A 72089-nucleotide genomic window follows, 5' to 3' on the forward strand; every position below is an offset into this window, starting at 1 on the left:
AACGAGTAATATTTCTTTTTAATTTAATGTATTTGTTTTATTTCAATGTATTTGTTTTAATTTTAATGTAGTTTTTCTATTTTATTTAATAAAATGTTATTTGAATTATTTTAAATAAAAAAGAAAAAAATAATGATGATGTAATAATTGATTTGACTCCAATCCACTACACTTATTTTAACCAAAAAGATCATTTGCTAAAGTGACATCACATATAACACAACGTCTAAATAGAGGCTCTATCTACAACACATGGTCTAATGAACTACATCTACTCATGGTTATCATTACTAATGTGTGAGTCTATCCGACATTGAAATACATGTGATTGTTTTTTTTTGTTGGAATGACCAACTAAGTAACGTCGGGTACTCCGTACGCGGCCCCCATTGACTAAAGGTAGCCCGAGCCGACCACAAGTCCGGATGGACGGAGTCCCTAGCGGTCCACCTATTGAGGGATTCCCCAGATAAAACCCGACCCCCTGCTCGTCAAACGGCATGACAACGAGGAGCCGGTAAAACCAGCTGAGATCAGAACTCGAACCTTGGCAAGCCATGGTCATCCCTTATATCTCCGATATAAATTGATGATAGTGAGGTTTAAACCCATACCTCTTACTAGTAAAATAAATACTCTACAATTAAATTACATCCAATTTACAAAATAAATGTGATTGTAAGGAACAACCGTTCACAACAAAATCAAATTTAACAAAAATACTCAAACGCTTTTGATGAGTTTTTCTTTTCTTTTTAAATAGGATAAGTGAAAAAATTATTTATTAATATAGATGTTTTGAAAAATATTTACCAAAATAAGTAAAATTACCCTTTTATCATTCCTAATTAAACCTATTCAATACGAATATTTCTTACTAAAAAACTGAAAAAGGTCAAAGATGCGTTTTTTAAATTAGAAATTTATAAAATGAACTTTTATTTTAAAAATACATTTTAAACTAAATAAATTCTCTTTTTCTTGCTCGTCGTTTTAACGATGTATTATTCTCAAACATATAAATATTAATTATTTGTTATTTATGATTAAAAATAGTTGTTTCTAGCTCATTTTTGAATAAGTTCTTATTAAATGTTTTCTTTAGTCTAGGAATATCGTAGAACTAAAAAAACATTTTATTATTAAGAATTAATAAATGTAATTTAACAAAATTTAAAAAAAATTAGGTTTTATTTTATAAAAAACTGCTGCCAAAGAATATTTTTTAAGAAATAATTGTTTAAAAATACCTAAAATAAAGAATCTAGAAAATCTCACAAAAATAAAATCGTAATATGCCCAAAATGATATCAACACATCGATCGAACGATAACTGCTCAATGGATTGATTGATGTTTGCCTCTTGTTTTTTGGTTGAGTTAATTGATTTTAAGCAGTATTCTGAAATTCTAAGGTCATGAGGTATACTCTAACCTTTACATAGGTTAAAATGACATGTCACTTTAAAGATGGATTAAACCGCTCCCCACTTGCGTTAAAGTGTGTTAAAAAGCCCCATGGATTATGTTTTTAACGGGTTAAAAGAAACAATATGTATTAATTACTAATTGATTTGTTATTTTAATTATGTTTTAATAGGAGATAGATGAAGTTAAATGGGTTAAACCATTTCCTTTAGATGACATGAAGTTAAATAGAAAAAAATGATTGATGTAGAGCTTATGTATAATTAAGATGTGTTAAAGTATACCTCATGGCCTAAAAGGAACGGGATCATCAGCTTTCAAATATGGAAACCAAATAATTGTTTTTTTTATGTCTAACTTACTAACTACGGAGTATTAAGGAATGAAAAACAAATCAAGCACATATCACGAGATTTATTAATGTTATCATTGATTCATTGTATTTAAATGTAATTATTTAGTCAATATGTTTGTTACTGCTTTCCTAAGATAGTTATTGTAATTGTTCTAATTTTCTCCTATAATTGTAAATCTCATCTCAATCAAAGAATAAAGTGTTGATTGAAGTTATCTCTTTCTCATACATCGCTTCTCTCTCTGCTAAGCTTTTTCTCTAATTACATTCAGGTCGGTCCTCAAAAAGTCGGTTAACCCGGGTCTTGGCCTGATACCTGACCCGAAACCGAAATGCACTGGATTTTATGACCCCGAAGAAAAACCGAAGGTTACGTTACGGGTCCGGGCCCTAATTATGCACACCCCTAGATATAACTTTGTTTTCAACAAAAATTTACGCCGAAACGGTAAGAAAAAAAAACTATACTAGCCTTCTATTTTAATATATATAATAACAATAATTTGATATTTATATATCAGAAAATAATATAACATCTACGTGTAAAAAACCTATATTATTTACACTGGCTTTTTCTTTTAATTAATTATTTATACTCTAGGTATAACCAAATGCGAGTTGATCATGATCTTCTCCACGAAACTTAATCTATCAGAACCCGAACTCACAGTCAAGTTATCGCTACGTTCCTCAAACAATATCAAGTCTTAACAATTAACATGTGATAAATCATTTTATGACTGGATATGGATGAAAATAGAACAAATCATAATAACCTGGTTAGACATGCATCTTTTCATCACATCTATAAAGCATCTCAATCTTTCTTTCCTTGTTTTATCGGATATGTTAATCACCTCTAATCTCACTTTAAAATATATCGTTTTTTATTCAATCTAACCTAATGTTTCCACATATCCAACTTAGCATTCACATAAATATTAATTTCTTTGGGTAAAATTTGTTTAGTTCCTTTGGATTTTGATCATAAATAATAATTTCTAAGTTGATTTTATAAAGTTTTTGCATTATAATATTAATATAGTTTAACTAAAAAGCATCTTTTATCCAAAAAAAAATAATTGTTCATCTTTTATAAATTTCCTACATCTGATTCCAAATTTCTCAAAATAATACTTGTTTTTTTAAATATACTTTCACTTACTTCTAGTCACCAAAAATATATGGAATTAATATACGTGACGGATAAAAATCTACATAATATATGTTTCGGTCAAAAATTGGCAAAGCAACTTTTGATCAAATTTGTGCGTGAGGTGGAGTGCTTGTTGATAATAAGATCGAACACAATGATATGATTACGAGGGAAAAAACCCTTGATCACAATAATCTTACGTCGGTCAAGAATTAGCAACGTAATCTTTGGTCGAATTACTTCGGTCAAAGATTAAGAACGTAATTTTTCGTCGGATTCGTATATGATTATGGTAATCTCCGGCACAAAAACCCACGGACGGTGAAAACTATCACCGTCGACTTTATTAATAACGAAAATAGGTGATTACAAGTGGTGGAGCTGATAAGTGATCAAATGCTAAGTGTTACAGTGTATACTAGTAGCTAGATAAGTGAAAGTGTGTGGCCTAATGATATTATCAGCTCATATATATAATAAAAGATTACAACTGCTATCCCGAAACAACCGGAAATCCTAGACTATTTCCTCCATAATCCGTTGCTTGCCCACGTTCCATTTGACGAAGTTCAAGCATTAGCCGTTGTAAGTCCACGTTCGTATTAGCATATTTAACATGTGATCTTATCTGCAAAACAAATAAAAATAATATAGGAAAATTGAATTAGTCAAATACCATCCTCGGAATATTAGCGTTGACAGGATAGCTCAAAATCCTTGAATCGTAGCTCATCCTGAGAATAGAAAATCTACACCCAACAATTGCCCCCAATTTTTAAGATAAGGCGCGACAGCTGTAAAAATTTTCAAATTTCGAAAAGAAAAATATCTTCTGCCAACTGAAAGGACGTGCACGCGGATTGAGGAGAGCCTATAACCGTCCTTCCAGGTTATAATCAAACCATTTCCCAATCTCGAAATAATATTTCTTCCATCGATTCACAATCAGGTCAGTTTCCCTTCCTTGTCTTCTTTAATTTCTTGAAAATTTTCTTCTGATCAAAAGATAATGAGAAAAAGAACCCCTCGCGCGCCCAATCCTTTCTCGTTTGCAACCTCAGATGACTTTGTTGATCAGACTCTCATTCCGGCTACCGATGAAGACCAGTGAATCTATAAGGATCTTGACATTAGATTCTTGAAAGATTCAGGCTTGCTACCTGCCGAAGCCATCATTAGACCTTACGACCCTAAAGTCAAGGCTGACTTTTCTTCCAAAACCTGGGTATGTTTCTTTTATTACCCTTTTCGATCAGCCTTTCATATCCATTTTCCCCACTCATTCAGGAGTTCTTTGACGTGACTGGATTCTCGTACTCGCAAGTCATGCCAATGGTGTGGAGGGTTTTGGCCACATTAGATCGTCTGAACAAAACCCATGGATTGTCCATAGGCGTGCCCGAGATATCCGCAACTTATAACCTCTGAACTCATGGATCTTATCGCTATTATCTTCAATCTAAATCCAGCCGTCTTTATATGGTTCCCAAGGTGTCCAGTAGCAACCCCGATTGGAAAAAACATTTCTCTTTCGTCCGTCGCGACTCTATTCCGAATGGGATGAACTTGCCTATTAAATGGGTTCATAAGGGTAGGAAATCTGTAGGATATAATTTCTTTTTGCAAACGATTCATCTTAACATGGTTTGTTTTTTGACAGTTGTGTTTGAGGATTTGATAAAGTTCAGGAAGGATACGAAGAAAAGGCTTAAGGCGTTGTTCAAGGTTCCAGCAGAGGAGAGGGAGTTTTGGTTAGAGGAAGAAATAGGAGAAACAAGTGTAATCGCTGCAAAACCTGCTGAGAGTATGACTTCTGGTGAGTATTTTGGGGATTTTAGATTTTTTAGGGATTTTGTTATCTTGAAAATAACTTGATAAATCATTATATAGGGATGCCGAAGCCAAAGTCTTTTAGCTTAGTTGATCTGGACGATCTCATTGAGGATAGGACGGTGGTGAAACAAGAACATTCCAAGACACTTTCTCTGTCGGTGAGAGTTCCAGCAACTCGCCAGACTAGTGCTGCACAGAAGAAGAGGAAAGCCACCACTTCGGCCGAGACCGAGCCCTTTGCTGGCATGACCACTACCGACGCTGTGGAGAAGCTTCAAGCTCTCGCTAACTTTCTTGGAACAGTAAGTATTTTTCGCTTATCCTGAAAATAGTAATCTGCAGAAAAACTAATGTTAATTTGGGGATAACAGAAAACTGAAAGTTACCGTCAGATATCCCAAAATGCTGAATTGTCCAAGAGAGAGGCTGAAACCAAGCTCGCCGATCTCCTACAAGCTGTTGACACAAAGGACAAGCTGCTCGAAAAGAAGGATAAAGAGATTTCGGATCTCAAAGCCTCATTTGATTTGGAGAAGACTGAGTTCTTTGAAGAGACCAAGAAGTGTGTAGCCGCCAGTATCTTGGAGTCGATGATCAAGATGTTGGAGGAAGCGCAGGCAAAAGGTCATGTGATGGACTCCTGGAATTCTGTGGCTTAGAAGAAGAAACTGAAGATGCTGAGGGGTGAGAAGCTTGAAGAAGATGAGACGGCGGGTGCTTCTGAGGTGATAAAGGAGACCGGAACTAGCAAGGAGGTGAAGGAGACCAAGGCTGGAGAAGCGACGGATTTGGAGAAGAAGGAAGGCGACAATGCTGAAGGTGGAAAGGTTTGAACCTGGTTTTCAGGTTGTTTTTATTTGTTTTCAATGGTTGTTTCGAAGATTTTCTATTTTGGTTATGTAAGGATAATGTAGTAAGCTCAGGATAACGGTTTGGGTGGAGGGATCCTGGTTCAGGACGAAACCCAAATCGTCTTTTATTTTCTGCTTTAGAACAATTGTGATAGTTCGGGTGGATGAGCTCCGTTTTGAGTGAAACCCGGACTATCTTTTCCTGCATTATAATATTAGTATAACTTTTTATGACTTATATTGGTATCCTTTCACTTTTTCCATTTTTAGAAAAATCTAAGTTTATGAAAAATTTCTTAGTAATAGTTTAAGTTTTATCAATAAACCAATATCAAGTCATAAACTTTATCTTGTAAATAATACGAAAGATAAAATATTCACAAATAGTAAATCATACCAGAACCGTGTATCAATTAACCTGGAAATTGTCTAGACCATCTTATTCTCGCAATAAGATCATTGTTTAGAATGCTTTTCTAATCCTGGGTATATAGCAATAAAGTTGTAATATTAGTATTATCTAATACTTTTAGAAATTCTGGCGACAAGGCCTAAATAAACTGGCGACAAGGCCCTTTAGAAGAGATGAAAAATCTCTTAAACCATTAGAAATGAACTTGCGACAAGGCCTTTTAGAAGAGATGAAAAATCTCTTAAACCTTAGAAATGAACTGGCGACAAGGCCCTTTAGAAGAGATGAAAATCTCCTAAACCTTAGATTATGGTACGTCTACCATAAACTTGTGCTTCAAACCAATAGCCGAGGATAACGAGGTAACAAGTCACTATATTTCATGTGCTGGCCCAGCCTATCGAACTAAGGCCGAATAAATCATGCGCTCATGCGACTTTAAGAAGGGATGAAAATCCCTTAAACCTCGAGATTCAAACCAACAACCGAGGATAACGAGGTAACAAGTCACTATATTTCATGTGCTGGCCCCGCCTCTCGAACTAAGGCTGAACAAACATGCGCTACGGGCGACCTTAAGATGAGATGAAAATCCCTCAAGCCTTAGAAGAGGTGAAAACCACTTATACCTTAAGAATAAGCCGACGACGAGGCCTTTAGAAACTGGCGACGAAGGCCCAAGTTAACTTCATTCCCTCTTATCTACAAAAGAGTCAACTCTAAGTGAGGGGTGGGTGTTAGTCATGCTAACACCCCTCCGATACTTAAGTCAGTACCTTGTTTGAAGAATAATAATATTGAAAATGAATAAAAGTATAAATTCGAGTACATACCTTGACTGTTTAGTATAAAAGTTATCCTCGGGATAGAAGTCTTACATGAAATATTTTTTAAGATGTATAGCATTCCAAGCCCTTGGTAGCAAGTCACCATCCAAAGTAGACAATTTGTATGCCCCATTTCCTGCTTCTGAATCGATCAAGTAAGGACCTTCCCATTTTGGTGCAAGCTTTCCATCCGTAGGATTGGTAGTATTCTGAAAAGCTTTTCGGAGAACCAAATCTCCTACTTGAAATCTTCTAACTCTGATATTCTTGTTGTAGGACTTTGCTATCTTCTGTTGATATGATGCCATTCTGATCTTTGCCAAAACCCGGAGTTCTTCTACCACATCTAGATTTCAATTATACTTCGAGTATTATCTTCGGGATTTTGATGACTGACTCTGGCTTTCGGGATAACCATCTCCGTGGGGATAACTGCTTCTGCTCCAAATACTAATGAGAAAGGAGTCTGACCAGTAGCATTCTTTGAAGTGGTTCTATCCGCCCAAAGAACAAAAGGTAGTTCCTCGGCCCACTTTCCTTTCTTAGACCCCAAATTTTTCTTCAGGTTATTGATAATGATTTTGTTGCTTGATTCGGGCTGTCCATTAGCCTGAGGGTGGACAGGTGTTGATGTCATCATCTTGATTCCCCAACTGACACAGAAATTAGTTGTTCTCTTACCGATGAATTGCGAGCCATTGTCACACACTATCTCTGCCAGGATCCCAAATCTTGTCAGGATATTGCACTTGATGAATGAGATAACTTTTTTTCTCTGACTTGAACAAAGGCTTCCGCTTCGATCCACTTCGAGAAATAATCTGTCATAGCCAGCATAAAAACTTTTCCTCCTGGAGCTCTTAGTAGTTTCCCCACGATATCCATCCCCTACTTTATGAAAAGCTAAGGGGATATAATAGGATATAATGGTTCTGCTGGCTGGTGCAAAATGTTGCTATGTCTCTGGCATGCATCACATTTATGAGAATAATTCATAGCATCCCTCTTCATCGTTGGCCAGAAATATCCGTCCTCAGGATCTTGGAGAATAGTGCTCTGCCCCTAGTATGATTCCCACAATCTCTATCATGGATATCCTGAAGAATTTCTTGGGCTTCTGCATTCTCCAAGCACCTAAGATATGGCCCTGCAAGAGATTTTCTGTATAATATATCATTCATTATAGTATATGGGATTACCTTTGTGCGAAAAGCTCTTGGGTTTTCATCCTTGGGGATAACTCCATCCTGAATATATTCCTTGATTGGAATAATCCAAGAACTTTCAATATCCTCAGGATTCGTGACTCCCATATCTCTACCATCTTTTGATACTTCATTGACACCTTGCTATTCTATTGCTGGGCTCAGGATATGTATGATAGGGATCTTGGCACCTTTCGGTATTCTGAAGGATGAAGCTAAGTATGCTAGGGCATCTGCTCCAACATTCTCTTCTCTAGGTACCTATGAAATATCAAACATTTCGAAACACTTTGCTAGTTTTTTAACTAGCTCTATATATTTCATTAGTCTTTCTCCTCTAACAGTGTAAGAACCATTAAAATGATTAGTTAATATTAATGAATCAACATGTACTTGAATAAACCTGATTTTCATGTTTATTGCTAGTTGTATTCCTGCTATCAAAGCTTCATATTCTGCCTCATTATTTGTGGCTTGAAATCCGCAAGATATGGATTGAGATATAATGTCCCCTTGTAGCGATTTCAGCAGAATCCCCAGACCTGTTCCTCTAACATTTGAAGCACCATCACTGTATAGAGTCCATTTATCTTTGATTTCTTCAAGTTGTTGGACTTCCAAGTCTGCCTTTACTTTAAGTTCACTGGTGAAATCAGCCACAAAGTCTGCTAATGCCTGGGATTTGATGGCAGTCCTTGGTTCATATGTTATATCATATGCACTTAGCTTTACCGCCCATTTTGCCATTATACATGACATTTCTGGTTTTCTCAAAACAGACTTAATAGGATAATTAGTTTTAACACATATAGGGTGAGTTTCAAAATAGTGTCTAAGTTTAGTAGATGCCATAATAAGTGCTAAAATTAATTTCTCAAGATAAGAATACCTGGTTTCAGTATCTAATAGACTTTTACTTACATAATATATGGGATGTTGTTGACCTTCGAGATCCTTAGCCAAAACTGCACTTATAGCATTATTTGATACAACAAGATATAGAGATAGGGATTCATCTTTCTCGGGTTTTGCCAGTAGAGGAGCGGAAGAAAGATAAGCTTTTAAGGATGCTAAAGCCTCCTCATGCTTACTGTTCCACTCGAACCTTTTGTTTTTCCTCAGGATATCATAAAATTCTATACATTTTTCTAGAGGATTTGGATATGAATCTGTTGAGCGTCGCTATCCTACCGGTTAGTCTTTGAACATCCTTGACTGATTCTGGGGATTTCAGATTCAGGATAGCTTGTATCTGCTCCGAACTTGCCTCTATCCCCCTTTTGGTGACCATGTATCCCAAGAATTTGCCAGCCTTCACTCCGAAATGGCATTTTGAAGGATTTAGCTTCATGTTGTATTTGTCGAGGATATCGAATGCGGTCTTGAGATCTTGGAGGTGATCCTCAGCTTTCTTGGACTTCACCACCATATCATCAATATAGACCTCCATCGTGTCCCCCAGTTGCTCTTTGAACATCATGTTAACTAACCGCTGATAGGTTGCACCTGCATTTCTAAGTCCAAAGGGCATATCAATATAACAATAAATACATGTGGGAGTCATGAAGGCAGTATCTTCCTGATCTGAGGGCTCCATCTGGATTTGTTGAAATCCTGAGGATGCGTCCATAAATGCAGCATCTCGTGGCCGACTGTAGCATCTACCATCGAATCAATGTGTGGTAGAGGGAATGGATCTTTAGGACAAGCCTTATTCAAGTCTGTGAAGTCTACACAAACTCTCCATTTGTCATTCTTTTTCTGTACAACCACCACATTTGCTAACCATCGGGGATATTGAACTTCTCTAATCATATTTGCCTTCAGGAGTCTTTCTACTTCCTCTTGAATGATTATATTTCTTTCAGGTGCAAACTTTCTTCTCTTTTGATGGATTGGCCTGTCATATCTTCATGTTTCCATGTGAATGTTGACAGCCTTGTCTTGAGGAAATCGAGCAGATTTGACTTAATGTCCTCAGGAATACTAGTTCCTATCAGCACTTTGACTTCAGGATCCTCGGGATAAAGAGGTACTTCTTTAATTTCTTTTTCCCTGGCCTCCATTACGTCTCGTGCTGGCTTCTATAATTGCAACGCCTGCTGGGGTTTGGCAGTACACTTCATGGAAGAGGTGTAGCAATTCTTCGCGTCTTGTTGGTCACTGATGATTTTGATAACTCCCCAAGGACTTGGGAGTTTCACACATTGATGATAAGTGGAGGGTACCGCTTTCATGTCATGTATCCAGGGTCTGCCTAATATAATATTGCAACAAGACAAACAGTCAATAACACAAAATTTTTGCATTTTATTTACCCCTTCGACATATATTGGGAGTTTGATTTCCCCAATAGTGTTTTTAGTCTCTCTACTGAATCCAACCAATACTGAGAAACTGGGGACGATCTCATCCTCAGGAATATTCATCTTTTTCAGCACGTCTAATTGAATAATTTTGACAGAGATTCCGCCATCTATGAAGATCCTGCGTACATAATGGTTAGCCACATATAAAATTATTACCAAAATATCATGATGAGGATCCTGAAGATCGACTCTATCGCTTTCATCGAAGGATATAATCCTCTCTTGAGTTAGAACAGATGTCTTTGTTGGTCTGTCAGCCACTTCTAACTTTCTTTGGTCAGCATTTCTCTTTGCAGCAGAATTAGAGGTTCCACAGATGTCGGATCCTCCGGATATGAACATGATCGTTTTCGCATCCGTTGGTGGAGGAGTCGGCTTTTCAGGAATTTTTCCGGGATCCTGCTCTCTTCCCTTCTTCTTGCCAAGTAGCTCTTTCAAGTGGCCCTTTCTTAGAAGATAGCTGATCTCCCTTCTGAGTGCAATGCAATCATCAGTCAAGTGCCCAAAGTCTTCGTGGAAGGCACACTATTTTGATTTGTCTTTCCAGGCTCCTAGTCTTTCCATTTTCCTTGGCCAGCTGGTTTTCTCACCTAAATCCTGCATAGCACGCATTAATCCACCAATATCAACAGAAAAACAATATTCAGAGATCTTAGGATATTCTTCATCATTTTCCTCATCTACTGCATTAATCCTGGGGTTATCAGGCTTGTAGTAAGGTTTTGCTAGATATGATTTTCCCGGGGATTCGGATTCCATGTTCGTCTGATCATACTTCGTCTAATGACCTGCATGGAGTCATAACGAGATCATCATAGAAAGAGGAGCCTTTTTCTAACCCCAACTTGAGAGCTTCCACTACTGAAGCTGGGTTTACGTTCGGAATTTCTAGCGACTCCTTACTAAACCTGGTAATAAAATCTCTCAAGGATTCCCCAGGATTCTGGGTAACCCTATAAAGATCACCTGTCATTTTCTCAAAAGTTCTACTGCAAGAAAACTGGTTACTAAACAGGTTAACAAAATGAGAAAAAGAATTGATAGTGTTAGGAGGAATACTCAGTAGCCATTTCATGGCTGCTCCTGTCAAGGTAGACCCAAACCCTTTGCAAAGACATGCCTCTTTGATTTCCATAGGGATTGGATTGATCTCCATAAGTTCTCTATATTGTGCGACGTGTTCCTCGGGATCCGTTGAGCCATCATATAGTTTCATATTTGGGGTTTGAAACTGTTTTGGGATCTGTACGTCGCTAGTTGATGGCACAAACCGGGATATTCTGTGACTATCAGTGGGAACTTCAACTATGGGACGAATAACACCGGGGACATTCGATATCATGTCCTTAAGCTTCTGTAATTCTCGGGCTAAACCCGAACTTATGCCTGCATCCTGTAAAAATCCTTGATTAGCATTAAATGGAATCGTATTGAAAGAGTTACCCTGATTAACATTCTGAGGAGCGGTCTGGGCGTTGTAGCTCATATTCCCAAACATAGTATTTCCATACGTGGTAAACGGAGCAGTTGGAGTATTAGCCTGCATCGGGATAAAGTCTCCCTGGTACACATCGGAGGATCCTGAGGGCTGCTGAGTTTGAGCTAATCCTGAAGATACCGTCTGCTAATAAGGACCAGCTTGATGGAACAATCCTGAGGATCCGGACTACTGGAACAATCCTGAGGATCCAAACTGTTGGAACAATCCTGAGGATTCTGACTGTTGGAACAATCCTGAGGATCCAGACTGTTGGAACAATCCTGAGGGTCCTCCCAGCTGTGACAATCCTGAGGATCCTGCATGTTGAAAAGGCCCAGCAGATGACACATACGGGTATCCTTGAGATCCAGATAAGTGCAATCACGCAGACCCCAAATGCTGGAAAGATGGGGGTCCAGAGTTGTTGTAACACTTGCGAAAATTTTATAACAAAAATGTCAACTTTTAAAAGTTGAAAGATTACAATAATCGGTTTGGTCGTTTTCACGATTCGAAATATAATTACTCAACGGTTTAGTAGAATAAATTTAAGATAGGAGAAATTGCAATTGATATTTAAATGATCAAACACCAAGCGAGTATTTAACAGAAATAATCAATTAGTGACCACTAATTAATATAAGACGCATATTGATGTAGTTATATAGTAAAGTATGTTAATAATTTTTACTAACTATATGTTATACGCTTTAATATAAGATGTTATCAACTATCTAGTTCATGCATGTGATGTACTTATAGGATTTCATTAAAATCACCATACTTTTATTTGTCCAAGTATGTTAATTTGCATTATTAATAATATTAAATAATTGATGGGATGGCTACATCTAATATACATAAAAAAATAAGTGTGTGTATCTCTATCTAAAGATAGAGATCTGTGGCCACGTATAAACAAAAGAGTGGACAAGTTGGAAGAATATTGTCTACGTGTGGATTGCATTCAAATATTTATATTCTTGTTTTTGCTCCTACTTCCACGTAGAATGCCATGCATCTAATTGTTATTAGACCATAAATAAATAAATTAACAAATAATCAGTATGTTAGGAACTTAGGATCTATATATATGTAGTGTAGATTCATGTGATGCATGGAGGAATATTATCATGAGAGAGGAAATCAAAACTTCATTCCTCGTTCAGTTCTCGTTGTTCTCTCTCATTTTCTTACATATAAAAGTGTTAGTATAATATCCGGAATAGTCGTAACGATACCCTCTCCGATCGAAAGAAACTTTTATACACGAATCCAAAAGCTCTGCCTGAACAAGGTAAGACATTGTGCCATCGTTTAAAGTTTTTAATCTCGTGATTATCGTTATGATTATTGGTTTTATACTAATCTAGATATACTACATGGTGTTTAACCTAGGTGCTTAATACCAGGAAGCGCTCTTTAATTGTAAACTTGCAAGGTGAGACATTCGAGTTTTTGTACAACTCACATTTGCGTGAGACTACTATTTTTCCGACATTGTCATGATAATTTAAAAACCTATAAAACTCATGGCAAATGTTCTAAATGTTTTCAAATATATTTTTAAAGTATTTTAAATACATTACAGTGATTAAGTCTCTGTAGACTTACGGGATGGTTACTACTGGTATTGGGGTTTTGTATAAAAGGCTAGCCTACTGGGCTATTACACGTTACTTATTGGACAAGTATTAGCCAATAAGTAATATGACCACAGTCATAGATACGGTCGAGTGACAAGTACCTTTCGGTAATTTGTAAGCAGACAGATATAAAAACATCTTAATGCTGTAACTGTAAAATGTGTCATTTATAAATGAATGTACTCACCAGTATTTCCTGCTGAACAAATACTTTTAAACATGTTTCAGGTGACATATTAAAGATAAAGAAATGATGCCTGCGGGCCTCCCAGCTTAAATAAGTGGCTTATCACTAGAATAAAGAAACATGTTTTGTAAATTAGGGTTTATCTCTATAAAATAATTGTACAAATAAATATGGGTTTTAATCCCAGTTTATGAAATGAAAATCATGGTGTTTTACACTCTGATGATTTTTCCTAACTACGGTCCTGATGATTTTTTTTTCCGTTGCTAAATAATAAACACCAATACCACCGCTCGCGTTCACGGCTCCCCTCCCGGGGTATGGGTTCGGGGGTTGTGACAGTTGTGCGCCATGGTCGGCTCTGGATGCACCAATCCTAAAGATCCTGGAGGAGTGAAATCCAGAGATCTCGGGATTAGTGGCGTGAATTCTTCCACAGGCTTCTTGGCTTTCTTGAAATCTTCCAGTTCCCTTACGAGCATCTGGTTGGTCTTGTTATGGCTATCCATCTGTTCCTGTAGCCGTCTGTAAAGAGACAGAAGGTCGTTGTTAGACACCATGACAGGATCCTGGGGTGACGGCCTTGAACCTGAGAACACAGGAGTAGCAGGTTTCTTCTGAACGTTGTCAGGTTTCTTCGGGATACCACCAGTAGTTGGAGGAGGCATAGGTGACCTCGCCAAGGAATCTGAAGCTGCGACAGATAAGGAAACAATCTTGGCTTGGGTAGACATGTTGTGGATATTGAGAGTAGGGTTTAGTTTGAGAGCGAATAATGATCAAAGCACCGTTTTCCCCATGGTGGGCGCCAAATTGTTTCGGTCAAAAAATGGCAAAGCAACTTTAGATCAAATTAGTGCGTGAGGTGGAGTGCTTGTTGATAATAAGATCGAACACAATGATATGATTACTATTTCGATCAAAAATTGGCAAATCAACTTTTGATCAAATTCGTGCGTGAGGTGAAGTGCTTGTTGATAATAAAATCGAACACAATGATATGATTACGAGGGAAAAAACCCTTGATCACAATAATCTTACGTCAGTCAAGAATTAACAACGTAATCTTTGGTCGAATTACTTCGGTCAAAGATTAAGAACGTAATTTTTGGTCGGATTCGTATATGATTATGGTAATCTCCGGCACAAAAACCCCCGAACGGTGAAAACTATCACCTTCGACTTTATTAATAACGAAAATAAGTGATTACAAGTGGTGGAGCTGATACGTGATCGAATGCTAAGTGTTACAGAGTATGCTAGTAGCTAGGTAAGTGAATGTGTGTGTTCTAATGATATTATCAGCTCATATATATAATAAAAGATTATAACTGTTATCCCGAAATAACCGGAAACCCCAGACTAAGTCTTCCACTCATCCCTTGCTGCCCACGTTTAATTTGACGAAGTCTAAGCACTAGCCGTTGCAAACCCACGTTCATATTAGCATATTAAACACGTGGTCTTATCTGCAAAACAAATAGAACAATAAAGGACAGCTGGATATCCCGAAGTATAATCCTCATAATACTTGTATCGGCAGGATAGACTGAAATCCCTAACTAACTCTCCGAGTATCCCGGAACTGAAAGAGTCTTCCAATATAGCCGTTAGGGAACTCTTCTTTTGAGTCTATCCATGTTCTTCAATGTTCATCCCACGTCTTTGACCGATTCTTTTGGGAGTTACTCATCAAATGTGGTCCCACACATGCTAATATTAACTATAAGTGCGAGATTTCAGCATAATAATCAATATTTGACCATTAATCATTACATGGCCTTTAATCCCAACGGTTATAACTCATTCCACACGTTATATGTAACCACCAACCGTGTATTTTGCATGGATTAAATCGACAATTAATATCTGCAGTTATAAATCAACACCAAGAGAGAAATATCTATTTATTAGCATTAATACTCAGGATACTAAACTTATTCGAGAATCCTGAACATATTCGAGATCCTGAGCATATATCCGACTATAAAATTTGGGCCCTAACAATTACGAGGGAAAAAACCCTTGATCACAATAATCTTACGTCGGTCAAGAATTAGCAACATAATCTTTGGTCGAATTACTTCGGTCAAAGATTAAGAACGTAATTTTTGGTCAGATTCGTATATGATTATGGTAATATTCGGCACAAAAAACCCCCCGGACGGTGAAAACTATCACCGTCGACTTTATTAATAACGAAAATAGATGATTACAAGTGGTGGAGCTGATAAGTGATCAAATGCTAAGTGTTACAGTGTATGCTAGTAGCTAGGTAAGTGAAAGTGTGTGGCCTAATGATATTATCAGCTCATATATATAATAAAATATTACAACTGCTATCCCGAAACAACCGGAAATCCTAGACTATTTCCTCCATAATCCGTTGCTTGCCCACGTTCCATTTGACGAAGTTCAAGCATTAGCCATTGTAAGTCCACGTTCATATTAGCATATTTAACACGTGATCTTATCTGCAAAACAAATAAAAATAATATAGGACAATTGAATTAGTCAAATACCATCCTCGGAATATTAGCGTTGACAGGATAACTCAAAATCCTTGAATCGTAGCTCATCCTGAGAATAGAAAATCTACAACCAACAATATATAATCACTATTAAATCCGTATATTCATACCATATTTAGAGTATCATATGGGGTGATGGCATAAGGGTGATAGCTGAGGTTTGAGATCTTGATGTATCAAGTTTGAAACCTGACTTAATTAGGTTTTCTCACCGTGATTGATTTCTTATTTGATGTAGGGATGATAATAAAACCCGAACTCGATAGGAAAACCCGTTACCCAACATAACTGGGACAAGTAATGCCTGACCCATTAGGGTTTGAGACGGGTTTGAGATTACTTTTGTATTATTCATGGTTTTGGGACGAGTTTGAGATTTATAATATACCCGATTATCCAATAACATTGACTCATTTACCCGATAAAAAGTAGACATGTTTTGGCCCGAGTATACCCTGTTAAACTTACGCGACACGGGCTGAAGGGTGGTATGGATAAGTCACGTGGAGCAGTTGAGGAGTCTACTAATAATAATGTGTTTATTTATTGAATTCAAATGGCATGGATAATCTGTTTACACACGAGAAAGAAGTTAACAATAAGTGATTGATTGGTGTTTGTGGTAAGATCTCATTTTGAGAACAATTCTTTGTTTAACATTCATGATAAGTATTTTGTCAAAACCCGATAAGAAACTCAAAATTCAATGGGAAAACCCAATACTTGATGGGTAATTGTCCGAGTAAACCGGGCGTGGGTTTGGGAATACTTAAACCCGACTCATTATTATCCCTATTTGACGGTGTTCTTGTTTTAGTTAGGTTTAGAGCGTCAAAGTCAGTATGAACAGTTGAAATCTTATCTCAAGAAGGTTTACCCGGGTAATGAAGGTGCAAAGGTTCAAAAAATAATCATATGATGTTCAAAATTTGATTAAAAAAATGTTACAAGTTTCCTTAAAATATATGATTGGAGATGATTATGGGATTCCAAAATAAACGCTCGTTAAAAATTTTAAAAAAACAATATATGATTTCCCCCTTTTTTAGGTAACATTCATTGAAAGACTATTTTATCTTCTTAAACGATTTCCCTCTTATCAATAATATTTTCATACATCATTGTCACATCATTTTCATTTATGCACATTGTATCTCTATATAAGGGTTCGTACATCATTCCCATTTATCTACAACATGGATATTTTTTTCAAATACACCCTTTGCATGTTGTTAGTTTTGTCTGCATGTGTATTACACTCGGAAGGCAGGCGTTTGTCAAAAGACATATCTCTCGATATTAAAGCTAGAGATGACGCATGTAGCATGTTGGCAAAATACGGGTTTCAGGAGTTGGCATTAAAGTTTTATAAGAAGTGGATGATGTCAGGAGACGTTTCAAAAACATTCATTGATCCTCAAGGAAGTGTTCCTAGAGGTTCTGATCCCATACACAATCCACCATAATAGTAGTTCTTTTGTATATGTGTGTTTTTAATGTTTGTTATGTTTAATTTCCTTCTTATATGTAATAATTGTTTCGCATGATAAGCATAAAGCGATATGTTTGTGCATCTTACCTTTATCCCTAAATCATTTTTATATAATGAAATGAAACAAATAAAAGCTAACATAAATTGAATAATAAATTAAAAATGACAAGATGATAAAAGAAATAACAATTAAAAAAGATTTTACAAGTCAAGAAAAAATAACTAGTCTTCTAAACCATATACAACCGTTTTTATAAATTTATATACATCTTCGCAATATATATACACATAAACTTCTTATATTTCACGTCTCCCAATATTATCTAAATTTATATAATGTTGAGTTATCTAATATTGTCTTGTTATTTTGTTTTTGTCTTTAATATCGATTCACGACTTGACTTTATGCGGTTTTTAAAATTCTTAACATAAAACTTGTTATAAAAAATCATAAGAGGTGCAAAAATTGATTTTAAAAAAACTTATGATTTTCTTTAAAATATATGGTTCTAGATGATATGGGTATTCCAGTACGAATCCTTTAATATACAGTGTTAAATTCTCATTATGTGCTCAATAAAAAGTTAAAATAAAAATATATGATTCAGTTACATTTTTTTTTCTCAAATAAATAACTTTTAACATATGACCCACTTACATTTTTTTTTCCTGCTATATTTTTTTTAAAATTGTGATGTCTTTTAAAGTCTCTAATATGTTATTGTGTGTTGCTTAATTTTATCTATGTATAGCTGTAAATTTAATTTAGAATGGAGTTGTGTGCAATACTATTGTGCATTCGTCAATACGTAAACATACAACCCGTCAAAGTTGTCTCAAGATTTTGATTTTGTATAATTTTTCTTCAATGTAATTTTGGTTACAATTGTGCATCATGCTTACACATAAATATGTCATTAGAGTTGTAAATTTTTTATAAGAAATTCTTATATTTACGAGTATGCACACAACCTCAAAATGTTATAAGGAAAAGGTGTTAGAAACTCACATTGATCATGTTGCGTTCTAAATTAATAGTGATTTCCTTCTTCAATTGAGCTCGGCTAATCATTATATATTTAATTGTTAATTTAACAAACCACGAGATCCTTAACTTAGCTAATTGGTTCAACCGAGTTAACTCATGCCACCCTGGTTATTTTGTTTAACGAAGGGAGTTGACTAGAACTAACAGATTTATATTGTGAAAAAAAAATATTTTATAAATACCTGCCATGTCAACACCATGTCGCATCTCATGCTTTATTGGATTTACATCTACTAGTTTTATTTAAGTCGTTTAATCTTATTGTTGATTTATTCATTTAAATCTTTCAGTTATTTGTTTTCATTTATAAAGTATATCATAATTTAGGCAAATTTATTTGGGTAGGTTTATCCCGCCAATTATAGGTAGGGTTCATATGAGTTAAGGCGTATGCTTGTACGTACATATGTTACCGTAATTTTGTTTTTGTTTATGTTTTTTTTTTAAGTGTAGCAAATCATGCTTACTTCTCTCATCTCATAAACTAATTAACAACATAAGACAAATATGCCTTATAAAATTAAACAAATAAGCCCATTTTATTGTTAACCCATTACCAATTCAATCTAAGTACCCAATCACTAGTTTAAAAATCAGGCTAAAGCACCATTTAACCCACAATTTTTAACAATAAAAGTTTAAGCTAATAAAAAAAAGTGAGAGCGCGCTAGTTTTTACTAACAGCCTCATCCACAATTCGACTTTCTAAACTAAAAACAATCGATGTAGTCTACATGCTTACTGAATTTGTGTTATTTTTGTGCCACCAAAAGTTTGGGTTATATGTGGAGGATGGGAGAGTGGTACAAAATTCTTTTTGGTTTTATATTTTGAATTATATTAGATGACATATAGGGTATGTTTGACAAAACTAGCTGGTAGCTGTAGCTGGAAGCTGGTGGCTAAAAGTTGTAGCTGGTAGCTGTTAGCTGTAGCCTTTTAGAAATATTTAGGTGTTTGGTAGAGTAGCTGGAGCTTTTAATAAACTAGCTGGGTGCTCGTGCGGTGCACTGTTTTAATCCGAAACCTATTCTGACTTGACCCCTTTCTACTCAAAAACGTACCAACATGAACCGAACTGAATTAGCCCTTTTTCATCGACACGTTCCGACCCTAATTTGGTCGTACACATGCCCGGGGCTTGTCTGACTCGACTTGTTGCCAATCCTAACCAATAATCACATAATATGTTAATTTTTTAAAGTTAAAGAAGTATAACAATATGATACTCAAATTAAAGAGAATAAAATGCTCGTTTTTATGATGCAATTTTTTTAAAAAACTATTAACGTGTTAAAAAGTTATGGTCTTTTAAAATGTCAGGGGATAGTTGGTTTTGAATATGGGTTAAATATGTAATTATTATATGAATTAACAAAATGTAATGAAAGTTCAAGTACTAAAATTGTAAAATTTGAAACCCTAAAAGCTTGTAGCTTATTTAAATGAGTGTTTCAATTTGAAGCTTTTTCTCCAAACCTAAAAGCTTCAAACTACTCTAACCAGACAGAACTTTTTATTAAATATGAGTTTTTTTCTAAAAGCTTGTAGCTAAAAGCTCCTAAAAGCCACTAAAAACTCTTTACCAAACATACCCATAATATCTTCTATTTACAGACCAATTGGTGAAGAGTCACCTTCGAACCAACCATGGCGACATGTGACCCTTTGCTTCAATTGAACCATAACTACCATTTGAACCAAACAGTGCAACTTTTGAACCAACATGTACCAGTCACGAAGCAGCTCACCTCATCACACGAGGATAATGGACAGTCCAAAAGTTGCACCTGTTCGAACCAAGGGAGAGGTCACGCTGCTTCGTGACTGGTACATGTTGGTTCAAAAGTTACACTGTTTGGTTCGAATGGTAGTTATGGTTCATATTAATATATTCAGACTTACATATGAGGAAACGAGTCAATAACCTAAAAAGATAGCCAACATAGAATCTACTTAAATAATTTGGTTGTATTTAAACAGTTATTTATTATTTATTAACTAAAAGTCTTAAATATATATTGATCGAAATTTATATTTCAGCTATGTTTTCTTTATTTATGTCTCTAGTTAATGTGTTGGTAAGTTGGCTGCTTGGACCGATGTTAGTGTGTAGGCTAGTAGAATAGCTCCATAGCATATAAATAACTGTTTATATGTAATAAATATTAAGGAGAACTTAGAATATTATACTAAACCATGGTTTTTTTTTATCTAGAAATTACTTTGCCGGGATGCATCTAGTTGTATAAATACTTATGCCCCTCGTCATTGTGAACCACTGCAATGGTTGGATTGTGCCTTGAACCCACATGACTCCTGTCAACGTGCTGAGCCAATCCTCCTGTTTGGTAGCAGCCTAGTTCGCACGAAACCAGAACCTCTCTTCGACGTTTACAATGGTCACGCTTAACCAATCAAATTGTTAAGAAGCAAAATGGTATGGAACCAAATGTTGGTTATGTACTTATGTTAGTGCTATTGGATTAACTTGTTTATCGAGGAAATAACGTTAGAGATTTAACGAGTTAGGTGACAGAGGAGTGCGGACTCGATTTAATTCTAATGTTATTCGGCCTTTATTGTTGGATTTTATACTTGGGTTTAAGTAATTAATTTACTTGGGCTTAAGGGTAATATTATATGGGCTTATAATTATTTTGTTGGGGCTCATGTGAGAATCAATAAAAACATATTAATTGATATTTTTCATGGTAGAATTCATACATAACTCGTTCGAATACACACAACAGAGAGGACAGTTACTTCTTCTCTTGTTCTTCATCATATATACAGATTCTTCAAAATTCAATTCCGTCTATAGAATTCTCGTCTTATCTGATAAATCATTGTGTGTAACCCACAAATATGTTTATCTGATAGTGATTACATGATTCAGATAATACAATCGCATGCATTATTTACAATGTTTGTTTATTTGTTTAATTGATTGATTTTGGGTTATAGACTACCCAACATATACAACACCAAACAGTCCCAACTGGGACTATAGGACTATATACAACCTTTTATGATTAAACCAATCGAAGACGTTGAGGGCTTTAATATTGGATTTTATACTTGGGTTCAAGTAATTAATTTAGTTGGGCTTAAGGGTAATATATCATATGGGCTTATAATTATTTTGTATGGGCTCACGTGGAAATCAATAAAAACATATCAATCAATATTTCCCGGTAAATTTCATACATAACTCGTTCGAATACAAATAACAAAGAGGACGGTTACTTCATCATATACACAGGTTCTTCAAAATTCAATTTCATATACAAAATTTGTCTTATTCGATAGATTATTGTGTGTAACCCACAAGTATATTTATCTGATAGTGATGACACAATTCAGAGAATAATCCATGTTGCATTTTTTTCATCTACAATCGCATGCAAGATTACCAGGTTTGTTTATTTGTTTAATTGATTGATTTTGGTTTATAGACTACCCATGTAACATCCTAAAATTTATAATGTTATATAAAGAAAGTTACGTTTAGTGATTTCGCGTTATTAATTAATTAATGTCGAGTAAAGAACGGATCATGGACTTAGATTAATTAAGATGGGTTAAATGAGAATGGGCCTTAGGTCCATGGGCTTTAAGGGATATAAATATCCCCTAAACCAACTTAAAACCCTAAACCCTCATTTCATTTCCATCATAATCTCTACACACTCAAAAACACACACATACGCTACACCATATTCGGCCGAGAGAGAGAGAGAGACATCTGAGACCAAGAATCAAGCCGACCATTATTAGATCTTCAATATACGAGATAACCAAGCAAACCGCGACCACACCGAACGTATAAAAGGTATGTTCTTGACCTTTAAAGTTTACGTAGTATTGAACGTTTTTACCTTAAAGATCCAAGCTTTATAGTATATACGGGATATATATACGAACGAAAACGGTTAGGGAACGTAAGGGGTGATGTCGAACCATAACAAGGGTATTAAAATCGCCAAAATGCTTGATAAAAACCAAACCCGTAGCTGATCTGAACAACTTCGCCTGCAAAAGCTTAACTTCGCCTTCAAAGCATAACTTCGCCTTCAAAGCTTAACTTCGCCTACGGCCAAGTTCGCCTAATTGATAACTTCGCCTAAGGCCAAGTTCGCCTAACTGATAACTTCGCCTAAGGCCAAGTTCGCCTAACTGACAACTTCGCCTAAGGCCAAGTTCGCCTAACTGATAACTTCGCCTAAAGCTAAGTTCGCTTAAGGTTTAACTTCGCCTAAAGTTAAGTTCGCTTAGAAAATAAATTAAAAACCTAATGGAAAATGTGTTAAGACAGTTAATGTAAATAAAATTTTTTCAAGCTGACCTGGCAGCTCGACCCCAGCCAGGGGCTCTGCCCCTTGGACCATGCTAGGGGCTGCCGCCCCTATACCCCGCTGCCAGGGGCGCTGCCCCCGGACCCCGTTCGTTGTGGGTAGTAGTTAAGACTAGAAAGATGATATGAGTAGTGATATTTAATTGATACGTATACTTGTTATACAGTCAGCCGTGCACAACTGAAGAAAGGGATTACGATTAACGGTGAACGTAACCGTGTTCAGGTGAGTTTCTAGCCCCACTTCTGTGTTATGTTTTCGGGGCTGTGTGCATACTCTATATGTTAGTTAATACACTTATCCTAAGTGATAAGTGTATGCCTTATATGAATGATGTTAAATGTATGAATGATTGCTTGTTAGTACGTGAACGATCTTCGGATATTGCACGTACTGTCAGGTTGTAACGATATGTATAAAGTAGATATGATATGTATGCTTATATGTATGAACGTGATAAAGTTAATAAAAGAAGGAAATGATGGTTGTATGGTTGTATGGTTACGAAAAGGGTACCGAGCCCTAATAATACTCGAGGTATGATGTATGGTTGTATGGTAACGAAGAGGGAATCGAACCCTACTAATATTCGAGAACTAGGGAACCGAACCCTACTAATATTCGAGGAAAGAGGGTACCGAGCCCTAATAATACTCGAGGAAGGAGGGTACCGAGCCCTAATAATACTCGAGGAAGGAGGGTACCGAGCCCTAATAATACTCGAGGAATGTAGGGCGTAATGCTCTTTATAACGTAAGAAAGTATGAAAGTAAGAAAGTATGAAAGTATGAATGAAAGAATATAAGTTATTGTGTATTGTATAATGTATGATTAACTAGAACTCACCCAGCGTAGCTGACTTTTAGTATGCACGCAGGTGAGTAGGATGAGACAGCTGGCTTGAGTGGGGACACATGGCAGAAGAATAAGAGTCTGGCATCTGAAGACTTATGATGTTTTAATTTTAATGCTTTCATGTTGAAAGACAAATGATGTTTTGAGACAAGTTATGAATTATGTAATGTTTTATGAAAGTTTTATATTCCGCGTAAAGTTTTAATTAACTCTGATATTTAGAACTGTGTTTATGAGTAAATCCAACACGAAAGTAGGGCTACCGGTAACGGGGCCTTACAACCCAATATATACAACACCAAACAGTCCCAACCGGGACTACTGGGACTATAGGACTATATACAACCTTTTATGATTAGGGTAATGCATGTGTGAACTGCAAAGTGCAATATCAAAATGCCGCATTTTGCTCATTGTTTATCATTGTGGTCACAATGTGTGGATGCCAAGGGATATTTCCACCCGTGATAGAGTGGGTGAAAAATGAAAACAAAGTATTATGTTTACTTATTTGGGCTTTTAAGAGCACGTGGGATTGAGTTTGAAAAGTGTTTATTGGCTTATTGGTGTTTTCAAAAAGCTAATAAGTTAAAATGTCTTTGGTAATCATAAAATATTTTTTATTTTAGCTTTATGAGAGGGTATAAAAGCAGTTTTTCAAAAGCCTCAAATCCTGGCTTTTTGAACAAAGCCTATAAACCAATAAGCATTTTTCAAACTCAATCCCAAACATGCCCTAAATAACCAACTTATTGGACTTTATTCAACATAAATTATGAAGTACTTACTTAGAATCATCATAACTTTTCATCTTCAAGCTTAAGTTGTTGTAGCCATGACAAATGATAACAGATTTCATAGACGTAGACACATTGATGAGGTGAACCTAAGCAAGAAATCCACAACAAGATCACCACAACAACATCAAGTAATAAATTTTAAGTTGTACAAAACCAACTACGTACGTCGAGTCGTCATGTAACATGTTTTAATGATTGCAGGTAAGCCAAAATAACACATCACTATTTCCTCTTTTTATCTTGTATAAGAGATATGAGGACCACGAAACTAATGTCTAGTGCGAGAGAGAAGACAAAAAAAGGGTACTATTGTGACTTGGCCATGATATCACATGATGTAATAAATGAATTATAGGGACCAATTTAAAGAAATCAACATAAATAACATAACACCACCGATGATACATTTAATTTACACAAGAAAAGAAAACTAGTTTTACAATATTTTTTTTGGTTGATATTTATCTTATTATTACATGAAGTAATACTTGCATTGTGTTGTGTGGGTTAACTTTTTATAATCTAATGATTTATATAGCTAAATTATATATGATATCAAAATTATGGTTTTCGTCTTTCTATTTATCTGCGCTCGTGACTTTCATTTATATCGTTTTAAAACAATTTACATAATTTTAATTGGGATTTGGGAACACAATCGACCAATCATTCATTGGGGATTAGGGAGTTAGTTACCTTTCCGTTAGGATTGAAATGTATGTTTGTCTTTCACAACAAAACTGAATGTTAAAAGTGTTATTGACCACATAACTAATATAGATTACTATAGTTCAATGTGTAATGTTTTGAATAATTAAAATCCAGTTAGGCATTTAAAGAAGCATATTGGATAGATACTCTTTTAACTATTTTTAGATGAGCTAATAAGGGTTAGGTCAAGATAACCCATGCTAACCTTCTGCTTTAACACATGAAGAAAGTAAGAAGCTTCATAATTACTTACATAAGTAGTTACGTTTGTGAATCTCTTGTTTATATTTATTTATTGAGAAAATTGCCAAATGAGTCCCTGAGGTCTTTCTACGGAGTCACAATTAGTCCCTGCTAAGAATTATGAACTTCTTACATCCCCATGGTTTACAAACTGAACTATACGAGTCCCTCCGTCTAAAAGAACGTTAAGTTATCCATCCAAATAAGCATGAAATTACTCTCCTACCCTTGACTGATTATAACAAATAAATTATGCCCTTCTTGTTCACTGATCAATCTGGTTGTTCAAATATGGAACCCTAACAGCCATTCTTGTTCACAGCTCGTCAACAGCCCGTCAAGGTCAAGCAATCCTCCAGCAGCCACGATTTTCTTGCCCCTTTTCTTCCACACTCCACTCCAACAGTCCTCTACCCTAATTCTTCTTCTCTCACCCTCAAACCCTACAGCCACGATCAGTTCTCTACACCTACGATCTGTTAACAGTTGTACTCGGTTGAAGGTTTTAGAGTCAGAGGTTTCGTTTTTCTCGCTATCGATTTCAGGTAACCCCTCAAGTGTTTACATAATCAGTTCATCACTTATGTATGTTTATTTCTGGTTCGAGATTTAATTTTCAGTTCATCACATCAATGACCGGGGCTGCAAAATCCATCGGAATACGGCTGAAATTGAACAGCTGAAGTAATGAACGGCTTGAAGGCCAGCGCCGGCGCTGACTGTAATATTGAAGGTCGCTGGATTCAGTTAATGGTCGCCGAGATATTTTGGATCGTCGCTGTAATATTGAACGGCTATGAAGATGTTGATTGACCAGGGTAAACAGTTTTAGGGCAATATTACATAACTACCCTTATTTGGATGGATAACTTAACGTTCTTTTAGATGGAGGGACTCATATAGTTCAGTTTGTAAACCATGGGGATGTAAGAAGTTCATAATTCTTAGCAGGGACTAATTGTGACTCCGTAGAAAGACCACAGGGACTCATTTGGCAATTTTCTCATATTTATTTATGTTTGTTTAAATCTATGCTCTCTCTCTCTCTCTCTATATATATATATATATAATGCATGACTGATGAATAAGTTAAGACGGTATATTTTAAGATCAGTTTTATAAATTTTCAAACACATATAATTCATTTTATCATTAAATCTCACGTGTCTTTTATATTTCTAAAAAACAGTTACAATTTTATCTTCTTAACATTAATTAACTTTTGTGAATTTAAAAAATGTTATTCCTTTGGCCATTTATCTTTTATCCATTTATTATTTTTAATTTCACTTTTAATCAAATTTCTCCAAGATTTTTAAACGGTTTTTTGTACTTGAATATTTTTTTTAAAAAAATGCACCATAAAAACGAACATTTTATTCTCTTTAATTTGAGTCTGGTATTGTCATGGTATTTTTTTTCATTTAAAAAAATAACATTTTACGTATAAGTGTTTGCGGTCCACTTTTGATGATTTTAAATTAAACCATGAGCCAAGCTGTTATTAACGGGTTTTTGTTATGGAAAACCCAAACGGGACCATTGAATTTGAACCCAAGCAAACCAAACTATTATCAATGATTAGGTTTCATTTCATTTGTTCTTCGATAATAAACTGAGTTTAAAATAAGAATTATTAATCTACCTATACCAATAAACAGTTTCATACTTTCAAATGGAACAATGAACACCCGTAAATCTATTACGTGATTACCATGTTTGTGTTTCCCAATGCTCGTGCGGGTGCTCGTCGAGTTCTAATAAATACATAAGTATTTATATTCATATAAATATACACATATGTGCATATGCTTGGATGAATGTGATATTAGACTTATTTGTTTGTGTTCATGGATGCTAACTAAATTTAGTTTATCTTTAGTTAATTATGTTCATTTGTATTTGTTTTTGTTTGTTAAAAAATGTTCATGTAAGTTTGTTTATTTATGTTTATTTGTTTTTTTGTTTTGTTTTGTGTAAGTCTATGAACTGTTCTTTTAAAATGAATACGAACATATCCATTCTCTTTGTGAACGAATATGAACACAAATTTTTTTGTTGATTGTGGGTTTGTGTTCATGTCCAGTTAACTTAAATGAACGAACACGAACATATTCTTTTTTATAGAAATAAACATAAAATATGTTAATTTTCTATAGTATTCGTCCTCTGTAATCAAAATAAAGAGTGGATACAAAGATGATGGATGGGATATAATGATGTTTTTGTTAATTATTTAAAATTTTAAGATTAGGGGGATATAGTGGATAGATGTGACTTGTGAGTGCTTTAAACAAATCAAAATAATTTCATTCCAACCCCCTTCCTTTTATTTTTATTCCATTCTTTATTTCACCCCCGACAAGTTAATTCCTATTAAAAAAACCACCATGAAGAAATACTAGACGTATCTCATCAAGTAAGTAATGAAGATTAAAAAAACATATTAATAGTAACGGTGTTTATTTTTTCTTAAATCCGCAGATTAAAAGTAATATTATCTAGCTTTTATTTAAAAAAATCGATTATGTTAAGAGTCATATTGTTTGATTTCTTCATAACAAATGGGTTATATCATTTTATCAAAATACCAGTTGGACAACCGGGTTATATTAACTTTCAAATCGGGTCTCCAAACCATAAGTGGGTTGGTTTTCGCGGCTATATTAAACAGTGTATTGGTGAACCAGTTAAGGATTTGGTTTGGGTGCCTTTTAAAGCAACGAAAAATGGTGATATTTAACAAAACATTCTACTTAGAAAACTAGTTTTCATCAAAACTCAATCAAATAAATATCAAAAGAAACAACACCAAAGAAAGCTCGACCTAGACCTGAACCCTACCATTAATGAAGCACAACTAGCCCTGAGAAGACCTCTATCGACTCCGTAAGTGGCCGGTTTGCTAGTTCGGATATAGCATGTGACATAAACTTGTCATACATGGAAACCTTTCAAATAGTGACATATACGACTTTTCTACATTTGTGGGCACAAGTTAAGGCGTAAATTGAATTGCGATACATGTGATTATTCATTGACACAAACAACCTTATTAATTGTACATGTCTATATGGTTTTCATGCATTAATGATGGGACATTTTGTTTGACTAAATGAAGTGATAAAATATCAAGCTTTCTAAAAATGGAATTGTGCTAACATCACAATTAAACATTGATTTGGGTTGTTGAGGGCATTACAGAAACGTTTCACTTCACACATAATTGATTATCGATATTCATTATTATTGGTTAACTTATTTACACAATTTCCTAAATCTAGGAATTAGGGTATAAAGACACGATAGATTGCAAAATATAAAACAATGTCGAGCAAAATATAACACAATTTGAGTAATATAACACAATGTCGAGGAAAAAAAACACAATGATGAAAATAAGCAAAAAAAAAACACATAATGATATATAAAAAGACACAATGATTTGAATAAAAATTTTAAAATCTACCAGCTATAAATTGAAAAACGAAAACCTGAAATCCAATATCGTAGAATTCAACAAGACGGTTTCAATATAACTTGTTTGAGTTCAGTCGGAGTCCGTTATTTGATACAATGATACCCTTCCTATAATTTCCTAATTTTAGAAAGCTATGTATTTGAACTCAACCCCTGAAGAAACACTAAGTGACCCGGTACAGATTATAGATAATCTGGGGGTTAAGTAATGTTTCCCACGAATGAGATCTAGCTGAGAAGGCTGTTCTTCAGGAGACCTGCAAAACAAACACCGTAAGCTCGTCACTGAGAAGGGGGGGGGGTTCCTCCTTGTGACCACCCTCCGGCGTGAGAATCAGACTAGGTTGCTCTGAATATAAGTGTATATTAAGAGATTGCTAGATAACTGGATAGCAGATGATCTTACCATTCCAAGATGTTGGAGTATTTATAGCCGAAGGTAGGTTCCCTAGAAGGTACAGCCGGCTGAACAGTATTCCTGTTCAATCACCAGTAGACTATGCACAGGCCATACTGGTTGGTGGGTAGGTTACGGCCAACAGTAACAAAGTCGGCTGCACTATTCCACCAATTGTAGATTATGCACGTCCTACTTACTGTGGATTGTACGCAGGCCATGCTGGTTGGTGAATAGGTTACGGCCAACAGTAACACTATTCCACCAACTGTAGGCTGCGCATGCCCCACAGTAAGGGTTGGTGAGTAGGCAGCGGCTAATAGTGACAAACAGTACTAGAGGGTGTTCCTCCTCGCACTGTTGTCGGTGAGCTGTCACCCTGTGATTGGCTCATGGGCTGTTCTGGTCAGATCGTCTGTCCTATCCATACCTTGGTAAGTATAGTACAAAAGATCTTTCAGAATCAGACTGGCTCATTTAGGCGGGATTGTTCCCGCCTTGCTCATTCCTTCATGTGACTACTGAAGTAGCTAGTGTCTTGTGCGTGTAGCCCTGCTGTCTGCGGGTAGCCTTCCCTGATGGCTTGTATCCGCAACTGCGGGAACAGGCGGGGTACTTCACCATTGGGAGGCTTTTCCTGCGTGTACAGCTTGTGTACTGCGCGTAAGATTCTATGAGCATGGTGGGTCCTGTGGGAGCAGATGGCCTTTGCGCAGACGTCCCTGTTCAAGGTGAGTCTTGCGGGACCAACTGGTCTCTGCTGGGACCTACCTCTTCAACCCCATTACTACAAATAATAACAATGTCACACCGCATCTTAGAATCATTCACAGTTAACATATTACATTATCCACTAAGAGATTTATCAATTACAAATTTCTTATTTCACATCCTCAAATCATGTATGCCTCTAGTATTAAGATTTAAAAACCTCCCAATAAGCAATTTTTAGATATTTTTTGGGTGCTGATGTAGCGATGTTATTGAAGGAGTTTATGATGACGGATGCCCTAAAAATCTTGATTTGAAGGTTTTTGTCAAGAGCTAGAGGTCTTAAGATTCACTCGTTTCTAACTCAATTCAAGTGACATACGACCTTAGTTCGTTCTTAGCCACAAGTTAGAAAGTGAAAACTAAATTCGGATACCAGCCAAGTTTATAAGAATTTCATGGTTAACCAGCCATATTTAAAAGGCGGCTATATATGGTTTACTCGTTGATTCAAAGCTACATTTATTGTCCATGTTTATAAGAATTTCATGCATTAATTAGGGGGGGCATCTGATAGTTCGACAGATATTATGTTTCTTTTTAAGAACGAAAAAATCCCACACGCTCTACAATCATACTCGTAAATCTATAAAAATTTCAAAAAGATGGGACTAAACCTACAAATACACAGTAAAAGTTCTTTTGTTTCTTTAAGCTAAATTAGCTATTAAGAATAAGATGGGTTTTTTTCTAATAAAACTTGGTTGTTTAAAAAACGAGTTAATGGTGTGTTTAGGATTGCTTATTTAAGTGAAAAAGGACTTTTAATTAAAAGGACTTGTAAACTTATGAAATTTTGAAAAGAAGTTTTTAAAAGAATGTTTAGATTAGCTTATGTGTTGGGGAAAACCAAAATGACCAAAAGGGACACTCTTTTATAAAAGGAGTGGGTTTAAGGGTGAGAGGGTGTAATAGGTAAATCAAACTCATTAAGTTAATAAGTTACATATTCCTAACTTTTTAAAACCCCTCTATTTTGCCTTCACCATAAGTTAAAATCCATAAGACCTTATGGTTTGCCAAACACCTTATACACCTTATTAACTTTTCAAAAAGTTTATAAGTTATAAGTTGATGAAAATAAGGAATCCCAAACACCCCCTAAGTGTCATTTTAGTATATGTGGTTTGTCTAATTACGCAACTTTGGTATCGTTTTTGAATTTATTGTAAATGACTGTTTCACTTTTCTAAAACTTGCCATTATAGTACTATTTTCCAATATCGTTTATTGAATCTGTTAAGTAAGGGGTAAATTGGTAATTTCACTTATTTTATTTATTTTTCTCTTTGAGATAAGTGTCATTTTCGTACACCTGGTTTGTTCAATTACATAACTTTAGTTCCTTTTTTTCGAATTTATTGCAACTGGATACTTGAACTAGTTCTGGATACATAAACAAACCAAAAGAGACATTACATATTACAATTAAAAGGTCACTAAAATACATGATAAAAGATGAAAACAACTATGAAATACATAAAATGTTTTTTAGCCTTTTGTTTTTGATTGTCAATTTTCTTCAGTAGCTTCAAGACTTGAGTTCGTCTTAGCCATTGTTCTTGCATTTTATTCATGTGTATTAATTTTGTTTAAAAGTTTGGGTATGATAACAGTATGCCCGGATACGATAACAATAACTATTTGACACATCAGATGATTAAGTCAAATAACAATCCCAAAGCTTCACACCTTTTAGTTGTAATATGTAATTTTTTTATGCATCTAGGGTTAGAAACAACCTTTTAGTTGTAATATGTAATTTTTTTTTTGATTTTGCTTATGTATCAAAACTAAGCCAAGTATCGAGTTCCAATAAATTCAAAAAGGTACTAAAGTTGCGTCATTGAATAAAGCACATGTATGAAAATGATACTTAGATCCAAAAGAATATAAATTAAATAAATGAAATTACAAATTTACCGATGACTTAACGAACAAATAAAATGACAAGTTTTAGAAAAGTGAAATAGCCATTTATAATAAATTCAAAAACGATATTAAATTACGTAACTTAACAAACCACAAGTACCAAAATGACATTAACTCAAAAAAAAAAACTAAGAATAAGAGAAGTAGGTCAAATGATTTGAAAATAAATTAAAGCATATATTTTTTTTTAAATATACCTTTTATTTCAATTGGTACGAATCAAATTATTTAAATATGTAAGACTAAAATAATTAACAAAAACTTAAGATAATAAACCTTTGTACGATAATGGCAATTCAGGCTCAGCTTCAAACAAAGTAACATAACATGTTATATTTTTTTCACATAAACTATAAACATCCTTATTTTTTAATACAAACGTTTACATTTCATCTTATGTAAATTTCACATAACCTGTTACAGTCTTTTAGCTAAAGTTTATTCTATAGGCATCTACAGAGTAACACTACTTGTATACTTAACGTATAAAACCTGCGGTCGAGGTGCTAATCCCTCGTCTGAGCCGCCCCTTCCTGAGTCGCTCTGCAATGATGAACGCAAGTTCCAACGACGGAGAAGCATTGAGCCGCGGGTCACAATGGGTGTGGTAGCGTGAGCTCAAGTCATTGTACGTAATGGTCCTTGCACCACCAACACACTCGGTCACATTCTGGCCCGTCATTTCTAGGTGAACGCCACCTGGATCGCTTCCTTCTTGATCGTGCACATCAAAAAACGCCGTCACCTCAGCCTACAAAACAATTAATATTATATGCTGTCTAACAATTATTATTACAAACAAACAACTCGCATACCCTAATGGCATCGAAAGACCGAGTCTTGAGCCCCATGGGAGCTTTAATGGTGTTGCCATGCATCGGGTCACTAACCCAAGTGACGATTTGACCAGCACCAAGAACCGCTCTGATCAGATGAGGAAGTTTTACTCTTGTGTTATCGGCTCCCATTCTTGAAATGACGGTGATTCTTCCGGGCTTGTTATGAGGATTCAAGATTTCTATGAGCTTTACTAGTAACTTTGGGTCCATTTTATCGCTTACCTACGTCACAAAAACAGTAATCTCATTATCAACCTAATTAATTTCATTAGGTTTTAATTTTTTTCGTTTTTGGTTAACTATCAAATCCATAAAATTGAAAAAAAAAATCTAATCCACGAAATAAATATAATAAAATTAACAAATATATGATAAGTCATAAAGAATTAATTAGATGGTTTCATTAGGTTTTGGTTTCTGTCATTTCTATCATTTTGTTATTTAATATAATAGATATACATCAAACAATGAAAACAATCACATATCTATTTATTGACAAAACTAACTAAACAGTATATGATATAAAGAATATATAGAAAATTTAATTATGTTATCAAATATAATTATATAATTAAATAAATAAAATAATTGATAAAATAATAAACGAGGTGAACTCGAACTTGGAAAATTTCTAAGTAGGTGAATTTGAGCTTTGGATACAGAGCTTGAAACCAGCCAAACTCGAGCTCTACTAAGTTAAACGAGTCGCTTGATCTTAGACGAGCTCGAAACAGGCCAAGCTCAAGCTTTAAGTTAAATGAGCCGAGCTCAACCTTTTAATCGGCTCGTTTAGGTAACAAGATTCTAAAAAATTCTTTTTAAGAATGTTATCCATGTGACCATGTCAATGTTAGTTATATGATCAAGTCTAAAAGTTGATTGGTAACAACCAACAAGAGTAAGTTTATGAACAAACAACCTACAATGATTAAAAATGCATTAATATATGCAAGATTTAGCAAATATACCTTAATCCCAAGAGGATTTGCAACTCCTCTTAGAAACTCAACATGTGCTCCATCGAGTTGGCGCGTGCGCTCACCGACCCAAACCATGTGAGCTGAACAATCATATTACAGGCCCGAAGTAGAGTCTTCCCTTGTAAGTGCTTGTTCATAAGGCAAAAGCAAGCACTCATGAGACGTCCAGAACGGTGTCGTCGTCATAATTGGGTGAGCGGTTGTGAGCCCAGCAGCTGCCATGAACCCCATTGCTTCATCAACTCTATGCGCCAGTTCACGGTACCTATCGATCAAAAAGGCGTCTTTAAAAACACGGACATCAGTGTTGTTTGTATATCGGCAGCCAACCAAACTCTTAACATAATTTGTTTTCACATAAAAAATACGCATATTTTCCATACCTGTCTCCTTGTTCACTATGCTGTGTGAAATCAAGATTCCACTCGTTAACTCGCTGCATAGCCGCGTACCCACCAGTAGCAAAAGCCCTTAAGATGTTAAGCGTGGAGACCGATTGAGTATAAGCCTGAATCATCCTATCAGGGTCCGGAATACTCGATTTTTCGTCAAACAAATCACCATTAATGTTATCTCCTCGGTAACTAGGTAACTTAACACCATCCTTCTCTTCAAATGAGTCTGATCTAGGCTTAGCAAATTGACCAGCCATCCTCCCCACCTAATCTTGCAACCAATCGATAATTAACAGTTTGAAATAAGGGTTCAAACGAGCCGAGACGCTCTCGAGCTACTCGAGATTGGATCAATAAAAAGCTCGAAACGAGCCAAGTCTGACTTTCAAATAAAGCTCGTTTAGTTATCGAGCCTCAAGTACCCGAACTAAACGAGGTAGTATAACTTAAAAATACACACAGCTGAGTTCGAACTCGTCTACTTATTTCAAATAAAGCTTGTGTATTTTTAAGTTTTACACCGTTTAGACTTCTATGTATTAATTACACTGCATAGTCGAGTTCAAGCCATAATTTAGCTCGTTTAAGTTCTAAATGAGTTTGAGCTGAGCAAGGCTTATGGTTTTTCTCAAAATAAATTTAAAAAAAAAACTGAAAAACATATACAAATTAATTAATAATTATTAATAAATAATAAACGAGCCGAGCTTGAGCTTAAAAAAAAACTCGGTAGCCGAGCTCAAGAGCTCGAGCCTTGTATAGGAAGCTCATCGCGTCTTAACGAGTCGTGCGCATTATTAGGGTTTCTCTCTTTTAGACTACAATGCATTAATTACGCCACAAAACCAAGCTCAAGTCGTGTTTTTGCTTGTTTAAGGTCTGCACAACTCAAGCCGAGCTTAGACTTGTTATAGTTTTTCTCAAAATATATAAAAATAATAAAAAAACCATATAAATTAACTAATAAATAATAATCGAGCGGAGCACGAGCTTAAAAAAGCTACTCACAATGCAAGCTCGAGCTTTAAACAACAACCCGTAAGTCAAAACAAGCAGGGTTCGAGTCTACTTCGGAAACAGAGAACAGCATATGCAAACAATAACATATTAACAGGTACCTTGATAATGCTTATTGGCTTATAAATTCAAAAAGTCAATAAGTTAAAACGTAATAAGTTAAAATGTGTTAGGCAATCACAAAAACCTTTTTTTATTTTAGCTTTTTAAAAGGTTAAAATGCAGTTTTCCAAAAGCCTCAAATCTTGTTTTTCAAAATAGTTTTTTGAAAATACCAATAAGTCAATAAGCGTTTTTCAAACTCAATCCAGACATGCTCTTAAACAACAACCCGTAAGTCAAAACAAGCCGAACTCGAGTCTACTTCGAAAACAGAGAACAACATATGTAAAAAAAATAATAATAACATGTACCTTGATGATGGGAATTTGACCACCGAACATAAGTACAACACTCATCTGCAAAAGTAACCGAAACGTATCCCTAATATTATCCGTCTTAAACTCTTTAAAACTCTCGGCACAATCGCCGCCCTGAAGCAAGAACGCGCCGCCGCACGCGGCGGCGGCCAACCGTTCCTCCAGTTTCCGGGCTTCACCAGCGAAGACAATCGGAGGGTACGATTGTAATGTTTTGAGGACGGAGTCCAGGTGGGTGGTGTCGGGGTAATCTGGGATTTGAAGGGCTGGTTTTGATTTCCAAGAACTGGGTGTCCATTTGGTGGCACGGACGGTGGTGGTGATGGGTTTGTGTTTTGGAGGAATTGGGTGTGGGTTGAAGAGTTTGTGGTGGTGGAAGAAGGTGGTGGTCATGGTGGTGATCGGTGATTGATTGATGGAGTTTGGGAATTAAAGGGGTGATTATGGGACAGATGGAAGCATGTCATGGACGAAGTGGGGGCCCACCATGGTATCCTACAATTTACAAGTGATTTTTTTTAAGGAATTTATATATCGGGATACGCTCACATTTTAATTCGGAAAAAACGATATCCCGAGACCAATGTTTATGAACACTTGCTCGGAAGCATGATAGTGTGATAAGATAAAACTCGTTCAGTTTAAGAATCTAACTAGTGAGCGTCACCTACAAGCCTAGTCTTACATTATTACCTTGGTGTCTTTGAAACTAAATGATAGGAGCATGAAACATTGAACCTAGGTCATATGAAACACCAAGTCTTCCCTTACTACTCTACCCCAAGCTCCTGTATACCTTCCTCCTTTTATGCCTTAGCGGTTGTTGTGGGGTGCTAGATGGGGGGTGAGCAACCCGTAGTTGCTCCCCTCCTTCGAGTGTGAGGGGTTTGATCTTTGATTTTTGCTCTAACTCATCTCGAGTCGGGGTCTTTAGGGGTCCGGTGTCTTTTGTGATTTGTTTGCTTTCTGTTCTCGTGTGTACATGGCTACCATAAAAAGAATTCGAAACGTAAATACAGGAAGGCTTGGTCCTAGCTCCACTTACGGTTTAAGGCCATGCCCCTTTAAGCATTTCCACGAGTGTAAGGATGGTAGACCTGGGTCCTCGGGGTTTTGCCGCCTACTTGAGCACATGCAAAGTACCCATTTCAAAACGGATACTCGGAAGAACCTTTTAAAAGATGCTATCTCCAAGGATTTGGACCTTTTTATAGATGTTGGGGAAGCCCTTCGGTCGGGGTATAAATGGTTATGTGGGAGGTGCATGACGTTGCATGCCCTAAGCAGGGGGTGCAAGCATGCTGATGGTGTCTATTCTTTTTCTGTGGATTCTGGAGATGCTGGAGAATTCATCGTTGGGATCCAGAAACCTAATCGCGTGTCTGTGGATAGGGACCCAGGTCCATCTGTAGGAGTGGTTGGGGATGTATCCCTTTTGGAACGGGTTTTCTCCCTTCCCATTCAAACGGTTAAGAGCATCCCCACAAATTGTCGTCTGGCGTTTGCTCAGACTTTGGCATGCGCTTTACGCAAGGTAGTGGATTCACCAGGCTCGATTGAGAATTGGGTCAAATTACTATTGTTGCCGCGTTGTACTTTAAGGGTGGTGAAACCTTCCACTAGGCAGGAACGCAGGTCAGGGAATCGAAAGTCTTTGCAATGTAGTAGCATTCAGCAAGCACTTGCGGTGTGGAAAGATGGATCTGGTTTTGCTGACTTGGTTCTTTCTCTCTTTGATAACGTGGGGGTAAGCACTTTTTCTAAAAGAGAGGTGGGAGGGGATGAGGGTTCTGAAAACAGCCTCAATATTAAACAATGTCTCAGGAAAGTCAGGGATGGTCATTTCACAGCTGCAGTCAAGGTACAAGTGGGGTTGCCCCTCTCGGAGATTCAACCATGAAAGCCCTCATTGATAAACACCCAGTGGTGCCGCCTCCGTCCTTGCCTTCTAGCTCTGTCACCCTGCCTACTCTCTGTGTGGATGGGGACTGTGTGCTTAGATGTATCCGATCATTTCCTAAAGGGACCTCATGCGGGAGAGACGGGATGCGGGCGCAACACTTGTTGGACGCTCTTAGTGGTGAGGGATCAGTGACTTCCATGGCTCTGCTCTCAGCCATCACTGAAGTTGTCAACTTATGGCTAGGGGGTCTGTGCCCCAAAGTGCTCGCTGAGTTTATTGCTTCGGCCCCCCTTACCACTTTATTAAAGCCGGATAATGGAATTCGGCCCATTGCTGTGGGGGCTATCTGGCGTAGGTTGGTTTCTAAAGTGGCTATGAAGATGGTTGGGAAGGAAATGACTCAGTATTTAGGGGACTTTCAGTTTGGGGTGGGGACCCCTAATGGGGCAGAGGCGGTGCTTCACAGCGCGAACCGGTTTCTTAACTCCTTTCACGCGAACGGTTCTTTAGCTATGCTTACCGTGGACTTCTCCAACGCCTTCAATAGGGTCGACCGCACAGCCCTTCTCCGGGAGGTTCATCGTCATTGCCCGTCTATCTATCTATGGGTCCAGTTCCTTTATGCCCAGCCGGCTAGGTTGTACGTTGGTGATGACTGTATAGGGGCTACTACTGGGGTTCAGCAGGGAGACCCCCTTGGGCCCCTCCTCTTTTCCTTAGCATTACACCCTCTTGTTCTCCGGGTACAAAATGACTGTAACCTCCCATTTCATGCTTGGTACTTGGATGATGGGACTATTATTGGTAGTGCCAACGAAGTCGCTAAAGCTCTAGACATTATCAGCTTGGAAGGGCCATCATTGGGGCTGCAACTTAATATTAAGAAAACCGAGGTTTTTTGGCCAGCGTGTAATGGGGTGAAAGTCAAAGATGGGCTCTTCCCTAGTGGGATTGGTAGACCAAAGAGAGGGGTAAAGCTCCTTGGAGGGGCTGTTAGTCGAGATCCCTACTTTATTAAGGAGTTGGCGAGGCAGAGAGCATCTCGTGCGGTTGATCTTATGAAACTCTTACCTTGCCTTAGGGATCCCCAGAGCGAACTCCTCCTGCTTAGGTCTTGCATGGGGGTTGCTAAGTTGCTTTTTGGGTTACGAACATGCCACCCCCATATGATGGATGATACGGTATCCTGTTTTGATAAGGGGCTTCGAGAAGCCATCGAAGACATAGTTTTATGTGGAGGCCCGTTCTTTGGTGATCTTCAGTGGCGACTTGCATCTTTACTGATGCGCTTAGGGGGTTTAGGCCTTCTTTCGGCTCATGATGTTGGGGTTTACGCTTTTGTAGCGTCGAGGGCTCAGTCTTGGAAGCTACAGAATCACATCTTAAGGAATAGCGGAGTTGTCGACCTGGACTCAGACTACGTGCAGGCCCTAGAACGCCTAAATGGCACTCTCCCAGACTTTGACATTGGCGGTTTCTCTAATATGGACACCGCCCCACCAAAGCCTCAAAAAACTTTGGCGAGTGCCCTTTTTGGCAAAATCGCTCAGAGCCTGGGAGAAGTTTTTGGATTGTCCTCCCGACAGAAGGCGGTTATTGAATGCTTACAAGGTCCTCATGCCCAAGATTTTCTGGCCGTTATCCCGATTGATGGCTTGGGCCAAAGCATGTCTGCGGTCGAGTATAGGGCCATTCTTAAGTACCGTTTAATGGTCCCAATGTACCCAGAAGACGAAACATGTCCGATCTGCCGTAAGGCTTGCCTGGATAAATTCGGAGAGCATGCGGTTCATTGCAAGGAGATGCCTGGGTTCAAATACCGACATGATTGGGTGCGGGACGTTCTTTGGGACATCTTAAGGCGAGCTGGGATATCAGCTAAAAAGGAAGCCCCCGTAAACTTCCTTACAGACCCCACGGAAGGGAGATCCACTCTACGACCGGCAGATTTGCTCGTCTTTGGTTGGGCCGGGGGAAAACACGCTTGTGTTGACCTCACAGGGGTATCTCCCTTAGCTGGTTTGAGGGATAATGGGTTTGTAGCTGGGCAAGCAATGAAAAGGGCTGAAACGAAGAAGGTGGAGAAACATGCTAAAGCCTGCGAAGAGAACCAACATGTTTTTGTCCCTTTGGCTTTTGATACCTTTGGCTCCTTGGCACCGGAAGCTATCCGTTTCCTAACCAGGGTCCAACGGGTTGTGCATAGCAATGTGTCGACTCCAAAGGGGCAGGGGTATGTCTTTAGCATGTTAGGGTTTGCAATTCAGAAAGGGGTGGCGACGCAGCTTGTTGCCCGCCTACCTGCTATGTTGATGTAATATCTATGTTTCTATATAATTGAATAACATAACTAAATCGTTTAAAAACAATATTCATAGATTGCAGGGTCGCAATATTTCTGTTCATGATCTGTTGGACATGACTAATTAACTACAAAAAACCCTCAGCGCTACGAAACCAAAAGTATCAAATACGAAGGGTATAAACACGTGTTGGTTATGGCGCAACTTTTGCCAGCTTGTCTTTTGTATCGATGTAAAACACTACTTTTTAATGAGAAATATTTAATTTCATAGTTCATTTAAATCATAAATTAAACCATGCATAATAAATGTTAGCTGTTGTGTTCTTGTTTGGTGTTGGTGTTTATAAAAGTTCGATCTTTCAAAAAAAAAACATAATAAATGCGATAGAAGCTTGTAACAACCGCTTGAAAGAAGATACAAAAGTAATGTTCAATGAACGATTTAAACGTTTCATACACATTTTAATTCTAAGTAGTCATTAATGGTCGGCTTCTTTGGAACCCTTTCAGTATGCGTTGCGAACACTTGCTTTAATTGATTTTCATGTTTTCAATGACTTCTTTTGTATATGAGTATGTGATAATAGTTCTATTGGCGACGAGTTTAAAAAAACAGGAGGTAAAACCTATTGCAAAACCTTTTGGCGATACCTTTTGTCATTGTCTAATTACCATTCCAAATTAGCTAGTTTGCATGCTAAAGAGTGAGAAAAGACTATCGCCAAATGGTTTGTCGATGGGCTTTACCTCGTACAAACTAGGGGTGTTCATGGTTCAGTTTGAAACCGTGAAACCAACCAAACCGATCATTGGTTTGGTCTCATGGTCGGTTTTTTATTAACTTTTGGTCAGTCGGTTTCAAAAATTTCAAATCGTAATGAACGGTTTGGTCTGCGGTTTTAAAATTATGAAACCGTATCAAACCGGATCAAACCGTATAAGTTGAGCGACGCTATAAGTTATAAATATAAGTTATAAGTATTATCCTAAATTCGGGAGAGCTACGGTCACTATTCAAGTAAGGTGCTGTTTGTTTTTCCTCAGAAGGACTTCTCCACTTCTTTTGTCTGCACTGAGAAGAGGGCGCGCAGACGTTGGGCTCTGCAGTGTGTTTGTTTTTTCGAAGACGTTTCATTAAAAAACGTCTGCGCGCCCTCTTCTCCCAGAAGTGTTGGTATTATTACTTCTTTAACCTCTTCTCCCAGAAGTGATGAGCCAAGTTGCTACTGATGACTCCACCAGCAATTCTTCACTCTTCATTTTATTCTTTTCATTTGTTGTCACCATAATCTTTGTTTATGGCTGTGTTTTTCTATCGATTGCCGCCATCATCGCCGATTGTTACCGGGTTTGATTTACGAACCCTAGGCAGCGATCGTGTGGTGGTGGCAGCTCTCCAATGTTGGGAAATTACGGTTGTTAAATCTAGGGTTTATGACCTCTGATTGTTACCGGATTCGGTGTGGTGGCTGTACTCAGGTGTGGGGAAGTGATGGCTTTTAAATCCACGGTTTCTGACGCCGGTTGCCGCCTCTGTCGATGTCGATTGACATTTGATTTGGGTTTTTTGGATGGTTGTTTGAAATATGAAATCAGGTTTGTGGCTGTGATGATCTAATGTTGTTCGAGTTAACATCAGCTCAGGATATGTGCCTGGCGTGGCAAAAATGCAGGATGGCAGGTACCCTTGCAGCCATGGCACTTTGAACCTTTTGCACCAATGTTTCGATAGGTCTGAGCCTCTTTATAGTGATTATTAAATCATTGATGAATTTCAAGTTTTAGTTTCTTTTGATATTTATAGATGATGGTATTTGAAGATTTTTGAGTCATATATTTCACCCGAACCATCATCGTTTATACTACTTATTTTTCTTTAATTATTTAAATTTCAGCTTATTTTAGCAGTCTGCAGATGTTAAAAAACAAACAGTCTTCTTGTTGCAGACTGCAGAGTTTTGGTCCACCCCTTCTGCTACAGATGTGGTTTCGCAGTCTTCTGACATTTTACCTCTGAAAAACAAACAGCACCTAAGTGGTTAGGTAAATTAACAAATATTTTCAATTACAAGTTTTATGGAGTAATTTTCATCACCAAATTGACTGTTATTATGTTTTCTTAACTGTAAATTGTTTACAAGTTTATAGGATACTCAACTGGAGGTAAGCTTCCACAAAGAAAGTTGAAAAAGTGGATTGGGTTGTAATTTGCTTCATATTACTCCAAACTATTTTCTTTGTAATTTAATTTTGCTGATTTTCTATAAAATAAATACTTCCAAAGACCGGTTAACATGCAAATATGAAGAATGTTTGACAACTTGCAAAGGTGTCGGCCAATAAGCCGAAACCGTGAAACTAAACCGGACCAAACCGTTAGTCATGGTTCGGTTTTACTTTTTGACGGTGAATTTGGTTATGGCTTTCGATGACAAAAACCATTTTGTTTCACGGTTTAACCTAAAACCATCAAAATTGAACCGTGAACACCCCTGGTACAAACAACTCCTGACATCTTATGATAAGTCTACAAATTGTGAAACCCTTGAACTGGGGATTACCCATTTTGTGAAACAAACCCAAGAAAATACCCCAAAATGATTAAGCCATTACCTACGTACCAACATATAAAAGGGAAAATTCCCAAAATAGACCTATTTTGGGAAGAGCTTTCAAAAATGTCCCCCAAATTTTAGAATTCAAAAAATGTCCCCCGCAAACTCATCTCCGACGATACGTTAGGAAGTCTATCTTTAACACACCGTCAAAGATGTGTTAGACTTCCTAACGCATCGTCGGAGATGAGTTAGACTTCCTAACACATCGGCAAAGATGCGTTAGACTTCTTAACGCATCGTCAACGACGTGTTAGCCTGTTGTTTGTTATTTTTAATATTATATTAATATAACTACTTATACCTATATTTGTTTTTTATAACTTATATAAAGTTTTATATTATTTCGAATATACCGATAAAGCATGTTTAATTTTATCTATGGACCAACATAAATTTACTTAAACCCGAGTCATGTCAAATTAATATCGAAATATACAATAAAATTTGACCCTCACGGTTTTAAATAAAATTTATGCCAACATATAGATAAAAATAAGCATTTTTTTATCGGTATACTCGAAATGATATAAAACTTTATATGTTAAAAGTTATAAAATCACAAAAACAAGTGGAATTAGTTATATTAATATAATATTAAAAATAACAAACAAGAGGAGGCTAACACGTCGTTGACAATGCGTTAAGAAGTATAACGCATCTTTGCCGATGTGTTAGGAAGTCTAACTCATCTCCGACGATGCGTTAGGAAGTCTAACACATCTTTGACGATGTGTTAAAGATAGACCTCCTAACGCATCGTCGGAGATGCGTTAGATGAGGACATTTTTGGAATTCTAAAATTTGAATAACATTTTTAGAACCTCTTTCCAAAATAAGTCTATTTTGGGAATTTTCCCCATATAAAAAGCATTTTGTTTTTACGTGTGATTAACTAATAATACCAAAATAATGTGGGGAAGAAAGTATTAACTTCTTGTATGTATTCTCTTTATCATTCATCAACGGGTCGTAGTACCAGGTGTCTCCCATTGTCCCAATGAGGTTGATGGTCTAATTGAGGGCCAAGTTTCGTGGTCCTAATCCTAAATGGAATTTAACAACGTATGAATGCATATCTAAACATAGTGTCTATTTAGAAACGCTCAAATAGCCCCTTTTCAAAATGAGAATCTATATAACCCTGGGCAAAAGATGTATATTTAATTAGTTATGAGTAATTTTAGTGTGTGTGAGTCAACTGTTATAAATAAATGTATTTTCTTAACCTATAAAGATATTATACTACTTTAAAATGCATCAAGTCAAAACTAGCCAAAACTTGTAGCTTGTAGCTTGTAGCTCACTTGTTAGCTCACAGCTTTTCTTGTTTAAATTAAGCCAAAATTTAAATGTATTTTAAGTTCTAACCCAAATAACGACTTATCTTAATCTTTCTAAGCTCAAATTTTACATCAGTCTAGCGCGTTTGACTCTTATTAAATCTACTTATTACTTTTTTTATATTTGTGAAAGATATATTATTTTTGTGAAGTAAAGAAACATAAACGAGCTAATTAACTAGAGCTTTTTATGATCCGAGCTCGAGCATGTATTTTCTACTCGTTAAAACAAATGAGTTAGAGTCGAGTATGCGTCAAAAATGGCTAGACTTGACCTAATATGAACCTGAACCCTGTCATTAATGAAGAAGACCTACCCCGATCGACAACACCTTGACCGACTCCTCAAGATAGGCAATGGCTGCATGAACATTTATTTCAATCCAGATATAAGTTTAGGCCACTTGACATAACCCACCGTTCTAGCTGCATGTATTTAAGGTTACTGTCCTAGTTGGTGAACTTGTTAAAATCTGGCATGTGAAATCATTATTTCAAGTTGTCCTAAAAATTAAAGCCTGGTTTTCATACACCAGAATTCATACAATACTAATTGAGTTATGTTGTATACCATAATCCAAAATTAGTACACCACTCCTATTTTAACATGCCACATTAATGGTATTCTTATAATTTATTAATGAGTGTAAATTTAGTTTAAAAGAACCTTTGATTTGATGTTTTAATGGTAGAGTATGATGAAAATATATGGGTAAGACGCATTTAGCAAGCCTCTTATATTATTTTATTTATTTATTTTTGAATTATTTATTTTTGAATGACAACCCATAAACTATCTAACTCTATGTTTAGTTATACATTTTTTTTAATGAAACGTGAACTCACACCAATTCAAAAGAGCCTTAACTAACTCCTTATTGTCGGTAAGACATAGACCCTTGATTTGGTCTCTTTTTTATTGAGCGAAAATTTAATCGCTAAAAGAGCGTTGTAATTCACCATAACTTCAATAAGTTGTGGATATATATAGCTTTCCCTTCAATGGACAACATTAATGCCACTGTTGACAAGCTGAAGGGCTTAGATACGATTGATATATATATATATATATATATATATATATATATATGTGTGTGTGTGTGTGTGTGTGGCTTATCTATCGACACGAAGAAAAAAACATAAAATTTGTCCATTCCTATCATGCATTAATTACCGGGACATTTTAGTTGACTTACGAAACTCATGAAAATAATAAAGCTTTCTAAAAAAGACGTGTATTAAGATTTTTGCGTTTAAACAAGGCGGAGTAAAAGCATTTACAATATCTCATTTTTATCATATGTTTTAGTTTTGTATGTCAAGATGGCATATGCCTAATCAATCATAATATTTCTCTTTCTTGCGTTACTCATAAACACTTAAAAATACAATTTCTCTCATATTTCTCTATTTACACCCACTATGTTGGTTTTGGGTGTTTTTTAAGAACTAATATCCTATCATCTCCACATCACACCCTCCGTAACGATACAGATTTTTAGAGAAAATTAACATGGATCAATTTCACACCTTATGCATATCCCACCTCGGTTATGAATATGAGAAATTGTTAGTTTATAAGTAATGCCTCAGCCTCTTAAATCATCAATGCACTTTAGGCTTAGTTGGCTGAGAAGTTACCACCGGGGCAACTAAAAATAAATTTGTGATTTTCTGGATAAACATCCATCGGGAACAAAGCGTACAATACTGGTGATACGAGAGGCGAGATGTTACACCCTCTCTCTTTAAAAACACCTTAAAAAACTTCTATCATAGATGCTCTAGGTTGAGTTCTAAAAGTGGTTAGTGTTTTGATCCAAAAGTTAAAATTAAAAAAAAAAGCAACATTAAAAATTAAAAATTATTTAGATCTGCAAGTTGGTAAGTCGATATTCCGTATATGTTGGATAAGATTAAATTGCAAAGCCAAATACATTTCTCGGTTATGTAGTGCACTAATAAAATCTTCATCGGCCACATTGTTTTTGGAGGGTCGAGTATGTATTATGGTGATATCTTATTGCTCTCGTCTTTTATTATCATTGTTATGTAGAATGGTGCAGCGTACATGATCGGAAAATCAAATTATACTTCTAGGATGCATTTCTTGTGAAGGTAATCGAATTATTCCCAATTTTGCTTTCAAAACACCAAAATCCCTTTCAACGTCCTTTCTTGTCGCTTCTTGCGCCTTTGCAAACTTCTATATATTTTTTGTATTGATCGGAAAACTTAGTATTTTTATGAACACCGCCCAGGCAGGGTATATCATCTACAAGATTGTAACCTAAATAAAAATGGTTCCTATTCACATCAAACGGATACCTGGGTGTTGTCTCATGCATATGCTTGTTGCATAATAAGGACCGGTATAGGAAGTTTAAATCGTTGTTTGACCCCGCCGCACCAAAAAAATGCATGTTATATCCATCAATCTTACGGGACAATCGCTTTGAGAGATATCGTTGGGTAAGTGATCTCCTCACACTCCGTTAGACAATTCTTGTAAGGCCCCGTTACCGGTGCCTCACATTTGGACGTTGGATTTACTCATAAACGCAGTTCTTAATATCATAGTTAATTAAAAGATTCGCGGAACATTAAAACATTCATAAAATATTACATATAAACCCATAACCTTGTCATAATAAAACATATTGTCTTTCAGTTCAAATATAAATACTAAAACGTCTTTAAGTCTTCAGATGCCAAACTCTTATTCTTCTGCCATGTGCCCTCGCTCAAGCCAGCTGTCTCATTCTACTCACCTGCGTGCATACTAAAAGTCAGCTACGCTGAGTGAGTTCTAGTTATAGGTAATATACAATACTTTCACCTACTTATACATATGCATCCGAAGATATATATTATATTCTTAACCTGTACATCTTTCTTTCGCACATATATAAATATATACATTCTTTCTTTCATTCTTCCTTTTATTCTTACTTTACATACTTTGCATATATCAAACTTTACATACTTATACGTTTTAAAGAGCATTACACCTTACTGCCTTGAGTATTATTAGGGCTCGGTCCCTTTCTGTCTTAAGTATTATTAGGGCTCAGTCTCTTTCTACCTTGAGTATTATTAGGGCTCAGTCCCTTTCTGCCTTGAGTATTATTAGGGCTCAGTCCCTTTCTTCTATACCTGGCTATCTCTTACATTCGTTCATAACATACGTACATATCATTCATACATTATACACAACGTTATATCCATAACATAACTTGCCAATACGTGCAATATCCGAAGATCGTTCACGCACCGGCAAGCAATCATTCACATCTTTCACATAATACGTATATGGAATACACTTATCTCTTAGGATAAGGGTATTAACTAATCACATCGAGTATGCACACAGCCCTGAAAACATAACAAGGAATGGGGCTAGAACTCACCTGAATGCGATTACGTTCATCATTAATAGTTATTCACATCTTTAGCTGCGCACGACTAACTGTATAACAATTGCACATATCAATTTTCTATCACTATCTATATCGTGTTTATAGTTTAATTATAACCCACAACGAACGGGGGTCCGGGGCCAGCACCCCTGGCAGCGAGGTCTAGGGGCGGCAGCCCCTAGCAGGGTCCAAGGGGCAGATCCCCTGGCTGGGGTCGAGCTGCCAGGTCAGTTTGGAAAAATTTTATTTCTATTAACTGTCTTATCACATTTTTCATTAGCATTTTAAATCATTAATTAATTTGCTACTTAAAAGTTCAAGGGCTTTTTTGTAATTAAATCATTCTTTTCTAAGTCCAGGGACCATTCTGTCATTTTAATAAGCTTAGTTCGTTATCCAGTTATCTGATTCGTTATTCAGTTCTTTAGCGAATTAGAATTCTATAACGAATGGAGTTCTGATTCGTTATATCATAACAAATCACCACTTATGGATCATCTTAACGAATTGAACTTTATAGCGAAGTGGTCTTTCATAGCGAACCGGCAATCATAGCGAATTGGAGCTTATAACGAATTGAACCTTGTAGCGAATGACCCCCTTTTATAACGAATGACCCTTCTAACGAATGAGGGTTCATTCGTCATTTCCCATAACGAACTGTCTGACTTGCGTAACGAATTAGGCTAATTCGTTGTTTTTCCTTAACGAATGGGCGTGCCAGTTCGTTGCACGCACCTAGGGTTTAGGGCATCTGATAGAATGTTAGATGTCCTTTCAAACATTCTCTTCACCGGTGGCGCCGCCTTTCCGGCGCCGTCGTCGCCGGAAAACCGGAAATCTCGCCGGAAAAACGAGATCTCCTCGATTCTCCACCATTTTTCACCGTTTTTTGTCCCGTTCGATCCAGATCTGAGCTAGGGTGACCCCTAAGCTCATCTTAGGTTCGGTTTATATCCGATTCCCCCGGATCTCGTGACTTTAACGGATTAAAGGTGTCGGCTCGTCGTTTTGTGACTAAATCTAGCGGGTTAAGTTCATACAACATCATACAATTATTACCCCGGGTCGGTGTTCGGTTTCCTTCTTGATTTCGGCTAAGATAAGGAGAGAATTAGAGAGAGAGCTTATGTGTGCGTTTTGGTGGTGTATGGAATATGTGTGAAATGAATTAAATGGGTGATTTAAGGTTTATATAATTATGGAACATGGGCTTAAGCCCATGGTCTTTCCTTATTTCTTTTATGACTCAAGTCCATAACCCATAACCATTTAACCCAACACTAGCCCGACTCATAATAACTCGTATGTTCATTTATTAACCGAAACTAGAAAACGGGATGTTACAATTCTTCTAAGACTAGTGAGTAAAATCAATGCTAGCTATTATCTCCAGAATCCGTGGATTCTTTCATAAGCACCGTATATAATTCTGTGTCATGACTGGTTGATCTATGCAAATATATTCTTTTCCGACATAGCTAGTACCTCATCGTAATTGTTGGCAGCAGTTCCATATAATATACTAGCTGATGAATTGCGGATGTGAACTTTTGAATTGACGAAAACACCTTTTTGAATCTACCATCGTAACGTTGTTGAAATTCGTCAAAGTTGCCTGCGAACCGACAACAATTCTTAAAAACAGTCCCCCACAACATCCGAAATCTACGCTTGAAAACTTCTGCCTGAATTTAGGAACTTCAACGAAATAATCTCTTATTAGCCGTTCTTGTGCGGCTCCTTGATCTCTCTTTACTGCAACTAGTATTTCTTTTGGACGCAAATTGTTGATTGTGCGACTAGAGCAAGGAATGTCATGGCATCTTAATCTTCATCGCTACTAGTTTACGAGATAGACGACGGAATGTTATGGAAATCCACTTTTGAGAAGATGGATAGAGATTTTTTAAGAAGATGAGTAGAAATTTTTTGGTTTAAACAATGGGTAAATTGATTGATTTATTTATAGATTTAAATATTTTTTTTTAGTTTTCCAAATAGTAATATTACAGTCATATATTCGTTGAAGCTCTGGATGACTGTTATAGCCATCTCGCCTGGGTTGGTTTTTACTCGGTACCACCGGCCACAGCCCTTCGGTGGGCATTACGTTTATCAACCAGTTTATTCATTTGTGCAATCAACATCAAATTTTGATGTTGTTTGGAATCAACATCAAATCAATATTTTGAGAAGGGTCATGGTCATTGAAAATAGAAAAGACGTTGTTTGGAATTTTTTAAAATAGTACAAACACATAGTTGTCAGCTGCATACCTTTGTTGGAAATTGTAAAATAGTACAAATACGTAGCTATAAGCTTCAAACTTGCCGGTCAAAAAATGAAAAGAAAGGCTACATACTTTACGACACGTATATGGTTGTGCATTTTTCACCTATAATTAGTTTTGGGATTTCTAACAAGTAATTTAATGACAACACGTATGCGATACCATTTTAGTTGCACAAATACCCTTTCAAGTGATAAAAAGACTAAACTGTCCTTATGTGCAATGTATATGACTAAATTTAACTGACAAATTTGACGCCCCAATAGTGAGAATGACAAATAGTGCAAGTTATTTTTTTCTTTATTACTTATTTTACGATTCCTAACATTTTTAAGGTAATGACAACCACTGAAAATGATGTATACATAAAATATAAAAAATGTAAATTACCACGATTAAATTAGTTTTGTTTGTAATTATCTGATTGTAATATAACTAGATTTCCTTTAAAATTATCCATTTTGTATTCATGTGGTTAATTAATAATACACTATATCTTACGGTATTTTATTTTTTATAATAATTGTTGACTAAAAGCATATGGGTGCTTCCTCGTTAATACCATGCTAACCGTCAATATCAATAAAACCGTAGCTTGTATTGTGTCGTAGACAAGATTCATACCCGAGAAGTCTAGCTCCTAGAAAGAAGAAATAGAAGGTTACTTTAACTTGGGCGGAACTAGCTATAAAATTATCGTGTGACTTCTTTTTGGGATTTCTTTGTTTATGTTTATAATATAATATAACTAGTTTGATCCTCCCGTGTTACGAAGGTTTATTAAGTTTTTGTTTTTAATCGTTTTGTTATTTTATGATGATTTATTTTATTTTTTAACGTATTTTTGTTTTAATTTAATACATATATATCAGTTTGTTATTAAAATTTTTAGCGTTTTGGTTTTTTCAATTGAGATGTGTATGTTTTTTAGATTTTGAACGAACAAACATAAACGAACATGAGCGTGTTAACTTTTTTAAATGAACAAAGATGAACACAAATATTTGTCTAATGTAAAAGGTGACGTAGATGTAGTAGTTAGACGACGATGAAGATGATAGACCAACAACGGAGAACATGTAAAAGAGATAAATTAAATTAAGGTTGATGAAAGTGTTTACCAATAAATGAGACCTTATAACCCATTTGAGGGCTATTAGGGTTTGATAAGACTCATAACCCGTGTAAATTATTCTTTGATGATTAAGGGTTATTTCAAAAATAAATTAGATGTTATAACCCGTTTTAAGGGTTATCCGGGTTTGGTAAGATCCATGACCCGTGAAAATTATTTTTTGATTATGAAAGAGTTTCACAAATAAATGAGATGTTATAACCCATTTAAAGACTATCTGGGTTTGATGAGACCCATACCCACGAATTCGGGTCAAATGCATGAGAAACCTTCATTTAGAAATCAAGCAATCAGGTGGCTCTAGATAATTGGGGGAACAACCTACGAGCGACACGTATGATTTTATGGTAGGCAATTATATAGATAGTTAGATATAATATAGTATAGGTGGTGGAGTGGTAACGAAGAGATTTGGGTTCCATGTGACCCAGTTTTGATTCTTACCCCCCAGCATTTAGTTTCAGTGGCACCGTGTCACCAAAACGGGTTTTATCTCGCCGCACTGTCATGCATTCGGGTGAGTGTTCGCGGGCGTTGGCCTTAGGTTTGAGTTTTTCCATGATATAAAGACAAGTGTATAATAATAATAATAATAGCTCATTTGATGGATTTGTTGGTCGTTCAATAATAATAATAATAATAATAATAATAATAATAATACATGAATTTGTCTCCCATGGGTCACGAGACTGCAAACAGAAGATATTAAATACAAATTAAAGCCGCTGAACTACCATTGCATTGCCATTTCTGTATATATAGAGCCTCTACTCTTCTCACCCTTTCCAAACCACATTTCATACTCTTATATATCTCTCGTCTTGAATGGGTAGTCTAGTACATAATAATGAAATATGTCCAGAGCCAGATGAAGGCCAAAAATGGGGCGTCGAAATGGTTGATCCCGAGTCACTTGTGATGTCAAAAGGAAGCGGATCAGTCCATTTGACATGGGACGAGCTTCGAGTTTCGGTTTCAAGCTCTAATGGAAAAAAAGATGCATGTAAAAAAATCTTACTTTCTGGTGCCAGTGGTTATGCTAAACCAGGAGAGATTGTTGCCATTATGGGTCCTTCTGGTTGCGGCAAGTCTACTCTACTTGATTCTTTGGCTGGTATGTATGTATATATAACTCTTCATTTTTTCTAATAATAGTTTAAACCCATAGGGATGTCAGATCACGAGCAGTAAGGACAACTAATCATATGTGTATACAACATATAAAACAAGAACACATAATATATAAAAAGTTAAAATAATCAACACAAATGTTAGCCAACATCACACTTCGGATGTGCACAAAGAGTTTATATATTTATTATTTTAACAGCGTTTGGAACCACCCTTAATAGATTTTGACGCTTCAGTTCTGACTCACCCATAAACACCATCAATAACAAAACTCATCACGTTGGGAACCCCTCCCCCCTCCCTTTAAGTCAAGTTTTAAACTTGAGACGTTAAGATCCCAAACTTTAACCATCATCTCATGTCAATGGAACAGAAGACCAACTGTTACAGAGAGTTTATTTAACTAATGATTCATATATTACCTGATGGCTTGATGCTTGTCACCATATGTATATTTGTATATAATTTGTAGAAATGTTTGGATTCTTAGCTTGTTTAGAAACGTCGAAGTATTTCTAGGCATTTTAAGAAAGTTTTTATATAAATGGGCAAGTTCGCTACACCTATAATTGGTCAACTCAAGGAAATGTGACTATGAGTATGCTTTTAGTTTTTTATTAGTTCGCTACACCTATAACTCAAGGAAATCTAACAATGACTTCTTTTCTAGGAATAGATTGCATGTGAGCCATGTGAGTTAACCACTTTTTCTTCTTATCCAAGTTCACTTGTCACAACATCGAACTCAAAACAAACATTTATTGTCATTATCTGAACTTTCCTTAGAGTTTCTTTGACATATGTATACATGATGGAAGTGATGGAACTATTTATTTGTACAACTTTCACAAAAATGTCTAAAAGTACTCCCCACATAATGTCACGAGAGAGAGAGAGAGAGAGAGAGAGAGAGAGATAACGGAACTATTTTCTATTTTTGGGTTGATATCTCCAAATTTATTACCTTGGGTGCAAAACTTCCTAGTCAATCATAATTTTTTTTAATACATACCTTCTATTTATTCTTCACCTTTCGTCTCTTATAAGATTCTCGAACCCCGGTTTTTACTGAGTAACACCAGCACATTTACCACGACACCTTTGCTAGTCGACTTTATTGTATTTTATAATTATTTATTTTTTCAAAAGTTTATTTGCACGTTAGTCATTATTTTATTTTTAGTTTTAGTATTCGATAGTTTTATTATTTTATCAATAACTAAGTTTTTCACCCGACACATTGCACCTGCCGACAAAAAATACTCCGCGTTACGGTGGCGCACCGATACGAATTCGATCGGTATCGCTTTTCAATACCGAGACTTAACAAAAATAAATAAATAAATTCAGCAAACTCATGACGAACAAAGAAAACCTGGGTTGTGGTTGCGAAGCGATCTGAATTTGGTCGGTATCGAAGGTGATGTCAACAAAAAAACATAAACACCGCAACAAACTGAAGAAAATAATAATAACCATTGCATTATGACCACAACCCGACACGAGTTCGGTCGGTTGTAGTAATAATAATAGCGAAAAGAAGGAAAAAAGAATGGACTACGTTAGTGCCGCCAAGTGGACCAATAGGTCACTTGCGGCACCAACCCACCGCCTTTAAATCTATGTATATTATTAATTTCATTGTAGTCCCATATATAATCAAAAAGTTTTAAGTTATTCAATATAGGTATAGAAAATATCATTGACCAACAGGGCCGACAGGTAGTCGATGGACCCCTGCCCGACACCTCACTAGACATGATATTTTTAAAAAAAATCATTTATTTTTTATGAAAAACAATATGTTTTGTATATCTAATGTTTAAATTTAATTACACAATCACTACTTTGGTCCAGTGACAAAGGGAATAACTCCCAACCGAGTGACTGTGGGTTATAGTCCAACTTAAGACATTTTTAAGCGTATTTTATACAAAATGTTTTTTACACAACCCAAATCATAATCAAGCAATTCATTTAAAAATTAAATTGTTTAAACCCAAAAAAAACCAATTTTACTCAAGGCCCTTTTTTTTTTGCATCGGCCCAAAAATTTCTAACAATTCCGTGAGACGCCCGTGTTCACCAATTAATATGGTTTTGTTTTTTCGTTTCAATTCTTTTAATGTTAGATCTTCGTTGTTTACAAACGCAGGGCGGTTGGATTCAAATGTAAGGAAAACCGGACGAGTCCTAGTAAACAGAAGGAAGCTAAGACACACATATGGTACAATGGTATGTGTACAATTCATTAGTGAGTCCCAAATGTATTAATTCATTTAAAATGCTCAACTACAGGAAAAGAAAACAATGTGACAATGTACACAAGGTTGCATTTATTTTTCAAGATTCAAACCATTTTTCGGAAGCTTAAAATGTGAATTTTGAATACAGTTACATACAAGTTCATGCTTACAGTTCTTATTATTAGTGTAGGCTTATATGACTCAAGAGAAAGTTTTAACATGGACTTTGACGGTTAAAGAGACGGTATACTACTCAGCTGAACTGCAACTGCCTAAGTCCATGCCGAGATCCAAGAAGAGGGAGAGAGCGGATAGAATTATAAGAGAGATGGGGCTCCAAGATTCCATGAACACAAGAATAGGAGGCTGGGGAATCAAAGGACTTAGTGGCGGACAAAAACGACGTTTAAGCATATGCTTAGAACTCTTAACACATCCTAAACTTCTCTTACTTGATGAACCTACAAGCGGTCTTGATAGTGCAGCGTCGTATTATGTCATGAACCAGATTGTTAAGCTCACTCAACAATATGGGATGACGGTTTTAGCAGCCATCCATCAACCTAGTAGTCATGTTTTTGGGCTTTTTAATAATCTATGTCTTCTCTCTTTGGGGAAAACTATATACTTTGGTCCTGCATTTTTAGCAACTCAGGTAATCTTCATCTTATTCTCATGACAAAAGCTGTAACGGTTATGATAATAACAAAATCGTGAAGGTAACTAGTTCGTTGTAAAAATCAGTTTTTTGCAGTTAATGGTTTCCCTTGTTCAGATCTACAAAATCCTGCAGATCACTTTCTCATAACTATCAACACCGACTTTGACGAGGTATTTCATAATTGTTCACTCTTTTACATGAATGAGTATTAAGTCATGACAGACATGGTCTTGACAAAATATATTTTTAATAAAAGATCGGTTTTATTGCAAATTTTAAACGTTTGTTCGGCTAACTGCTATTCTTTTCCCACTTTTAGGGCCATGCTAATGGAAATTTAGCCGTTGAGAAAGTAATCGATATACTTTCGGAATCCTACAAGTCATCTGAGATATATATGGATGTCAAACGCGAAATAGCTGATATATGTGCACAGGTACATGATCTCACTATGTGTGTTATATATATTAACCAAGGTCAACATTAAAGAAATAGTTGATAATGATATTTTTATATTTTAAAGAAAGGAGGCCTGGCTGAGAAAACCGGAAGCCTGAAAGCTAGTCCGATTACACAATGCCTGGTGCTTACAGAAAGATCATTATTAAACATGTATCGCGATATAGGATACTATTGGCTAAGGCTTGGTATATATATTGCTTTGGGTGTCGCCTTAGGAACAGTCTTCTACGGTCTTGATTCTGGATACCGCTCCTTAAACGTAAGTTATATATCGAAATGCATATATTCAAATTATCCACCTATGAATTCTAAGAACTGTGTTATATTTACAATGACAGCCTAGGATTTCAATGCTCATGTTTGTTTCTTCATTCCTTACCATCTTGGCCATTGGTGGTTTTCCCTCATTCATGGAGGAAATTAAGGTTTGCTTTATACATAATTCATGTATATTTGAAGCATAAAATGTGCTTTTAACATATTTTCATTTTTTTTAGACAGAATTAGAAATTTTGTCCTTTAAACATATACAATTTATGAATCAGGTCCTTTAAAATGTTTATTTGCAGGCGGTATCCTTTACATGACCGTTTGATTTTCGTCCTTTTAATTAATTGACATCCAAAAACTCAATTAAGTCTTGGCATGTGAGGGCATTAAAGTCTTTTTACCCATACTATTTAAGTATTTATAATTAAAAAAAATAAATATATTATTAGAAAAAGAAACTAAATAAAATATGTTAAACAAAAACCTTGTTAAGTCTTGGTGTGTTTGAATTTAACTGAGTTTTTGGATGACAGTTAGTGTAAATGACAAAAAACGCATATATTTTGTCATATAAAGGGCACCGGCCGCAAATAAACTTTTTAAAGGACCTGATCCATAAACGCATATATTTAAAGGACAGTCTTTTTTTTACATTCATTTTGCAACTACATATGTGTAGGTCTTTCAATGGGAACGATTAAATGGGCACTATGGGGTTGGATCATATGTAATCAGCCATGGGATCTCTTCCGCACCCTTCCTACTTCTCATATCTTTAGTCCCTGGAGCAATAGCTTACTCTCTTGCAGGACTTCAAAGAGAATATGAACAATTCATCTACTTTGCATTAGTGCTCTTCGTGTCAATGTTACTCGTCGAATGCATGATGATGATAGTAGCTACCGTCGTCCCAAATTTGCTCATGGGCATAATATCAAGTGCTGGAATCCAAGGCTTGATGATACTAAGTGCGGGATTTTTTCGATTGCCAGATGATCTAGCTCATGTGTTCTGGAAATACCCTGTGTACTATGTTTCATTACATAGGTATGTGTTACAAGGATTGTACAAAAACGAGTTTCATGGTCTTAAGTTTCCTGAGTATTTGGGAGGGCCTCCTACCCTTGATGGCGACGTGATATTGAAGAGTTTATTGCAAGTCGAGATGGGATACTCTAAGTGGGTCGATCTTGGAATATTATTCGGAATGGTGATTGTGTATAGAGTTTTACTCTTCTGTATTATCAAGACAACAGAGAGGATGAAGCCTATTATTAGAACTTTCTTGTTGAGTTCTACATGTGGAAACTAGAATCCATGTAGTGAGTATATCTGTTTTGTTTATATATTTGTTACATGATGCTTGCTTGTATCTTGAAGCATATCATTATGGTAAAAAAAAGCCAATTCTACCTATATTCTTGTCACTCAATAGCCTAACCACTGATCATGAATTTTTTTTTTATGAGAAGCAATTTTATTAACACATAAAGAACCTCTTCACCAAGTTGGAAAATTAACAAAAACACATTAGTAACACTTAAATCGTTTATTGACCTAGAAAAACTTTTCCTTGATTGAAATTCCACACGAACCAATCGACACCTGAAACAAGTCAAACCGGTTGACAGTCGAATAACAAACCTCTCAATTCCTCTATTTCCACATGGCCCGTTGGAGCTCTATACCATCCCCATTGTCCACAAATTTCGTGCTCATACATTATCAGCCTGTCCGACACATTAGACCATCCCTATTGTCCACATATTTCGCCCTTGTACATTATTTGACTCGAGTTGAAATTGTAACGAAAACCACACCTTGAATATTGTATCCCCACACTTTCACACCCCAACCAAAGGCGGCGGAACATGCCGAGGTGTAACGATTGCCCATAAGCGCATGACACTATTTAAAGCGACAATATTTAACAAACTCATTTCATTTCACAACATCGAAAATGTCACATAACAATATTCATAAGATAGTCACAACAAAATATAACAAAATATAGCAAATCAAATATTGTTCATTTTTGCTAATATCCTAAAGGTCTTTATGAAGTTTTCTTCAACTCCACAATCAACCTAGATGCAAACCTGTAACATTTCGTAAATTAAAGTTTATCAACACAAATGTTGGTGAGCAATTCATAAGTTTGAGCATAACAGTATATATTACGAAAAAGCCACAATCTTGTATACGAAACAATATATAAAAGCAATAACTTGGATAAATAGATATCGCAAAACACATTAGCGACACCTAGCTATAAGGGGATGCCAAATACTCTAGGATTTTATAGTTATCGTTAATTGCATTACGTTAACGACACCTTGCTATAAGGGGTTGCCAAATAGACTAGGATTTTAAGGTTCCACCAACCAAAAGCGATAAACACATAAGCATATAATCATAGAACACCAAATCGAGCAATTATTTAAGTAAAGTATACAATAACGTTTGTGGGTTAAGATTCAAGTATAAAGCATTTAGTTGAATAAGTATGAAATGTCACCCCAAAACGAAAGATGGAAAACAGGGTATGAAAGTACTCACATTCAAGTAATAAACTTGAAAGATTGGTGATTTGGAGTTTAACCGGAATGACGGATTTAACGAGCAAAGCCTAAATAAAAGTAAAAGCCTTGAATTAGAAAGGTTGTTTTAGGAAAACTTTAAAATACAAGATACGAAATGTAATAATTAAAGTTAAAGGTTTAAAATGTAACTATTTAAGAATTTATAATAATAACCCTTTAAAAATGCAAGTTTGCTCGAAACCGGGTTAAAGTATCTAACCTTAATATTTACTCAACCTATGTTAAGTAATAAGGTGGGTAAAAATGCAAGAATGCAAGTCCCTTTATGATAAGATACTAAAATTGGTTTTATCGAGTGTTCGGGCTGTTGGTTCGGGTCTTGATAATTGGTCAAACCCAAAGTCAACTTTCCAAAATATTAAATGTTATGAGATAACTCATAAAAATCAAGTAAGACTTATCCAAGTATGTAGTTATATTGTTTTAGAACTAACAACGCACGTTAAGCGAGTGTTCGGTTTTGTCGGTCCAAACTTTGTTATGAGATCAAGTTGGATCCAACATTTCCAAGTACTTAAGACAATAATTAAAATCAGTTTATAAATTATTTTTAAAGAAATATACAAGTCTTGATAGCTAAAAACACACTTGTGTGTCTTAAGCGAGTAAAAATCGGTTTAGTTCGGTTTGGTTCGTTTTCCATCTCATAATAAGTTCATAAATGGTTTCCACATGCCCAAATACCAAAGAACTTGTATAATAATTTATAAATGATGAAAATTAAGTTTTACAAACAAAAGGTTAACAATAAAGTCTTTTAAACGAAAGTTCGGTTTCCATCTCACAATAAGTTCATAGATGGTTTCCACATGCCCAAATATCAAATAGCTTGTAAAATGATTTTAGAAACTTAAATTTAACATAAAGCATGTTTAAAACAATTATTTAACAAAACTAGTAAACAAGTTCGGTTTACGGTTTGGACTATTTACGGTTAAACCGAGGCTAGTCTCTACAAACCCATAACCATGGAACTTCATAAATATGACAAACAAACTAAAATGAGCAGAAGTTAAGCAAGATTAATATGTATAAACAAGTTATATAGATAGATATATATATCAAGGACACGAAGTCCTCCATGCAGCCTTGCCTTACAAGGTCCAAAACCTCACCGACCGGAATCGGAGAAGTAACTACCAAAGGTAACAAGGGGTGTATATTATATATATGTTGTTCCACCATAATCAAGTATTAATAAGACTACATAAGCTAATTAGAAAGAAAGATTTCACTAAATTTGACTTTTGGAAGCCAAACCTTCAAGAACACTAAGAAAAATAACCTTGAATCTTTGATGTTTGTGAGAGTTTTTGGAGTTGTAGCAGGGGAAAATGAAGAGAAATGGTGGTGCATATATATAGGGTAATGTTGGTGGTCAAATATAGGTGTGAGACACAAGAGTTTTCATGCAATATGGATCAAAACGAAACGTAAAACAACAAAAATCCGTGAGTTGCAGCTGGGCAGGTCGCGCCACGCGACGCCAGGGACCCTCCCCCATCGCGTGGCGCGATGGGGTGTTAGCCGGTGGTTTTCCAAATTTTTGATGTTTGACAGATTTAGCCCCTGGAGTTCGTTTTAAGTGATTTTAACGCGTTTTAAGGACCGAAAAGGATGTTTTCAAGACCCAACAAGTGTAAAACAATATTGTAATATAAAATCCATCATTTTGATTATAACATAAGCTTCGGTTTATAAAACGGCTCGGTTTACAACATAAAACAATATAAATACGAATGCAATCGGGACCCGAATTTGACGAATGTCACACACACCATATCAGTCAATCCAAAATAAAGTGTTATTCCCATCCTTCACTTCTTGCCGTAAACCTTTCTCAAGATCTGACCCAAGTTCTTCAAACCTTTTGAGATGCTAACAATACGTTTCCAAGGAAGTGCCACTCTCGCGGGTATACACGGCCATGACCTCTCCGAATAGTGAAAAGCCCATACGATTTTTCTCCACGGCCCATTCTTCTCATTTTCAAACCTCCAACATCACTTCACAAGTAAGGCGAAGTTAGACTCGCATAGTGACCCTAGCCGAGACCCCCACTATTAACCAGAGTCGTAACTTTTGACGATGCCACCCGATTTGTTCTTGCTTCCTCCTCAATCAAATAGTAAATAGAAATTAAATTACATTCAATAATGATAATGTGTTTTTGAAACACAACTGTATATGTAATAATCGAAGTCGTCTGGTTTCACTTTCAGCTTCCTGTAGCAGTATACATTTTTATTTATGTGTTGGGCAACCTGTCGTAAAAAATTATATATATATATATTAATAACTAATAAGTAATAACAATTTTTAAATTTGGGATTTTATTTGTCCAGATTTGTTTAGGGGTCTACGTATAGTTACTATACTTTTTAAGGGTGCTACAATTACATGTATATTTGATGCTCCTTACGTCCCATTATAAGTGTTCAAGTTTGAAAAATACAAAGTTTAAGGTGAATTGAATTACTTTTTTTTTTCTTACCAAATGACAATAATGCCCTTGAAAAGTGGGTCCATCAATGTTGTTTATTAATGTTGTTTGTGTGTGTTTAAGGGTAAACTTGAAAATTGGCTAATAAATTTTGAAAATGATGTGAGACAAATAAAAATAAATGTCGACACTTATAATGGAATTGAGAGAATAATTGATAACCATTTGTTGCCCACTATGGTATACCTACCGCTTTTATACTACTAGCTACTACTTATTTATTTATGGTTGTTTCTGTTTCTAATTCTGCTAGTCATATCTTTTATATTATTTAAAATACTTTATTGTACATGTAAAGAAAAGAAAAACTGTTTTGGAAGTTAAAGGGTTTTAGCAGGAGCATTCTCTCAATCCATTAGAATATATAGAGGAAATGTTTGTCCATATAATACAATTCCTAGACCTTACCAATAGTTTGTTTGTAGAATTACCCGGCTAAACTAAAAGGAAACTTTTATAGGGTTGCAGTTTGACTGGCTAATTAATTATATATTACATACAGTTAGACCATTAAGAAGAAACAAGTACATAAGGTGGAGATAGGAGAGACGAGGATGCTGAGTTAGATGTGTGATCATAAAAAGTTAAGTCGGATAAGAAAAGGGGTTTTTAGGCAAAGACTAAGGGTCGAGAGGAGATGGCACTTGTTAGAGGACTGGAAACCCTCGTTGTAAAGACGGAGTATAGGCATACCCCAATTCACATGGGATGAGCGAATTAGGCAGGATTAATTTGGTAGAGTTATGTCTCTCTAAGGATATTATCCAGGATAGGAGTTCATAGAAACATAGAATTAAGGTTAAAGAACTTTAAAGAAGCATACTTTTTAGCTAGATTTTATTTTTTGTTGTCTTCTAGTAATTATGCCTATATTTAATTTCATGATGTTGTATCTAGTATTGCTATTGTCCTTTAGTAATTCAACCTATATGGTTTTTTTTTGATGTATGTAGTACTTATTTCTACTTTTTCATAACTTTCTCTATTAGTGGTGGCTTTCTAATTCTGCAATTTTGAAACCGACACTATCACACACTAACACTATATATTTTTGTATATACTTTTTTATTTTTATGCAGGTTTCTTATAGACCCGAGGGCTTTATCGGAAGTAACCTCTTTGTCTTTTAGGATAGAGCTAGCTGTGGTCTGCATACATCTCACCCTTGCAGACCCTATCCATAACTTGCTACGATTGTGATTTTTACTGGATATAGTTATTATAATAAAACTAACCAATTAACTGTCTCGTGTTTCAACTATATATTTTTTTAACTTGTTTATCTTTTGATAAAGACAAAACAAGAACTGTATTATCAAATGTTATCATAGTACAATTATTTCACTAGGCCCCAAAATTAAACGTATTTACGTCCGAATGTATTCATATCCACAGTATAGATATTTGTTGCATTATTTTACCCGATGTGCTTTGAAATACCGTTGAGACCTACCATCTTAACTCAACAACCAATAGACGTCAAGTGAGACTCTCTCCTCGCCACAAATTTTTCAATCAATTAATGTGATGTTCTAGACGGCATTAACTTGACAATTCAGAGAGTAGATTTGCATACTGGAGAGTCTATATTCTATTTCTATTCAACACCGGTCTATATATGAACAACCCTACCTTACCAATTAGTCTATATTCTATACAACACCGGTCTATATACGAACGATATACCAATCAGTCTATATTGTATACAACACCGGTCTATACTAACAAGTAACAACCCTATTGAAGAGGTAGGTCCCAGCAGAGCCCAGTTGGACCCGCAAGACTCACCTTAAACAGGGACGTCTGCGCAGAAACCAACTGGATCCGCAGGACCAACCATGCTCAGAGACGTGACGTCCTCACGCGCAGTACGCAAGCTGTTCCCGCAGGAAATGCCTCCCAATGGTGGACTCCGCCTGTCCCCGCAGCCTCGGATACAAGCCATTAGGGAAGGCCACCCGCGCAGCAAGGCTACACGCACAAGGCAATTAGCTCTCAATCATTCAGTGTCACCTGAAGGAATGAGCGAAGCCGGGAACAATCCCGCACAAGGGCGGGAGGGGGAATACTCCCGCCCAAATAAGCCAGTCCGTACGATACGGGAAGATCTTCTGTACTGTACCTGACGAGGTATGGGAAAAAGATCTGACTAAAGATACGACAGCTTATGGACAACAGTATGGCGACCAGCATGCTCCTATACTGTATGTCACTATTAGCCGCTGCCTACTCACCAACTCTTGTCATACCACGTGCGCAGCCGGCAGTTGGTGGAAAAGGAATAGTATACAGCAGGCCTGGTCGCTATCAGCCGCTGCCTACCCACCAACTACCAACAGGCACGTGCGTAGGCTACTGTTGGTGGAACAGGAATACTGTTGCAGCCGGCCACACCTCCTTGGAAACCTACCTTCGGCTATAAATACCACAAATGGTATGACCATCTCATCTTATCTTGTATCATCATATTATACCTGATATCTGCTCTAGCAATCTCTTAATATACATTTATATTTAAAGAGCAATCTACTCTGATTCTCACGCCGGATGGTGGTCACAAGGAGGAACCCCCCTTCTCAGTGACAAGCTCACGGTGTCTGTTTTGCAGGTTATCAGAAGAACCATCTTCTCAGGGTCTAACCCCTCGTGGGAAACATCTAACCCCCAGATTATCTATAATCTGTCCAGGGTTCACTTAGTGTTTCTTCATTGGCGCCATCCGTGCATAAAGCTAGAACTACATTTTTCTCCAGTTTTTTCAAACTTCTACAAAGATGGTTAGAGAAATTCCGGTAACCACAACCCCAGCTACTGGGGGGAATACCGGCAACACAGTTTTTACAAACACTACCCCGGTTACCCAAGCCGGGGCAAGTGAAGTAAATTTTACGAACACTACCCCAGTTACTCAAGCTGGGGCAAGTGCAGTAAATGATCGCCTACTGGGATCCACCGATACCCAGTTTGAGAAACGAAGACTCCCCCGCCAAACTCTCGATGAAGTTAAGGCATGGGCGGAGGCACGACAAAAGGAATTCCAGGCTGAGTTGGACGAACGCTTGCGTTCCGTACAACAGGCCGACGAATTCGAATACTTGGAGGATGACTCGGAGGAATCCGACTCCGACGCGAACCCTCGCCATAGGGCAAAAGGGAAACGTAAGGAAACGGAATCCCAACCGAAAAGGCATTTTGGACAAGCCTTCAAACCAAAAAGCAGAGGTGGAAGTCCACGAGACTTCTCCAAAACGTTCAGACCAAACGTTGCAAATGCGGGAACGTCCAAATTTGCAAGGGACATTGCGGAAGCAATCGCCCCAAAAAGTGCCAATCAAATGTCAAGCATAGGCACATATGATGGTATATCTGACCCCGATGATCATTTGAACAGATTCATAGCGGGGGCAACCGTCAGTAGTTGGACGGAACCTACGTGGTGTTACATGTTCCAAATGACGCTCGTGGGGGCTGCTAGAGCGTGGTTCGATCGTCTACCGGTCAACCACATCTACGATTGGGCAGACTTCCAACAGAAGTTTAGCCAACACTTCAGCCAGCAAAGAAAGTATACCGAGGAGCAATGGACAATCCTCAAATGCATTCGAGAAACAGATGAATCTTTGCTGGACTTCATCACTCGCTTCAACTCGAAGAAGCTAAGTCTGGGTAACATTAGCGAAGACCTTGTTCGCGCTGCTTTCATACAGGGCGCGAACGACCCAGAGCTCATCCGCACCTTAACAGGTAAAGATGGCATGCCATCCACATGGGATGCCATCATGACAGCGGCTAAACGCTTTGCGGAAACGGAGAAGCAACTGGGTAGAGATCTCCCACAGAGCACAAACCTCTACACCCAGAAAACAAGAGAGGACAACGTTCTCACCGCCCGATTAAACAAAAAGCGGAAGCTAGGCATTTGGCAGTCAAGGGTAAACTTTGACACCTCATCCGGCTTGCAGCATCGGTTAGGCGGAAGGGATAACATACAGTCCAAGAACCCCAGATGGACGCCGCTCACCAAAAGCGTCACCGAGATATTCGCCACCGAGGAGCTCCCATGGCCAAAGCCTCAAATAATCCGACATCGTCACAATGCTGATCGGAGTAAGTACTGTGACTTTCACAGGACAAAAGGCCACACCACCGAAGAATGCATAGACGTGAAGGACATGGTCGAAGCATTCGTCAGAGATGGGACGCTTGCGCACCTCGTGGCGCAATGAACGCTGAGCAGGCTGATGCGTGTAGAACCCCAGCTGGGGGAAACACGAATAAAATTCCAGCTTCAAGGTGGAGACTACACGCTGCGTAAAGAACGAGATCCCGAACCAGGTGCGTATCGGCTCGATGGCACTCCCATCCCAACAACATGGAAGGGAGCTCATTTACACAGTTTGCATGTAAATCAATTCCAAATTTGTAAAGAAAAGGCCAAGAGCCACTTCTAATGGAAATGATTCTCCTTAAAACATTGACGCTGATGATTTTACATTTACATTTTTATGAACCAACACTAATATGCCGGTTTTCACCGCATAATTACGTGAAAAAACGTTGGCTGGGGAAGGCGGCAAAACCCGCATAAACCCAAAAAACGGCAAACCTTCACGCAGGTCAGTTGAAGGGGAAAAGTTCAGTTATCCCATCAAATGAAAGTGCCGGTCTATCCGCATGAATCATGAAAGGAAACTGAACACTAACTTATTGACAACCGCGCGTCGAACGGTTCAAAACAAAATTCTTAAAAGGATGAGGAAAACCTACACGCAGGTCAGATATGGGTAAAGTTTAGCCATCCTACTAAGTGCAAGTGACGGTTCTACCCGCACAATCACGAAAGAGGAAGCAAAACTTCACACCTATTATCAACCACGTTCAAAGGTTAACTTATCCTCAAAGGATGAGGAAAACCTACACGCAGGTCAGATATGGGTAAAGTTTAGCCATCCTACTAAGTGCAAGTGACGGTTCTACCCGCACAATCACGAAAGAGGAAGCAAAACTTCACACCTATTATCAACCACGTTCAAAGGTTAACTTATCCTCAAAAGATGAGGAAAACCTACACGCAGGTCAGATATGGGTAAAGTTTAGCCATCCTACTAAGTGCAAGTGACGGTCCTACCCGCACAATCACTAAGGAGGAAGCAAAACTTCACACCTATTATCTACCACGTTCAAAGGTTAACTTATTCTAAACACTTGGAAAATTGCTAATTTAAACTAAAGTATGCAAGTCATATAACGTTTATAGAGCAAGGAATCCAATAAAAGAAACGGTCTTACCCGCACAAAAGATTTATATTTCATAAATATTCGTTACAAGAATGGCCGGGTAACTACCCGCCTACAAGAGTAAATCTATACTATATCTATCCTAGCAGCGGGAAGGGATCTTCAGGATCAGGCTTCAGGGCCACTTCCACTTGGACCAGCCCCATCAGTAGAGCGTGGCAGTTCAAGGAAGGCTTTGAGGATAGCTAGCCCGTCATCAGCAGCAGCAACTTCATTCACCTTCTCCACCACTGGATGCGGGAAGGCGGCGTATTGATTTACTGCTTGGTCGTATACAGCTTCGGTATCTACATCGAATAAAGGGAAGTTGGAAGGCGGGATGCCTTTCTCAACGAACCCTAGACCAAGCAGAAAGCCGGCCTTTTCCCCATCCTCATGAGAAGCGTTGAGGGCTGCGCTCATAGCATCGTCGTAAGATGTCTCTGAGAAGACCCGATGCACAACCTACAAAAGAAAATATACAAGTGTCAAACCTTTTCTATTTGCAAAGAAAAGCGTAAAGACATGAAAACATACCTGAGACAACGCTTCTCGAAGAAGCCATTCCTTGGCAGCCAGAGCTTCTTGGAAGGCAGCTTGAGCTTCGTTACGGGCGCGTTCGGCTTCACTCTTGTTGAGGTTGGCAAGCAACACCTCTTTAGCCGCAGCCTCTTCGACGCCCTTTAGCTTACGCTCGGTATGGTCAAGCACCCCCCTCTGGTCCAGGATTTCTTGAAGCTTCTTAGCATCCTCCATTGCCAAGGCATCATGAGCCTGCTGGAGAGCCTCTAATTTTGCTTTAAGCTCTTCATTCTCCACGCGTAGAGGCTCAGCAACAGCTTCAGCCTTGGTGGCCCTCTCGGTTGCGTTCCTCGCAGTTTCTTTAGCCAGCCGAAACTGTTCATTAACAGCTTGGGCAGCCTTGGAACGGGCCTCGAGTCGAGCCTGAACTTCAACCTCAAGGGCCTTGAAGGCCTTCTCCTTCTCCGCAGCCGCTGCGGAGAGTTTTTGGTTCTCCTCCCGGATAGCCCGCGCCTGAGCTACTTCTTTAGCGCGAGCTGCTTTTAACTTGTCGTTTTCACGACAAAGCAGCTCGACGCGCGGCTGCATCCGGGCGAGGAGAACCCGAAGCTCATTGCTTAGCCTACCCTCCTGGTAGCTAGCCATGGCTTCCCCCAACGCACCACTGGGAGCAGCGTGACGAGCCCATTCCACGCACTCCACAGGGGTACGAAGGGTTGTTCCTCGGCGTATGTTCCATCGCGGAACATACACTTCATTGGAATCCGACACTGCAGAAAACAAAAAGCAGTTAGGAAAAGATGATAAAAAAATATAAGTGAAAAAGGGCCAAAGGAACCCTACGCACCTGTAGGGTCAATAACAGGCCGATAGCCGCCAAACCCATCACCTGAACCCAAAGGAAATCCATCCAAGAGGTCAGGCAGATGGGAAGGTGGCAAAGATTGGCGGGAAGCCCCATGCGTACCTGAGGGACCGGCCGCCGTGGCCGAGGGCGGGGGCATGGTAGCAGCCGCCGTGGTCGCCGCCGCGGTCGCTGTCGCGGAATCCGCAGCAATGGTAACCGCCGGCTCGGTGAATGATGCTGTAAAAATCGCACTCACGGCCGGCGGTGATGTCATCTTGGCTGGAACAGTCGGCTCAAAGGAGTGAGCAACTGAACCAGCGGGAGCAGGCGCAGGCGCCTGGGTCGACGCCTCAGGTAGGCTGACCAAGCCTACCGTCATCGGTGGAGAGGTACTCCTCTGCGCTCCACCCTGGAATGCGTCAACATCCACGCCTGCGTAAAGAAGAAAAGTGTTAAAAAGGATAAAGCTATGAAGATAAAAGCTGAAGGAAGTTGTACTTACGGGTTTTCTTGAGCCTGAAAGTACGAACGGGCGGGGATGAACCCGATGGAGCCGGCCTCTTTGCGCCGGTCACCGTCGTCTTCTTGGGCTCTCCGGAGGTGACAGTCGCAACCTCCGGAGCCGTGGTCTTATCACCACCGGGATTCCCCGCCACCTCCTCGCTCTCAGTCTCTGAGTCAGACAAAGGCACCGGATCGGCAGTGGAGGCCACCTTCTCCTTTCCCTTCCCGCCGGCAGCCTTCTTCTTCCGCACCAACGGAGGACCATCTGCGGATTCCTCATCAGAACAGACGATTAGAGGAATTCCAGCAGAGGTTTCAACATTGAGGGGTCGAGGGTTGAAGAGCGCCTTACCTGGCCGCCTGGCGCTAAGGATCTCATGGCCTAGCGGATAGACCTCCACGAACCGATCCGCAGTTTGTTCGAGGATGGGCAACTCGTTCTCGTCAAGAGCGCGAGTACCCATCCGTACGGGACCGTCAGCCTCCCGCGGGTTAAGGAGCGACTTCAGGTCGTTCCCCTCTGAAATAAACAGGGAAAAAGTTAGAAGAAATTTAAAATCAACAAAAGGAAAGAAAGCATACCGTAAGGAACAGAGTTCGAACCGTATTCGAGGACGATCGGAACCTTCTGCGCGTCCGCCGCCTTCCAGACCCGGCTCATCCCCAACATGACCATCCCGGACTCCGCAAACCGGTAAACCGGAGATTGGATCCGAGATATCCTTGAAAACCATTCCGCCTCCTGGTAGTTGGAGGCGTGAAGGCTTGGGAGAGCTTGCCCATTCTTAAACTTCATGGCAAGGGGAATGGCGCGAGCGGAGATAAAGAAGAACTCCCGCTTCCACGCGCGAAGACTGCGCTCGGTCGCGCAAATCTTCAAACCCTTGATACGGGTTGTCAGGGTATACCATCCCTGGATGCACCTCCAAGTGTAGAAGGTCATCAGGCGGTCAACATGGGGCTCGATGCCCAAAATCCGGCACACCCACTCAAAGTGGCGAATCTTGGCGACCGCCATAGGGTGCAGCTCGGTCAAATGAACACCGTGCCTCTCAAGGACACGGTAAACAAACTTTGTCAATGGGAACCTAAGATTCCCATAGACAAAGAATGCTGCATAAACCCCGATCTTGCCTCTGGGGGCATCGTACACGGTCTGATGGGGTTCAGGAAACTCAGGCTCGAGAGGATCGAGCATGAACTTCTTGACAACATACCGGTACAGATCGCCGGGCAGAGCACACTGGCACTCACCAGCAGTACTCTTGTCATCGGCTGTAGACTCGAGATCACGTGAAGACATCTTGCAGAAAGAAGAAAACGATTTCGGGAAAATCCTTGCCTGAAAAGGTGAGTATTTGCCGGAAATCGCTAAGAAGAAGAAGAGAAGGGTGAAAGTGTGGATTACAAAGAGCCCTCTCCCCCTTTATATACTAATCGCAATTAATGCGATGAATTTAATGCGGAGGAGAGAGAAATCGAAGGTGCAATGAAACTATGACACGTGGCAAAAAGCAAGCTGGCAACAGCTGTTGACAGGACGCGTACCATTAATTTCGCGGCCACGCGCCCGAAAAATCGCGCCCACGCGCCTGTAAAAGCGTCTGGAATGACCATGTACTGTCACGTCACCATAACTTCCTGCACGTCCTGACACAGTCAGAAGAAACCGTCGCACGACGTTTCAGAGGTTTGGACTGTTCCTATCTTTCCACCAACCTTTCGAATTTCAAAATTCAAAATTTAAAAATGTTAAAAAGTAAGCGGGAAAATACCCCTTACCTTGGCGAACAAGTAACCGTAAGACGGATGCGGGTACAGTGTAAAGGCAAAACCCTTCACATACCTAGCACCCGCAGGGAATTGAAGCCAAGTAAACCTTGGCGAACAAGTAACCGTAAGACGGATGCGGGTACAGTGTAAAGGCAAAACCCTTCACATACCTAGCACCCGCAGGGAATTGAAGCCAAGTAAACCTTGGCGAACAAGTAACCGTAAGACGGATGCGGGTACAGTGTAAAGGCAAAACCCTTCACATACCTAGCACCCGCAGGGAATTGAAGCCAAATATTCCTCGGCAACCAAGTAACTATAAGACGGGTGCGGGTACAGTGTAAAGGCAAAACCCTTCACATACCTAGCACCCGCAGGGAATTGACGCCAGGAATACCTTGGAAGTAAAGTAACCGTAAGACGAGCGCTGGTACAGTGTTAAGGCAAAACCCTTCACGTACCTAGCACTCCGCTGGGAATTGAAACCAAGAAGGATCTTCTGGGCAATGCTTGCGGAAACGGAAATAACATCCCCGCATAGCGGGAACGTCGAGAACTACGTTGTTTGAAGCTCTATGATGGAATTGGTGGTTTTAACATAATTGATCACTATGTTCAAAACTACCAAAACCTCATGGAGAATCCACACAAGTGGGACTCAACGCTCCTGACTTGCGAGGAGGTTACAGACCTACCCGCATCATACCCAAAGACCAAGCAGGAAACTCGGGAATTTCTGCAAGTGACAAGGACTTCCGCGGGAAGAATCCCCATGGAAAACCTTAAAAAACCCCTTTTCAAAACCCTTTGCTTAAGTCCAAAAGTTCACCTCACTTTATTAAACACGCATGAGAAGAACATTGGACTGGGGGGACTTGAAGAGGTAGGTCCCAGCAGAGCCCAGTTGGACCCGCAAGACTCACCTTAAACAGGGACGTCTGCGCAGAAACCAACTGGATCCGCAGGACCAACCATGCTCAGAGACGTGACGTCCTCACGCGCAGTACGCAAGCTGTTCCCGCAGGAAATGCCTCCCAATGGTGGACTCCGCCTGTCCCCGCAGCCTCGGATACAAGCCATTAGGGAAGGCCACCCGCGCAGCAAGGCTACACGCACAAGGCACTTAGCTCTCAATCATTCAGTGTCACCTGAAGGAATGAGCGAAGCCGGGAACAATCCCGCACAAGGGCGGGAGGGGGAATACTCCCGCCCAAATAAGCCAGTCCGTACGATACGGGAAGATCTTCTGTACTGTACCTGACGAGGTATGGGAAAAAGATCTGACTAAAGATACGACAGCTTATGGACAACAGTATGGCGACCAGCATGCTCCTATACTGTATGTCACTATTAGCCGCTGCCTACTCACCAACTCTTGTCATACCACGTGCGCAGCCGGCAGTTGGTGGAAAAGGAATAGTATACAGCAGGCCTGGTCGCTATCAGCCGCTGCCTACCCACCAACTACCAACAGGCACGTGCGTAGGCTACTGTTGGTGGAACAGGAATACTGTTGCAGCCGGCCACACCTCCTTGGAAACCTACCTTCGGCTATAAATACCACAAATGGTATGACCATCTCATCTTATCTTGTATCATCATATTATACCTGATATCTGCTCTAGCAATATCTTAATATACATTTATATTTAAAGAGCAATCTAGTCTGATTCTCACGCCGGAGGGTGGTCACAAGGAGGAACCCCCCCTTCTCAGTGACAAGCTCACGGTGTCTGTTTTGCAGGTTATCAGAAGAACCATCTTCTCAGGGTCTAACCCCTCGTGGGAAACATCTAACCCCCAGATTATCTATAATCTGTCCAGGGTTCACTTAGTGTTTCTTCACCTATGTTACCAATCAATCCCTATTAATGTGATGTGTGATGTGATTTGATGGTATTATATGGACAAGGTTTAAGGTTAATTTGTTAGTGTAAGGATAAGAGACAATAAAGGCTGACAGGCTGCACGACTTGGAACATTATCCGAACCCGTCATATAAAAAAATAATAAGTTTTTGGTTCAGTTGACATAACTCGTTTGTTTAAACAGGTCAACCCCAACACGATCCGTTTAAGAGCTTCAAAGAAGTTAAATTTTGATTTTAGAGATGAGAAATGTTAAATTTTAAAGTTAAATATTTTGTTTTTTTTTATTATATAAGCATAAGTTTTAAAAGTAAAGTTAATGTCCATTTTTAAACATTTTTATCTACTATTCATTTCCAACATTTTTATTTTTTTAGATCTAATTGTCTATTT

The 72089-nt window shown here is 37.7% G+C and overlaps 3 protein-coding genes across 3 annotated transcripts; 1 reads left to right on the forward strand and 2 right to left on the reverse strand.

The window, feature by feature from the left end:
- Nucleotides 1-5759: 5759 nt before the first annotated feature.
- LOC143575166 (phospho-2-dehydro-3-deoxyheptonate aldolase 2, chloroplastic-like) lies at nucleotides 5760-34260 on the reverse strand. Its single transcript, XM_077059609.1, has 4 exons — nucleotides 34174-34260; nucleotides 33182-33427; nucleotides 32859-33117; nucleotides 5760-5824 (listed from the first exon to the last, which is right to left on the reverse strand). The coding sequence occupies exons 1-4, from the start codon at nucleotides 34258-34260 to the stop codon at nucleotides 5760-5762; spliced, it is 657 nt and encodes a 218-aa protein (XP_076915724.1).
- On the reverse strand, nucleotides 32771-36436 carry LOC143575161 (phospho-2-dehydro-3-deoxyheptonate aldolase 2, chloroplastic-like). The gene is made up of 5 exons (XM_077059605.1): nucleotides 36011-36436; nucleotides 34569-34846; nucleotides 34174-34450; nucleotides 33182-33427; nucleotides 32771-33117 (listed from the first exon to the last, which is right to left on the reverse strand). The coding sequence occupies exons 1-3, from the start codon at nucleotides 36407-36409 to the stop codon at nucleotides 34279-34281; spliced, it is 849 nt and encodes a 282-aa protein (XP_076915720.1). The 5' UTR covers nucleotides 36410-36436; the 3' UTR covers nucleotides 32771-33117; nucleotides 33182-33427; nucleotides 34174-34278.
- Nucleotides 36437-51797: 15361 nt separating this feature from the next.
- LOC143575162 (ABC transporter G family member 1-like) lies at nucleotides 51798-57173 on the forward strand. Its single transcript, XM_077059606.1, has 8 exons — nucleotides 51798-52143; nucleotides 54316-54395; nucleotides 54597-55061; nucleotides 55151-55237; nucleotides 55387-55503; nucleotides 55591-55788; nucleotides 55868-55954; nucleotides 56479-57173. Exons 1-8 carry the CDS (start codon nucleotides 51855-51857, stop codon nucleotides 57109-57111), a joined length of 1956 nt encoding a protein of 651 aa, XP_076915721.1. The 5' UTR covers nucleotides 51798-51854; the 3' UTR covers nucleotides 57112-57173.
- The last annotated feature ends 14916 nt before the right edge of the window (nucleotides 57174-72089 follow it).

This window comes from Bidens hawaiensis, unplaced genomic scaffold (genome assembly GCF_021521415.1).
Source record: "Bidens hawaiensis isolate Kalapana, Puna unplaced genomic scaffold, B.hawaiensis_p1.1 tig00027301_1, whole genome shotgun sequence".
Lineage (NCBI taxonomy): Eukaryota > Viridiplantae > Streptophyta > Magnoliopsida > Asterales > Asteraceae > Bidens > Bidens hawaiensis.

Excerpts from the sequence above, each read along its gene's own strand:
- LOC143575166 (XM_077059609.1), bottom strand. The coding sequence starts at position 34,260 with ATGGTTTGGGTCGGTGAGCGCACGCGCCAACTCGATGGAGCACATGTT. Across the intron at positions 33,428-34,173 it reads CAAATCCTCTTGGGATTAAG|GTAAGCGATAAAATGGACCC; the intron begins GTATATTTGCTA and ends TTTGTGACGTAG. Across the intron at positions 33,118-33,181 it reads GGTCTTTCGATGCCATTAGG|GCTGAGGTGACGGCGTTTTT; the intron begins GTATGCGAGTTG and ends ATTGTTTTGTAG.
- LOC143575161 (XM_077059605.1), bottom strand. The coding sequence starts at position 36,409 with ATGACCACCACCTTCTTCCACCACCACAAACTCTTCAACCCACACCCA. Across the intron at positions 34,847-36,010 it reads GTCAAATTCCCATCATCAAG|GTGGGGAGGATGGCTGGTCA; the intron begins GTACATGTTATT and ends TTGCAAGATTAG. Across the intron at positions 34,451-34,568 it reads CATAGTGAACAAGGAGACAG|GTACCGTGAACTGGCGCATA; the intron begins GTATGGAAAATA and ends TTTGATCGATAG.
- LOC143575162 (XM_077059606.1), top strand. The coding sequence starts at position 51,855 with ATGGGTAGTCTAGTACATAATAATGAAATATGTCCAGAGCCAGATGAA. Across the intron at positions 52,144-54,315 it reads TCTACTTGATTCTTTGGCTG|GGCGGTTGGATTCAAATGTA; the intron begins GTATGTATGTAT and ends TTACAAACGCAG. Across the intron at positions 55,062-55,150 it reads CTGCATTTTTAGCAACTCAG|TTTTTTGCAGTTAATGGTTT; the intron begins GTAATCTTCATC and ends TGTAAAAATCAG.